The sequence below is a fragment of the Gossypium hirsutum genome, chromosome D02 (genome assembly GCF_007990345.1).
Source record: "Gossypium hirsutum isolate 1008001.06 chromosome D02, Gossypium_hirsutum_v2.1, whole genome shotgun sequence".
Taxonomy (NCBI): domain Eukaryota; kingdom Viridiplantae; phylum Streptophyta; class Magnoliopsida; order Malvales; family Malvaceae; genus Gossypium; species Gossypium hirsutum.
This window is the reverse complement of record NC_053438.1, coordinates 66125722-66197810: the sequence shown is the minus strand read 5'-3', so window position 1 is coordinate 66197810 and position 72089 is coordinate 66125722. Positions and strand designations below refer to the sequence as shown.

General features: G+C 34.4%; 7 protein-coding genes and 1 pseudogene across 8 annotated transcripts; 6 read left to right on the top strand and 2 right to left on the bottom strand.

The window, feature by feature from the left end:
- The first annotated feature begins 21332 nt into the window (after positions 1–21332).
- LOC121214792 (RNA-binding protein 1) lies at positions 21333–22850 on the top strand. Its single transcript, XM_041089025.1, has 3 exons — positions 21333–21548; positions 21627–22030; positions 22134–22850. The coding sequence occupies exons 1-2, from the start codon at positions 21345–21347 to the stop codon at positions 22008–22010; spliced, it is 588 nt and encodes a 195-aa protein (XP_040944959.1). The 5' UTR covers positions 21333–21344; the 3' UTR covers positions 22011–22030; positions 22134–22850.
- A 2020-nt stretch (positions 22851–24870) lies between these two features.
- Positions 24871–26581, top strand: LOC107909249 (uncharacterized). The gene has a single exon (XM_016836715.2). It carries the CDS (start codon positions 25013–25015, stop codon positions 26387–26389), a length of 1377 nt encoding a protein of 458 aa, XP_016692204.1. The 5' UTR covers positions 24871–25012; the 3' UTR covers positions 26390–26581.
- A 534-nt stretch (positions 26582–27115) lies between these two features.
- LOC107909250 (putative pentatricopeptide repeat-containing protein At1g03510) lies at positions 27116–29085 on the bottom strand. The gene has a single exon (XM_016836717.2). It carries the CDS (start codon positions 28826–28828, stop codon positions 27554–27556), a length of 1275 nt encoding a protein of 424 aa, XP_016692206.2. The 5' UTR covers positions 28829–29085; the 3' UTR covers positions 27116–27553.
- A 6229-nt stretch (positions 29086–35314) lies between these two features.
- LOC107909252 (uncharacterized) lies at positions 35315–37082 on the top strand. The gene is made up of 4 exons (XM_016836719.2): positions 35315–35537; positions 35727–35797; positions 36102–36188; positions 36773–37082. The coding sequence occupies exons 1-4, from the start codon at positions 35426–35428 to the stop codon at positions 36797–36799; spliced, it is 297 nt and encodes a 98-aa protein (XP_016692208.2). The 5' UTR covers positions 35315–35425; the 3' UTR covers positions 36800–37082.
- Positions 37083–37217: 135 nt separating this feature from the next.
- Positions 37218–40094, bottom strand: LOC107909251 (uncharacterized protein DDB_G0290685). The gene is made up of 3 exons (XM_016836718.2): positions 39909–40094; positions 39587–39792; positions 37218–38768 (listed from the first exon to the last, which is right to left on the bottom strand). The coding sequence occupies exons 2-3, from the start codon at positions 39788–39790 to the stop codon at positions 37320–37322; spliced, it is 1653 nt and encodes a 550-aa protein (XP_016692207.1). The 5' UTR covers positions 39791–39792; positions 39909–40094; the 3' UTR covers positions 37218–37319.
- Positions 40095–40854: 760 nt separating this feature from the next.
- Positions 40855–41428, top strand: LOC121214791 (protein LTO1 homolog). The gene has a single exon (XM_041089024.1). The coding sequence runs from the start codon at positions 40855–40857 to the stop codon at positions 41266–41268; it is 414 nt and encodes a 137-aa protein (XP_040944958.1). The 3' UTR covers positions 41269–41428.
- Positions 40884–43242, top strand: LOC107909253 (formimidoyltransferase-cyclodeaminase). Of its 2 annotated transcripts, none has more exons than XM_016836721.2 (3): positions 40884–41288; positions 41447–41995; positions 42606–43242. In XM_016836721.2, the coding sequence occupies exons 2-3, from the start codon at positions 41605–41607 to the stop codon at positions 43112–43114; spliced, it is 900 nt and encodes a 299-aa protein (XP_016692210.1). In that variant the 5' UTR covers positions 40884–41288; positions 41447–41604; the 3' UTR covers positions 43115–43242. The 2 variants fall into 2 exon arrangements, with proteins under 2 accessions (XP_016692210.1, XP_016692209.1); XM_016836720.2 differs by having other exon boundaries at positions 41013–41288; positions 41567–41995.
- Positions 43243–56032: 12790 nt separating this feature from the next.
- On the top strand, positions 56033–57936 carry LOC107909254 (glutamate formimidoyltransferase-like; annotated as a pseudogene).
- Positions 57937–72089: the final 14153 nt, after the last annotated feature.

Here is a 72089-nt window from a genome sequence, read left to right as displayed (position 1 = left end):
TGTATCTGGTAATTGCATAATTGAATGTTGTGGAGGTGGTTTACAAATGATTTCATGAATGACGATGTGTATGGGAATGTGTATGTAAAATTGGATATTTGGATGTCCAATTATAGTATGATACATGTTGACGAAAATTTATGACTCGGTTTTATATGTTCAATAAATTTTAAGTCCGGTAACACCTCGTATCCTGTTCCGGCGTTGGATATGGCTAAGGGGTGTTACAAGTGGTGTCAAAAAGTACAGTTTTGGGTTTTGTTTTAATGAACCGAGTCTGTAATAATTAATAAAAATATTTGCAGAGTTATCTTATAAATGAAATTGAACCAATGATAAGTAATTTAGTTGATTTGAGTATTTAATCTAGTCCAAGGATTAAATTATAAATTTAGATTTCTATAAATTTTAATTTGAAAATAGTTAAAGGGACTAAAATTGCTAATAGCCCAAAAGTTTAAAATGGTAACAAAACATGCCAAATATGTGGCTAAAAAATGTGGCTCTTATATTACTATTATTATTTATGACAAATATAAATAAATAAATATATATATATATATATAGTTTAAGAGAAGATTGTCTTCTCCATCCTTCCACGCACGAAAGAAAGAAAATAAATAGAGGAAAAATATTGTTTAGGGTTTTCAAGCTTTTGTCCATAAATTGGTGAGTGCAACTTATTATTTTTCTTATAAATTTTATGTTTTTGAGATTGGGGAATCTTAATTTAGTTAACTTGTGTATTAATTTATAAAATTGTTAAGGTTTTAGAAAGTTATCATTAATAATTTCTCTATGTTTTTTATGTTAAATTGATAGATTTTTAGTGTATACATGAAAAGAGACTAGATTTTGAAGTTAGATGTTATATTTTTTTCACCTGAGAAAATAAAATGGATATCAATTAGAGTTGTTATGAGATTTTATTAGAAATCGACAATAAAGGGTCAAAAATAGAAGGAAATGATGTCAAATTATAAATCAACGTTTAGAATTGAGAGTTATGTTTATTTCGGTTTTAAAAACTAAATTGAATTAAATGTAAAATTTATTTGAAATAATAATTGATTGTGAATTGGGTGAATTATTGATAGTGTTATTTGTTTATGTTAATTCGTAGCTACCGATGATTCGGTTTCCTCGAGAGCGAAGGAAAAAGCTAAAGTCACTGACGAATAGTTCAAAACTTCCTATAAGTATCACCATAACTCAACTTATTATTTATTTTTCCTTTTATTTTTATTTTTAGGTAAGTTGGCAAAATGAATGAAGTTACACGTGAGTGATTGACTAGAAATACGATATTGAGATTGATTATTGTGATAGAGAGCTAAATTGTATAAAATTTGAAATAGTATAATTTAGTGAAGTTGTGCATTTAGCTTGAACATGAGACGAATCATGCCATGTTTTATATGAGATGACATTCAACGATTACATTCAACAGAAGAGTTGTTGTTGAGATCAATAGAATGGAAACTGAACTGAGAATGAAATTAGACTATGGGTTGTTGTAGTAATTGTTGGGCAAAGTTGAAAATAATTAATGTGTTATAGAATCGAGTAAAAAATTTAAAATAAAATTTCTTCGACTATAAGTCGATGAGCACTAGGTGCATTTTCTTTCACAATTACTACTTCGACTGAGTTGATGAGAGCCGGGCGTGAATTATTTACGATGGATGTACCGATATAAAATTACTTCGACTATAGGTTGATGAGCACTGGGTGCATTAACCATCGAATGTACCGACGAGTGCTGGGCACAATTATTGCTTTGAATTAACCGATGAGTGTTAGGCATAATTTGTTTAGTTTGGAACGTATCGATGAGGCACTGGGTGTCGAATTATAGTATTAGTAGGATCCGTAAATTAGTTTGGATCCGAGCCATGTGTTAGCGAACATAAATATTAAACAGGAAGAATGGTTTAATTCAAATTGGTAATGTATTGCAATATGACAAAATGAGACAAAATCGAATAAGGTTGTGTACATCGTTAGTATAAAGTGTTAATAAGTTTGTTAAAATAGATTAGTTAGTTAGAATATTTCATTTGGTTAATTAGGATGCATGTGTATATTAATGTATTGGACAAACTTTGTTATGAAACATACTTGAATTGGTCTAAGGAAGAAACAAATGAACTGAGTCCAATTATTTAAATTTCTAGCAATGTTGAGTAAGTTATAGTAATATCATTTGAAATTAATACTCACCAAATGGTCTTGTGTTCATATGTAGGTTAGGTGTATTTTGAGATCTTTTACTCAGAGTCATCAACATCCAACCGACAAATCCTAGACTCAACAAAGTTTGTATATTTTGTTTTGTTTCAAGTTGACATGTATTTAGCTATAGTTATGTATGTGTGACATAAAGAAATTAACTTTTTGGTTGCTAAAATTATAATATTATTAATCAATTAAATAGTTTTAATCTGATATGTTTAGTTTGCGGTATGTTTCGAAATGTTGAAGTGCTGGGAATTGATTTGGGAGATGATTTGCATATGAATATATTGTGCAATCTATATTTTGTAGGGAGTTTTACGTAAAATAAGCAGAAATACTGCCAATATATTTTTTAAAAATCTATTTTTACCACTACACTACCATTTTAATAAAGTGTGATAGTAAAGTAGGTTGTTTTGGCATTTGAATGTGACATTTTATATTTAGATCCTCTAACTAGGTCGGATATAAGGTGTCACATCTATACTATTTATTAAGTCTCTTACTGTGTTGGTGTCACCCATCAACCGAGTCCCAACTCAATTAGGGAAATACCAAAAAGTCAATTTATATGCTAAGTAAATTATATGATTAAGTGGATATTTTTATCTTTTTATATCTATATTATTTATTAGGATTTTTTTAAGTTGGTGCCACCCATCAATTGAATCCCAACTCAAATAGGGAAATACCAAAAAATTATTTTATATGCTAAGTAAGTTATATGGTTAAGTGTGTAACACCCATAACCCAGTCCGATTGTCGAAACCAAGTTACGAAATATTACAGTCATAATCAGAATAAAACACATTTGATTCACATTGATTATCTCAAATAAACATAGAATACTTCATAAATGCATAATTATCACTCAAATTTAACAAAAAAAATCATTCAAATATTGTCAATTCAATTTATGATTAACAATTACGTCATTTCTGAGATCATAAACGGGCTTATGTAAGCTCCAACACCATCCAGAATTTAACTAGGACTTATTTACAACATTCTCAAAATTTTAGTTCAATTATAAATCAAAACAATTCAAAGCTCTATTTAATCATTATAAGTTAATAGTCAATCATTATTTATAGCTTCTATGCGAAAATAGAATTCAATTGAATCCACAAGACCTTAAAATCAGTTTGGAAATGAACAGGGATTAATCTGAAACAAAATAGAAAAATATGGAAAAAAAACTGAAAACATGGGTCACATGACTGTGTGACCGAGCCGTGTGATAGAGCTCCAACCATGTGGATTAGAGACATGGTCGTGTGGCCAAACCATGTAACTTTCTGTGACCGTGTGGACAACCCTCCACCTAAAAATCAATAAGGCACACGGTTGTGTGACAGCTCGTGTCTCAAGCCGTGTGCAACTAAAATGACTTCCAAAACAAGACAAAACAATTCCCCTTCCTTAAGTGTCAACCCAAACCAATTTCCAACTATTTCCACCTATTCAAAACAAATTCAAACATGTGAAAAACCTACCAAAATCATTCAGCCTAAGTGTCTAACCAAAGTACCCTCATTGGTACCACAATTCAAACATTTAAAATTCAAATCACATACATCATTTTCCAAATCACAAAACATGTATATATCAAACATTTCATAACATTAAACCACAATCAAAACCAATAATAGTCCAGCTACAATCCAAATTTCAAAACACCCAAAATTTAAACCCAAGCCCAAAATACATTACTCTGGCCCAAATATCCCTAGCCCAAAACTGAAACAAACAGAAACCTTAGGGTTTCTGGGTCTTCAGCCGCCGCTTTCCCTCAGCCTCACGCACGCACGTAGCACCACTCACGCGAGCCTCTGTACGCGCGCGCTCGCGCACATCCGTACGTGCCACGTCCCTGACCCTGCACGTCGTACCTGCAAGAGACGAACAAACGAGCAGCAAAGCAGACACCAACAGCACAAAAAGGAGCAGAGAGAAAAAAACAAAAAGGACAGAACGGGGGCGATTTTTTCATTTTCATTTTTATTTTTCATTTTTCTGTAAATAGAGACTATAAAAAAGACCAAGAGCATATTGTAACAGAGGCATTCAGAATACAAAGAAAAAAATATCGAAAGGTGATTTTCTGGGTTTCTTTTTTTTTTCTTTTGCAGATTGCTTCTCGATTCCCATTTCTTTTCTTTTTTTCTTTCTTCGCTTTCACATTGGTTAATATTTTCTGAAGGAAAGAAACAGTAAAAGAAAGGGGAAAACGTACCTGATGACGGATTCCTAACTTATTGGATTTTGATTTCTCGATTGACTTAAATAATCGAATAACCTTCTTAAAACACATGATTTTCTAAAAAAAAAGGGACAAATCTAATTTCGAAGATTGAATTGTTGCACCCTAACTCGCTGAGTGTGGCAATTTATTTTTGCGGGATAAGTGCGTCTTATCATTCAATTTAGTTTATTCAAGTTTTCCCACCAAAGGATCGTATTTTAAAATCTTTTCAAAGTTTCAACATTAAGACATCAAACAATCAATTCGGTACCAATTTTGGGCGTTACGAGGGTGCTAACCCTTCCTCGTACGTAACCGATTCCCGAATCCATTTTCTCAAAATTTTGCAAGCCCAAATCATTTTTTATGGTGAACCGATCACATCGCAATAAAATATCGATGGCGACTCCCATTGCATTTTTAATGTCGATCCCTGTGTTTTTTTAAAAAATTTAAATTTGGTTTCGACAGCTTGGCGACTCCACTGGGGAACATGAGAGTCAAGCCATAAATTTGATTGTTTTTTGTCTTATTGTCGAAAATTGAAAATTGATTTTAAAAAAATTACGATCCTCTCTTTGCATATGTTTGTATGATTATTGTAAATTATGTTTTTATACATTGGCATCATATTGCATAAAGATTGTTTGGTCTTACCCTTTTTAAGTGGGAGTGAGAAACTACTCTTTCGTGAGATTTTCACCTCCGTGCAGGATAGTGAATCACTTTCGGGATACATCCGTACCTATGTCTTCGTGAGATTTTCATCTCCGTACAGCCATAGGGAAATGTATTCCCCTGAACCGAACTTGGTCTATATGAGCCTATAATGGGTGAAGATTGAGGAATCTGCTGGTTCGGGTACGTTGACTCTAGAACCAAACCCCATATAGCTGACTTAGGAGCCCAACCTAGTTAGAATTATTCCAACCTCTAGTGATTACCCGGATAGGTGCTTGATTTTCTTATACTTGCCTTGAATTGTTGTTGTGTTATACTGACTTGTTTTTGTTTTGTTGATATTTTGCATTTCATTGCATATTTCAAGAAGTGTCGATTCAAGTTCAGTTACTAAATTAGAAAATTGTCATGGCAAACGAATTTCTTGATAAAGTGGAAGAAAATGCCATTGTCCGTATATGGTCAGAGAAAGTGCAATTGGAAAAGGGAGACAATCTAGCTAAGGATTATGTGTCAGAGCTATGGGACTACACTCGTATTAGTGTGACGCAAAATAGCCTGCGGGAGGTAAAGGAGATATGGGATCAGTGGAATGATGAGACCAAACAGTTGTTCCACTCTAACTATGGGGACTTGCCGTACTTATTGGACATCAAGGTGGATGAGCAATTGTTCCGGGCCCTTGCTCGATATTGGAATCCTGCATATAGCTGTTTTACTTTTGGGAACGTAGATTTGGTGCCTACAGTGGAGGAGTATACAACTTTACTGCATTGCCCAAGGCTTCAGGTTGATAAAGCGTATTCTAGAGCCCCATATGTCCCAGCATTTTGGAAGAAATTAATGAATATTACGGGAATGAGTGAGCAATGGATCATGGCCAGGATCAAGCAAAAGGGTGAGTGTAAATGTATTCCATGGAAGAATTTGCGAGACTTGATTCTAGCGCATCCAGATGGGAAAAAGAAGGTTGATGTGTTTGCTTTGAGTATCTACGGGTTAGTAATCTTCCCTAGGGCACTAGGGCATATTGATGAGGCGGTTTCAGATCTTTTTGACCAATTGGATAAAGGGGTTACGCCTGTTCCTACGATTTTGGCTGAAACGTTTAGATCTTTGAACGCATGTAGGCGAGCTGGCGAAGGCAGATTTATAGGTTGTGTGCAGTTGTTACTATCTTGGTTTCATAGTCATTTCTGGAAGGTCGATAAGATTTCGTATCGGGTTTTCTCCGAACATTACTCCCCGTTAAAAGAGATGGTGGCTATGCCAAGAAGGGACGACATATCGGAGGAAAATTAGATGGCAATTCTTCAAAATCTTCAAGAGGAAGATGTAGAATGGAGAGCTCCTTGGTTGATTCCTGACAGAATTCTCTAATGTTACGGGAGCTTTGATTGGGTTTCGTTGCTGGGAATTTTGGGAGCTGTGGGGTATGCGCCTTTGCTTGTACTAAGACAATATGGTTCAAGACAGTTTGTGCCGTCAACGCATGGTCTAGCTCAATGTGAGTTCTCATATCGAGGAGATAATTACAAGAAAAAGGTAAAAGAAATTTCTCAAGCTTGGAATCAGGCTCGTAGGATGAAAAGGTTATCTGTTGGCTCAATGACGACTCTTGAGTATGGTGAGTGGCGAAGCAAGAGAGTTAACGATAATGTCTCGGAGTTAAATATAGAAGGTGTTCAACCAATGGAAGAATATTTACTGGTGATCCCATCAGAATTGGAGATTAGAAAACAAGATTTCGAAAGGAATAATTTAGAGCTCGGAAAGAAGATAGAGCAGTTAGAGGAGGAAAAGATGCATTGAAGGTTAGACGTTGACGTTCAAAGGTTAGAGGCTGAAAAGCTAAGGAAAGGCAAGAATAGGGCAGAGGAAAATCTAGATAGCTTAAAGACAGACTACAAAAAGCTACGAGTATCAATGAGAACTGTGAGGTTGGGAAAGACTTCAGAGTAGTGGCGATAGGAAATCCAGGAAGAAAGAAACAAAGCCAATTAGTGGAAAGAAAGGCTCAAGAGACTCAAGTACAGAAAGAGGGTTTAGAACAGCAGATGTTAGAAACTTAGAATCATCAAGCAGAATTGAAAGCTAGAATAATGGAGCTCGAGAGATCACTCATTCGGTATAGAGGCCGTAATTCTGTAATAGAATTAAAAGCAAGCCTGGGCAAGATTGAAGAAATGAAAAAGAGGATAGAGGAACTGGAGAATACATTACAAAGCTGTGGGCAAATGATCGAATTCTTGGAAGGAAATGAAGAGTATTGGAAGGAACAACTTTATCATTCTCAGAATCAAATTCAGAACAGAGATTACATTATGGGCAAGGCCGTGGCTTAGATCCGGGAGGTAGCTGATCATTTACAAGCAATGGCGATTCAGACTGACGTTTTAAGTGTAAAGTACGAGCTGGAATCGGATCGGGGTCAGGAGTTGGCTTCATTGTTGAAAGAAGTTAAAGCTCTGAGCATTAGGGCAAAGCCATATCTATAATTCATTTTATGTAAAGAATTTTGTTTATCAATAAAGTTTTCTAAAAAAGAAATTGGATCAGAATCGAGAGATCACTCATTCGGTATAGAGGCCGTAATTCTGTAATAGAATTAAAAGCAAGCCTGGGCAAGATTGAAGAAATGAAAAAGAGGATAGAGGAACTGGAGAATACATTACAAAGCTGTGGGCAAATGATCGAATTCTTGGAAGGAAATGAAGAGTATTGGAAGGAACAACTTTATCATTCTCAGAATCAAATTCAGAACAGAGATTACATTATGGGCAAGGCCGTGGCTTAGATCCGGGAGGTAGCTGATCATTTACAAGCAATGGCGATTCAGACTGACGTTTTAAGTGTAAAGTACGAGCTGGAATCGGATCGGGGTCAGGAGTTGGCTTCATTGTTGAAAGAAGTTAAAGCTCTGAGCATTAGGGCAAAGCCATATCTATAATTCATTTTATGTAAAGAATTTTGTTTATCAATAAAGTTTTCTAAAAAAGAAATTGGATCAGAATCGACGCTCTTTTTGTATTCATTTCATGCATTTGCATTACATGACATCATATGCATTCAAGATTATTAAAAAGGGTTTTAATTGGTTAAAATTATGCTTCAGTTAATCTGGAAGCTAGCAAAAACTTGTCAACCAAACACTGTTACGGTACCCATGCTAAGTCAAAAATTATGGACCAAAGGTTGGAAAAGCTAGAGCGACTTCAAAAGGAAATGCAAGATCAGTTGCAGATGCAAATGAAAGAACAAATGGAAAAGATTCAGCATGAAATGACACAAAAGATGCAGGAATCTCAAAATGACCTGATGATTAAGTTCACGCAATTATTAACCAATGGAGTAGATAAGAGGAAAGGTCCTATGATTATTAATGAAGAAAAAAATAATGACGAACCACTTTATCCTCCAGGTTTCACGCCTCCGCATGTGCAAGTTCAGACTGAGCTGCATCCGCAGAAACCTTCAATTTCGGTTAAGCCTCAGCAATTTCAAGGTGGTGCCTCAATGCCGATGAACTTGCAAGCCAGATCGGGGTCTAATCCCAGTGATAACCTAAATAATATTGCTATCCCGAATTTTGATGAGATCGCTGAGAAGGTCAAGGCGAAGGAAGAATTTCCAAAACAGCTTGAGGAGAAATGGAAATGGATCAAAGAGAAGTTTAGGGCAATAGAAAGCATTGATAGCTATCATGGAATAGATGCGAAAGATCTGAGTTTACTCTTGGACTTGGTACTTCCTTACAAATTTAAGATGCTAGAATTCGAGAAATATAGTGGGACCAGTTGCCCTGAAGCTCATATTACTATGTTCTGTAGGAGAATGACGGGGTATATTAATAATGATCAATTATTAATACATTGCTTTCAGGATAGTCTTACAGGAGCGGTGTCAAAATGGTACAATCAACGAAGCCGAACCAAAATTGCTACTTGGAGAGATTTGGCGCAGGCTTTCATGAGACAGTACAATCATGTCTCAGAAATGATGCCTGATAGGATAACTTTGCAGAATTTGAAGAAGAAATCAAACGAAAGCTTCAGACAGTATGCGCAGAGATACAGAGAGGTGGCGGTTCAGGTGCAGCCACCGCTTTTGGAAAAAGAGATGAAAACGTTTTTTATTAATACATTGAAAGCCCCGTTCATCACTCACATATTGGGAAGTGCTTCAAAGAATTTCTCAGATATAATCATGAACGGTGAAATGATTGAGCATGCTATTAAAAGCGGAAGAATAGATGGAGGGGAGAATAATAGAAGGGCAGCCGCGAGGAAAAGAGAAAATGAAGTGAATAATGTGAATGCTTACAGTAAGTCAATTACCGTGAATCAACCAAGGAAAGTGGTTGCTAATCAACAAGGATCATCAAGACAAGAGTCAGGAGCTAGGTAAAACACTGAGAAGCCCTAGTTCACGCCAATTCTGATGTCATACAAGGAGCTGTATCGGAATTTATTCAATGCACATGTTGTTTCTCCTTATCACTTAAACCCTCGACAACCCCTGTAACCCAAATGGTATGATGCGAACGCACAATGTGATTATTATGTGGGAATTACAGGGCATTCAATAGAGAATTGCACGGCTTTCAAGAAGGTAGTTGAAAGACTCATCAGCATGGGTGTTGTCAAACTTGACGACTCACCTAATGCAGAAAATCCGTTACCTAATCACGCTGATAAGGGGGTGAATATGGTGAGCGAAAGTATGGGAAAAGAAGTCAAGAATGACATTGCTGAAGTAAAAACTCCGTTGAAATGGGTTTGGAGAGAGATGGTGAAGAGAGGGTTAGTTATTTTAGATTTCGAAGAAAGGTATGAGACCGAAGACTATTGTGAATTCCACCGTGAAGTAGGACATGAGATTCAAGAATGTGAGGGATTTAGGGCTCTAGTTTAAAACATGATAGACAACAAGGAGATGAAGTTTTATGAAGAGGTGGAGGGGAAAAGAAATATATGCACGTCAGAGTCGGCAACGAGGATTCCAAGTGGTGACCCGGTCCTGGTAGGATCCGCGAGTGATGGGTGTCTGGTTTATTTGTCTAATAGGTCCTTGTGCGTTTACTGGGGTGGCGATTTAATTTCTTTAATTGTTCGTAATTTGCATCGCATATTTAACATTATTTTCATTTAAATCCATGGTCAAACGGTGCCGTATCTGTGATTGATTTGGATTATCTCAATGTTTGCGTATAATTGCTGATTTGGTCCTTCATTTTTAAAATAAATTTTTAATTTAATACTAATTTAGTTTACTTTATCAAAATCCAACGTTATTTTTTAATTCTATTTTTTAATATTATAGTATGTAATATTCTTTATAATATTTATTTTGATAGTGTTTAAGTTTACTATTATTATAGTCTAAATTATAGTGAATTATTATTTTAGTTTGCTTTTTTATATTTTCAAAACCATTATATACCAATATTTTGAATCTATTGTATATCATTTAATTTTGTTTTCTTGTTATTATTATTCTATTTTCATTTGAAACTTTGGTTTTAAAATTTATAGATTATTATTTTCAATTTCAAAACGTTTTCTTCATATTTTATTTGGCTTTCAAAGTTTTTTGAATAAATCTGTTATTATATTCATATATTTTTTTGCATTATTTTTACTATCGGCTTAATATTATTTTCAAACCTATTAATAGTATGATTTCTAAGATACGATACACTGTTCTTTTAAAATTATTATAAATATGTTTTAAATTTACAAACTTTTTTTTAAAATTTTTTTATATACTTTTATTTTTTATTTTTTTCAATTTGATACATTATTATTTATTTTTATCAATTGCACACTTAATATATTTTAAGAGTTTTATATGTTACTTCATATTTCTCAATAATGTATTTTAGAATATAGTTCCAAATTTTATTTTCACCATGATATCTCGTGATTATTATATTTATATGTATAATTTATATGGAATTGTTTTGGTGTATATAAATAAATGTAAAGTATAATAGATTTCAACTTATAAAATTTTATACGCTTTTCATATATAAGTATCTTATTTCTTAAAAAAGTTATTTATTTTGCTTGCTTTAGTTTAATTATTTATTATTAAATTATTTCTAAATATCCTTTTTCAAAAATATCTTTATGAGATTGATGATTGATTTATTAGATACTTAATTATTAGTGTTGATGTATTATATGTTTGGTTGCTGCATATTGTAAACTTGGTTTGTTATTCATCATCTGTTTTATATATTGCTATTCAAATTATGTTGTTTGTAAAAATTACATTTCATTAAAGCATGATAATCGTTTTATTTCAAATTCTTAAAAAGGGCTTGGTGTTTATGAGTTCTCGAGAGAATTGTGCCTTAAATTACTAGGCTTCAATTCTTCTCAATGAATTAAAACCATATAATTGTTAAAATAAAGCTCTTAAGATTACAAAATGTTGGATCCTAACTTACTGGATGTGGCATTTTGTTGTCTCAATTTTCAAAAGATAAAGGCAATGTTTGATATTTAGGAATTTCGAGAAATTGAACCCTAACTTATTGGATTTTGATTTCTCGATTGACTTAAATAATCGAATAACCTTCTTAAAACACATGATTTTCTAAAAAAAAAAGGGACAAATCTAATTTCGAAGAGTGAGTTGTTGCACCCTAACTCACTGAGTGTGGCAATTTATTTTTGCGGGATAAGTGCGTCTTATCATTCAATTTAGTTTATTCAAGTTTTCCCACCAAAGGATCGTATTTTAAAATCTTTTCAAAGTTTCAACATTAAGACATCAAACAATCAATTCGGTACCAATTTTGGGCGTTACGAGGGTGCTAACCCTTCCTCGTGCGTAGCCGATTCCCGAATCCATTTTCTCAAAATTTCGCAGACCAAAATCATTTTTGATGGTGAACCGATCACACCACAATAAAATATTGGTGGCGACTCCCATTGCATTTTTAAAGTCGATCCCCGTGTTTTTAAAAAAAATGAAATTTGGTTTCGACACAATTAACTCAAAAACCCAAATTGTCGAATGTTCAGCCATCTCTAAACAGCCCTCTAATTCTGAAATTTCTCAAGAACACACTACCAAAATTTACTTACTTTCAATTTAGTTCTTAAACTTAAAAACTATACAAAATCACTTAACAAAATAGTCCAAACTCATCATCAGGCTTGAAACTAAACCATTAAGAACTAAAAAGATTCAAGAATATCCATTGTAAATTTTCAAAACTTTGACCAAATAAAAAATTAGTCCTTAGGCTAGATAGATGAAGATACAACGATCTTAAAAATATAAAAATTACTAAAAATGGATTGAAGAATTACTCACATGGAAAGCCGATTGAGCTTGAAGAAGAAACGAATATGGCTTCTTAAGTTCTTTGATAATTCGGGTGAAGAAGAAAGAAAAACTAAAATAGGTTATATGGTTGGCTTATTTTAATAATATACATATAGTTTAATTTAACTTATAAAAACATCTTTTCTCTTAAAAGAAAACTTTAACCGACCCATTATAAGGCACTAGGGATTAAATGTCATATAAGATCCTAAACAAAAATTTAATTAATTCATTCATCAACCATCAGTAAATAGAAATTAAGTTTTTCAACTTTCATGATTTAGTCTTTTTTTTTCTTTAATTAACAATTAAATCACTAAAATTTTTAGACAAAAATTTAATATATCAATATTTTAACTCCGTAAATATTTAATTAAAATATTTATAGGCTTGGTTTACAGAAACGAAGTCCCAAAATCTTATTTTCTAAAATCACTTGACTTTAGGGGCAAATCACTTGTACCTAACTATTTGTTCACTTGGCAAAAATAATCAAAACAAAATTCAATATATTGCTATATTTGACTTATAAATATTATTACCCACTTGTCGAATATGTGGCCTCGAAACCATTGTTTCCGACACCACTGAAAAATAAATTGTTACAAAGTGGGTGTTTTTATTTTTATTTTTTATATTTTTATAAACTAATAAAAAATTGTCCATAATGAAATTGGACTAAGGATACCATTCATATAAAAAAAATTTCATTTACTATTTGAACTGAAATAATATATTTTTTTCATATGAAACTTTAATAAGCGTATTTTTTATATACATTTTTATATTTTTTTATATTAATAATATTTTTGATTTAGTGTCACAAATTAATTCAACACCAATTCAGGATTGATGACAAAATAATGATAAACAATTACATTCATTTAGTATTCTTAATAATGTGGTTTTGTGTTTAAGTTTCATTTTACTCATAATTTAATCTAATTTTTTTATTTTAATATCGTACATATTTCACGTGTTATTATTAATTAGTTCTAAACCATACTTTTTATTATTTATTTTATGTTATTTTTAAACACACATTTGTGCTCTAAATATTTAATTTACACACGCATACACATGTGACAAGATTTCTAATATTGTATAAATATTCTTCTGTGTACAATATATATTCTTTGTACAAGATTTCTAGTATTGAATGCAGAAATCAAAATAGCTCTGATATCAAATTGTAAGGAATTAACTCGTATATGTAACGAACAAGTAAATATAATAAAATCGAAAAGATCGAACACACAAATTTTACATGGAAAAACTCATCAAAAGAGGATAAAAAAATCACAGGTAAAAGGAGATTTCACTATAATAAAAGAGAGTACAAAAGACAAATATAATTAAAGGAAAACCCAAACCCCCACAAGAAAAATCCTTCGAAACAAAGAACATAATTCTCTCAATCTAAATATTTCTGTTGTTCTGAAACTTAAAGTAACTAAAGCCTATTTATAGGCTGAAATTCGTAGTATATTTTACTAGAATCACTCTAGGTTAATCAGAGTTTAAGTGGGATACTAAAACAGAGTTTATATGGGAGAAGAAAGCTGAAAAACTTAGGGTGTACGTTGCCACGTCGTGATTTGGCATTGCGTCGTCGGGACGAGAGCTTTCTTCTCGTCATAACCTCAACTGCTTGTTGGGACGAAGAACATTTCCTCGTCGCAACGTTACTCATTGTTTAGTAAAAAATGCGAGGCATAACTCCACAAATACCATTCATATAAAACTTTTTCATTTACCATTTAAACTAAAGCAATATGTTATTTTCATATGAAACTTTTAATATGTAACACCCCTAACCCGTATCTGTCACCGGATTAGGGTTACAAAACATTACCAAACAAACAGATCGTTTAAACATACAGTTCATACATTATCCAACACACATTATAAATCATTCATTCATATACATAATGTCCCTAAATCGAGCCCTCGAGGCCCAAAAATTACCTTAGAAACAATTTGTGACCAATTTGAAATCATTTAGAAAGTTTATGCAAAAGTTAAAAAATTTTGACTACAGAGGTCACACGACCGTGCAGTCAGGACGTGTGGTCAGGCTGTGTGCCTCACACGATTGAAACACACGCACGTGTCTTAGGCTGTGTAACTTTTGAACTAGGGACACACGGTCGTGTTCTAGTTCGTGTCCTCACCTGTGTAACTCATTAAGTAGGGTCACACAGTTGTGTCACACGCCCAAGTGCCAAGTCGTGTGTTAAGCCGTGCAACTACCTGACTTTCATGTAATGAAACCTACAGGGAACACACGGCCGTGTTGCCAGGCCGTGTGTCACATGCCATTGTCTTAGGCCGTGTGGACTCAAAATGAACCTTAAACAACAAGTTTACCATTTCAAACTTACTTGGAATCTAAGTAACTCATTTACCAACCAAAATACCTATTCAAAATGACAATAATCAAGTCAAAAACATGCCAAATCAACATCCTAAGTGCTAAACCAATGTATCCTTATTGGTACCACAAGAATATACAATTGTACATCAAAATGCATCATCAACCACAACTTATCAATTCACAAGATTCTAACACCTAACCAATGTGCCTATCATAAACACCTCAACCACAATATCACATTAATACATACCATACATATTTTGCATTAAAACATTTTACCTCATTTCTCATATATCATGTAAGTTATCAATTTGCACATATTATCATACTTAGCCGTTTACATAATCAAAACATTAGTAATACCATTCAAGCCTATTAGATTCCATATAATATGAAATGAACGTTAAAAAAACTACCGAAATTTATGGATAATGTGACTTGAGTGCCAGTTCGATCGTCCAATTTTTCGAGTATCTACAAAAACAAATAATAACACAAGTAAGCTTAAAGTAGTTTAGTAAGTTCAACGAATTAAAACGATAAATCTTATCGAAGTAAGTACAACAAATCAAATAATAACATTATAACCATGAATGTTCCCTATCATCCACAATCTCAATCGGTAAATCATAAAATTTCAATTCAACATTCAAATATATATAACAAATCCATCAAAACCACTAAACAAGTATCTTACCATGATTTTCAATTTGAGGAATGACTTACGGATAAAAGTACATCGACAATCCAACCAAAACACACCAGATGCTTAGAAAAGCCAATCCATCTGAAACATACCAATGCTAATAAGAGCTAATCCCTTCAAAACACTTTAATGCTCGTAAGAGTTAATCCCTCCGAAACACACCAATGCTCGTAAGAGCTAATCCAACTGAAACACACTAATGCTCATAAGAGCTAATCCAACCGAAACACACCAAAATAGAGAGTATAACATGAGAGTTCGTGACAAATGTTGAACCTCGATCCACTCGGGAAAAAATCTCCACTCCAAACCCCCATAACACACCATATCTCGATTGTACTCTACCCCGCGTTCAATTCGATCCAAACATCAACATTCAGTAACATTTCTCAAATATTCTTTCATCAACTACAATTAAATATATATCTTTTGTACCATATTACATTATTCAACAATTCACATAAATATTAAATTTTAAACTATACGAACTTACCTGGACTGAATTATAGTAGTTGCAGAAGTTCAGGGACTATTCTATAATTTTTCGTTTTCCACGAGTATCTACGAGATCTTGATCTAAAATGTAAAATTTCTCAATTATTAGCTTAAATTTCACATTTGAATCCATTTTACAATTAATAGCCTTTATTTTTTAATTTACATAATTACCCCAAACTTTTATATTTTTTGCAATTTAGTCCCTTAACCCAAAATTCATCAAATTAACTATTTTTATCAACTCAATATTCAATAAAAATATACTAGGCCCTTAAAAAATCCCTAATGAACATTAAATTCACTAAAAACCCTAAAATTTTGACATTTTCATAATTTAATCCTAAAACCAAAATCTAACAAAAATCACATTACAAAATCATCAAACAACACAACTAAAGCTTCAAATACACAATTATCATAAAAATAATTCAAATTTCATCAATGGCAACTTCTAAAATTTTAACCGATTCAAAAACGAAGGTACGAACTAGTTGGACCTAGTTGCAATGATCTCAAAAACATAAAAAATACAACAAATAGATGAGAATTGAACTCACATGCACAAGGATGAAGAAACGATAACTTTAATGTTTCTCCTATGGTGATTTCGACAAAGGTTGAAGAAAAATGAATAGGAAAACTTTAATTTTTCAATTTGTTTGTTTAATTTCAACTAATTTACAATTTTGCCATTAAAATTACATTATTTTATTATTTTCTATTTTTTAACCGTCCAACCAAATTAATTAGGGATAATTTATCACTTAGGTCCTTCCTCATTTAACTTTTAAGCTATTTAATCAACTAAATATAATAATTACTAAGTTTTGCACATTTTACAAATTAATTCTTTTTCTTTAATTAGCTATCTAAACAGTAATATTTCGGAACCAAACTTTAATACGACTCTAATGACTCCATAAATGTTCTAAAAATAAAAATTACGAGTCGACACGACCATAATTTGTGGTCCCGAACCACTGTTCTGTCACCACTGGAAATCGAGTTGTTACATAATATCATACATATTTCATGTGTTACTATTAATTAGATCCAAACCATACTTTTTATTATTTATTGTATGTTATTTTTAAACACACATTTGTTTTCTAAATATGTGATTTACATACGCATACATGTGTGATAAGATTTCTAGTATTGTATAAATATTTTTCTTTGTACAATATATATTCTTGTTGTGTATACTACAAGTATTTAAATTGTTATTTGGGATTGATCCCAAGTTCTCGTACCTACAAAATGATATTTTTACCACTATGTTAGGAGGTTGTTAGAAAAAAAAAGTGTCTTTTTATGAGATATATTTAAAAAGTTATCTAGTGGCCTATTTGGACCATGATTTGGGCCAAAAAAATGGATTTGGGTTTGAACATCCAAATTCTTTGTTTAGATAATAAATAAAAAATTAGATTTGAATTTAGACAAATCCAAGTATAACTTTATAAGAGTTAAAGGTTTGGATTTTAAAATCCATTCTAAAAATTGAAAATTCCAAAATCTAAGATTGATTAGAAGGCATGAAATTTTTTTTGTTTTTACATTACTTTCAAAATCCAATAAATAATTTTACTTATAATAATTTCAAAATCCATTGGTTCTCGATTCAATTGAATAAATTATTAAAAAATATAAAAAATTTGTTCATTCGGTTTGATTGATAGGTTTGACTAGTTCAGTCAATTCAATCGGTTCACAACTCAACTGGTTTGATCCTTTTTTTGAATTGGTACATCGACCAATTTCCAATTTAATCGGTATAACCATGTAGCCCAGTCCAGTTTTGAAAACAATGATAAAGCTTCATGCATTTAACGTAATACAACATAATTATTCAAAATTTTCATTTATACCACAATTCTCTTAATTTTAATTTATAAATCCTGTCTTTTAATTTATACCTACGTAAATTCACTTATTCAATTACAATCCAAATTATTTGATTTTATTTAGGTGAAAATAAAATATAAATGACTTAGTATTAATAATACGTTGAAGTTGAAAGCTTTTAAAAATATTTTAACCAAAAAAATTTATAAAAATATAAATATGAAAAGTTATTTTTTTGTTTGTTCAAGAATAATTCAAAAGAAAAAGTCTTTAAAATAATATATAGAAGCAATAAATTTATCTTAAATTGTTGATAAAAAAGTGGGAAAAAATTTCCATTCAAAAGCAAAATTTTTAGAATAGAATTAGTGATTGAATCGATTTAGCCATCGATTTTTCGGTTCAACCAATTTGATCGGTATGACTGATTTGACCGATTTGTCCTATTCCATTAAATAATTAATTAAAAAATTCATAAAAATAAATAAATTGGTTTAACTGGTTCAACTACATCAACTGATCTTTTTTCAATTCAACTGGTCCATACTGATTCTTGAGCCAATAGGTTGAATGCCTTTCTTCGAACCAATACCGTTGTTGGTTCCCAATTCGATAGGCTGGTCTGGTCCAATTCAAACAACGATGTTCAAAATCTTCCTAAATAATTAAATTTTAGAAAATATTTTTAAGACTTAAAATTAGTTGAAATCCAAATCTAAATTGGAATTATCCAAACAATAAATTTAGATTAATTCAAAATCTTAAATTTTAAATATTTTAATTTCCAAAAAAAAATTGAAAATAATAAATTATCCAAAATTTTCAAAATCTTAAAATTTAAATATTTTAATTTCTAAAAGAAATTTGAAAAAAATAAATTACAAAATTAAAATATAAAATTTGTATGACCAAAATTTGCAGGAGAAGACTTTAATATACACTTTCTGTTGCCTAAAATATTGATGTAGAAACATATTTGATATTGTCATAAACTTTATTAGTAAATTTATAAAATTTTAATTCTAATTTATTTAAAATTAATGTAAAACCCATTAAGTAATATAAATTATTTACCACTACATGTGCCTAATTAACTTGTTCAAAATATTAATAACTTGCTGTTTTGAAATTAATAAATAAATACTTAAAATTTTAAAATTGTTAAATTAGACAGTAAAAAAGAAACAATATATTTATATTTATTTAATGAATGACCATCAGTACAACAAGTAAGCCATGCAAAGGAGGAAGTATAATTCGAGTTTATCTTTATACACACATTTTTTTATCTTATAAGTATTATGTGTAGTTTCCAACTTTTCTAAATTTTTGTGTAATCGTTTGAAATTCTCTGTGTAATCGTTTAAGGAGATGCAGTTTACAAATCCTAAATTGGTTATAAATGGAATGTCTACTGAGATAGATAAAAGGATATTGAAACAACACTTCAGTGCATATGGTGAAGTTAAACATGTTGTTGTCTACTTTAGCAAAGCCATAGCTTTTGTTACTTTTGTTGATCCTTTCAAGGCGCAAATTTCCCTTCAACAACAACAACATATTATTCTTGGTCGAAAAGTTATCTAGTGGCCTCTTTGGACCATTATTTGGGAAAAAAAATGGATTTGGATTTCAACATCCAAATTCTTTATTTAGATAGTAAATAAAAAAATTGGATTTGAATTTAGACAAATCCAATTCTAATTTTATAAGAGTTAAGGTTTGGATTTTAAAATCCATTCTAAAAATTGTAAATTTCAAAATCTAAGATTTATTAGAAGACATGATTTTTTTTGTTCTTTTTGTTTTTACGTTACCTTCAAAACCCAATAAATAAATAATTTTACTTATAATGTTTTCAAAACTGGACCAGTGCGCAAAGTAATTAGACCATTGGTTCTCGGTTCAATTAAATAAATTATCAAAAAATAGAAAAAAATTGGTTCATTCGGTTTAATTGATAGGTTTGACCAGTTCAGTCAGTTCACAAGTCAACTTGTTTGATCCTTTTTTTAAATTGGTACCTTGACCAATTCCCAATTCAACAAGTATAACCGACTAGTCCAATCCAGTTTTGAAAACAGTGACAGAGCTTCATGCATTTAACATGATACAATATAAATATTCAAAAATTTCATTTATACCATAATTCTCTCAATTTTAATTTATAAACTGTCTTTTAATTTATACCAACGATAAATCCACTTATTCAATTATAAACTAAATTATATGATTTTATATAGGTGTAACCAAAGTATAAGTGACTTGTATTAATAATACGTTGAAGTTGAGATTTTTAAAAAAAATATTTTAACCCAAAAAATTTTAAAATATATAAAAATAAAAAATTACTTTTTTTTGGTTCAAGAATAATTCAAAAGAAAGTCTTTAAAATAATATACAAAAGCAATCAATTTATCTTAAATTGTTCATAAAAAAGTGGAGAAAATATTTTTTTCACTCAAAAGAAAGGTTTTTAGAATAGAATTAGTGGTTGAACCGATCTAGCCATCGGTTTTTCGGTCCAACCGATTTGATCAGTGCGATTGGTTTGACCGTTCTGTCCTGTTTATTAAATAATTAATTAAAAATTCATAAAAATAAATAAATTAGTTTAACTGGTTCAACCACCCGATCAACTGATCTTTTTTTCAATTTAACCAGTCCATATTGATCCTCGAGTCAACCAGTTGAATGCCTTTCTTCGGACTAATACCCTAGCTGGTTCCCAACTTGATAGGTTGGTCTAGTCTAATTCAAACAACAATGTTCTAAATCTTCCTAAATAATTAAATTTTAGAAAATATTTTTAAGAATCCAAATCTAAATTGGAATTATCCAAAGAATTTGGATTAATTCAAAATCTTAAGTTTTAAATATTTTAATTTCTAAAAATAATTTAAAAACAATAAATTATCCAAACAATGAATTTCAAAATCTTAAAATTTACATATTTTGATTTCTAAAATTTGTATGACCAAAATTTGCACTACAACACATAATATTTGGGTGTATATCTAATATAATTTATGAAATAAAGAAATCTATTTATATTATCAAGTTAACTAAAAAATATTAATGGTTTAGTTATCTAAAAAAAATTAATTCTAATGTATTTAAAATTAATGTAACATTGCCTAATTAATTTGTTCAAAATATTAATAACTTGTTGTTTTGAAATTAATAAACAAATACTTAAAAATTAAAAAAAAGGTTAAATTAGACAACAAAAAGGAAACAATATATTTAAATTTAATTAATGAATGACCAAGTACAAGTAAACCATGTAAAGAAGGAAGTATAATTCGAGTTGATCACTGTAAACACATTTTTTATCTTATAAGTATTATGTGTAGTTTTCAACTTTCTTAAATTTTTGTGTAATCAGTCTGAAATAATCGTTTAGGGAGATGAAGTTTACGAATCTTAAGCTGGTCATAAATGGAATTTCTACTGAGATGGATGAAAGAATATTGAGACGACATTTCAGTGCGTATGGTGAAGTTAAACATGTTGTTGTCGACGTTAAGAAAGCCATAGCTTTCGTTACTTTTGTTGATCCTTCCAAAGCTCAAATTTCCCTTCAACAACAACATATTATTCTTGGTCGAAAAGTAAGTAACATCTTCTTGTTTCTCTTTTCTACATCTTAATGTTTGATATATGAATTTATTGAATAACTGAAAAATCAGGTGGAGGTGAGACCAGCAAAACCAAAAGTAGAAATAGGGAAGAGGAAGATATTTGTGGGAGGATTGCCTCGATCCATAACAGATGAAGAATTCAAAGGATATTTCGAGAAATTTGGAAGCATAGTTGATGCAGTGGTAATACATGACAAAGAAACTAAGAGAAGCAGGGGGTTTGGGTTTGTGACATATGAAGCAGAGGAGTCGGCCAACCTTGTTTTGCGAACTAATTTCCATCTATTAAACAACAAGAGAGTTGAAGTGAAGAAGGTTACTCCGAGGCAAGAGATGTTGCCAACCGGATTTGGATTTCCTCCTTACTATTACGATCCATATTATCAAACATATTTTTACGTCGTTTGGGTGCCCATTCCTGGATTTTACTGAACCTCACTTTGAAATTTTTGGTATGATTCCTCCATCCACTGCCTTGGGCCCTTAATTTTGTGTGGACTATATCAATCACAGTTTGGGCTCTTATTTTATGTTTTCATTCTTGTTTTTTTGAAGGCCTGCAATTCAAATTGTTACAGCGGAGATAGTTTACAAACCGGAGCTGCAGAGGAAGGCAGACATGAAGAGATTTGTGAACCTTTTGTCATAAGTGTTGCACACATGTGTTTGTTGTTTTTTTTTTCTGTTTAAATTTAAACAGGGGAGGGACCTGAATCCTGATTACCAGGAACATTGTTGTTTTTAATCTTTTTAATTATGTTTTACTGTTTTAATGTTTTATGGTGGTTTTAAATTTATCTGCATTCTCCAATAATGATCCTCCTCTCAGTTGTATCATAGACATGGTTGTCTTCTAGGTTTTGGATTAAAATCATAGAAAATTTCAAGGTGATTAAACCAAATAGTGGAGTTAAATCAGTGGGATAATTGTCGTTTTCAATTCATTCTAATGTTCCAAGTCAATGAGTCACATATTCCCCTTATGCTTTATTGTAAGGACAAAGCAAAAATGGGAATAATACTACAAAATAATCCATATTTCCAAGAGACACCATGGCATCGTAGGCAAAGTTGGGTTAGGAGAGTTATAGATGGGGTGATTGAAAGCAACCCACCAACCAGGCTTACTAGACATTTGTGCATCTCTTCTCTACAACAACTCTCTGTTTGCACTCTCTTTCAGACATATAGGGGGTCCTAGGAATGTGGGTATTTTGGTGATGGGTGCTTTACCAAAAGTCTTTTTAACAACACAATAGTTGCTTTGCTTTCTTTGTATATATGCACAGGGTTTTCCCTATTCATGATACCAATATCTTGTAGGGAAAACAACCATATGTGTAGATAATCCCAAATTACTATCAATCCAAAAGAAAAAGATGCTACTACTGAACAAAGTAGGTGTAGAAAAAGAATCATATGTGTGAACATGACAACACCAGTTTGCCTCTCACCATTACATCTCAAACAATCTAATGGAGTAAGTCAGTTTTGAAGTTATACATATTATAATAACCTCAGAGTTGTATTCGAAAAATAATTTTAAAAATGAATTAAGTCAAAAATTGTTTGCAGTTCATGGAAGAGCCTTTTAAAACTATAATCATGGTAGATATTAAACACATGCATGACAGTGTTCCACAAAATACAGAGATGTGGTCACACTCATTTTAGTTGCTATCCATTTACATGCTTTATCCTGTAAATCCCATCTGGACTTTGTTTTGATTCAGTTCCCACGTGAATTACCAAATTAGTTTCTTTCCCTTCATTAATTCCATTGCTTGTTTCATTCATGGTTATAATTGCTTTCCTTCTCTTTCTCCAGCCATGAAAACGACTATGTTTTCCTGGGAAAGAAACCATCTCCAAGACAAAAAAAAAAAAAAACTCACAAAATTAATTACTTCTATTACCAAAATAGAAGATTAGGTAACAGTTAAAGATTTATAACTTTTGTTAGTTACATGTAAAAGAATCTATCATTAATGAATGATTAGGTAAAAAAAACTTACAATTTAAATAATCAATTATTCGAAATTTCATTATTTAAGTCATCTATTCATTAACTTGTTAACGGATATTAACATGAATTGTTAAACCGTTACTTTTCAAAGACATCGTTAATCACTCATTGTTACTAAGTTTTTATTTTGGTTATTTAACTATGAAAAGTTACAGAGTGATTACTAACATTATCCATTTATAATGTTATGGTCAGTATTTTGTTAGATTAATAGCTAAGAATATTAATTATTTGAATTAACTAATGTCATTATAAAGATAAAGAATCAAATTATGTCAAATTAAAATATAAAATTGAGCATAGTAAATGAATCAAAACTATATTTTTTAATTATTTTATAATGAAAAAGTAGAGATAGAATAGGATACCTATCATTGGAGGAAAGCCCTCAAACTCCTTTTATACATAGATTTGTATTTGGTAAATTGATAGTGTATCTTTTATTTTAATTCCTCAAACGGACTTAGAAAATTATCAATATATTTTTAACAGAAATATTGATTGCGGCATTAAATTTTTAAATGTGACAACCCCGGTGGTAATTAGAGGTGATCATAGGCCGGGCCGGGCCTAGATAAAATTTTAGGCCTGTTTTCTAGGCTTGGGCTCGGCCCGAAATATGTGCCTAAAAATTTGTCCAAACTCGGCCTGAGAGAAAATTACTAAGCCTGAGCCCGGCCCGACCCATTTTAAATATATATTTAATATATATATATAAAATATATATTAGATTAAAAATAAAAAATATATATTTAATATATAATTCGGGTCAGGCCGGGCCGAGCCAAAAAAGTTTTACCCGAGGCCCGGCCCTTTTTTTAAACGGGCCTCATTTTTTGCCCAAACCCATATTTCGGGCCTATATTCTTACCTGAACCTCCTATTTTTCGGGCGGGCCATCGGGCCGGGCCAAGTAGTCCAACTCATGATCACCTCTTGTGGTAATCTTGAGTACTATTTTTTTTCTTGAATTTTTATAAAATTTTTATAATTTTTAAATTATGTATAGTGTTATATTAAATATTATTAAAAAAATTTAAATAAATTAATGTGACTAATTTTAAAGAAAACAGTAAATGCACATAAAGATGTAAAAAAAGAGAAATTGATTACGGTTATACAGTGAAATCTTAAATTCTTAATTATTTTTTAACCTTCAAATCAAATGGGAGCGTCTATGGGAGCGTATATGATCTAACGGCTTAGATTTAACCAACACACTCTCTAACGTCTACTTTTGTCCAACGGTCATATATCTTCCAAGAAAATAAATTCCCTTCCATTGCTTTTTAGATTTCATTCCCTTTTACCAATATCCTTCAAAGACATTCAATTCTGCGTATTCATTTAAAAGCTCAAATTTGGTTGTTGATTTTTTTTTTCTTCTCTCGATTTAAAGTGTACAGAAATGAGTATCCTTCAATACCCAGATTCGTTTAATGTGCCAGAGCTTCAGGTTTGGAACAATGCGGCGTTTGACAATGGAGAATCTGAAGATACAAACGCCATCAAGGATTCTTGGTGTAATTTCAATTCAGGATCGGTAAATCAGTCACTGGAATCTGATGGAAGTAAAGAAAATCAGAGCCCCCTTTGGATAAAATCCCCAATTTCCTTCAAATCTACTGCGTCTGTTGTTAAGCCTCTTAGTTCCAAGAATGTTACTGGTAACACCAGAGAGCCAATTCCAGCGAAAATGAAGAGTGGGGTTTGCAAGGAAGAAGAGAAAAAGCGTGATGAGAAAAAGATTGATATGGAGATTGAAGAGATAGAGAAGGAGGTCGGTCGTTTGTCAGCGAAACTCGAGTCTCTTCGACTGGAAAAAGCTGAATATAATGCCAGAAGCATTTCGATGAAAGGAAGAATAGTGCCTGCGAAATTCATGGAGCAAAAACAGAGCATCAAGAATTTGGAGACGACGAAAAAGATGGAAGACCCTCTGTTTTCAAGTGTTAAAGCAAAAATGAATCGAAGGGGGGTTAGTTTAGGTCCAACGGAGATATTTTCTGCAACGAAATCAAGGCAATTCTTGAAACAGGAAACCACAACTCCCATACAATCAATACAGAGTCGCCGCAAGTCCTGTTTCTTTAAGCTTCAAGATATTGATGAAGGCAAGTGCACAAGAGATAGAGGTAAGAGCTTGAGTCTTAGCCCCAAGTCACGTAAAACTGTTTCCAAGGTTCTTGCTCCTAAGGCGGCAGCGACAACGGTAGGATCTAAAAGGTCTGTGAAGAAAGACGAGGGGGTTCTTTCTACAATTCAGCCAAAAAGGCTGTTCAAAGATGGAGAAAAACCGTTGACAGCAAAGAAGCCATTGAAACCTGGGAGAGTTGTGAGCAGCCGGTACAATCAGATTGGCAATCAAAGCAATGGGAATTTCACGGTGAAGGATGCTCGAAAGCGATCTTTAACACAAAACGATAAGCAGGAGAGCAACAGGCACGATAAGAAGCGTGTTTCGAATGAACGGGTAGTGGAATCCTGCAAGAATCAAAAGAGTGAGAACAGAGTGAAAAAGAAGTGGGAAATTCCTAGTGAAGTGATCATTCTAAAGGGTGCAACACAGGATGAATCTCCGCAGTCAATTGATAAGATCAACGATGTGCTACCAAAGATTAGAACTGTCAGGGTTTGGGCTGAAAGTCCTCGGGATTCAGGTCCAGCCAAAAGAGTTGCCGAATTGACGGGACGGAAATCATACTTTTCTATGGAGGAAGAAGCAGAGGAGGACTCTGTTTGTCAAGCTCTGAGTTTTGCAGAAGAGGATGGTGAGGAACAGTGATTCACTTTTTCTTTTTCTTTTTATTTTTTGGTAAGCTGTAGAGTTTGGGGTTTCAGGATGTATACCATAACTATTGTTATGGGCTAAGAATGGTTATATTGGCTTTTAATCCATACATGTTGCTGATTAAGCTTCTTGTTTCTCTACAAATGCAATAATAAGATAAGCTTTTCTCTTGCTTTTTGGGTGAAACATTCTTTTTGACTTTCCTCTATAGATAGTTAGAAACATTCATTTTGAAAATTGATTATAGTTCCTGAAAGTTTCTGATCTTAATCAATCAATTAGCTACATAAAATCACAATCAGTTTCCCACAATTAATCTATAGTTTCAATAGAAACACTGTTCATATATTTGTGAAGGTCCAATGTTTGAAAAGGGTCCGGAAAGCTGCTGCAAAGAACATATGATGGAGAGACCGAAATAAAAAGGATGCAATTTGCTGCTATGCTCCAGTCTGAAAATATTACAAGAATCTTTGATATGAAATTAAGGAACATGATGTTGGGGCGCATTTCCAACATGAAATGACCTTTACTCTGTCGAGCCACTCATCATGTGCTAGAACATGGATGCTTCAGAGATTTACTGCACGCCATGAGATATGAACCTCCAAAGAAATTTTGTTAATGCGAGGCTGTGCAAGTGATGGCTTCTAATATTCTCTCTGTTTCATTCAGTCTAGAAAAAAGAAGAGATATCGTATACTGCTACTATTTAAACGATTCAGAAATAGTAGAGTTTGTATATATATATATCCCTTTTTGTACATTGGATAATCGAGGGAGGGTAGGTAACTTGATACCGAAACCATAATATTAAAGGTTTATTGGAACAATAACAAAGTAAAAGCGTGCACATTGGTCATTTAGAAACAGCCAAACGTTTATCTGCCTTCATATTATCATCCATATCAAATGCCAGTAACCGGTCAGCTTAGCAGCAATATGGATTCCAACGTCCAAAATTGCACCTAATATGGCATTGGGAGCCAACTCCGGCTAGCTATGCCTTCCATTGTTCGTTCACCTCAAAAAAGCTTCTTTGAATGGTGAATTAACATAGGTAGAGCTAAACACGAAGTCATCACCAAGATCCTAACAAGGCAATGATAATCTTTAAAGCTGCAACAGAAAAATCCACCAAAGTTCCTAGGTCTTGATTCAAATCCAACTGCTACCAGGAGCTGCCTTCACTCCCCTTTCCTTCATTTCCATTCTCATTCTCTCAGCTTCCTCATATCTTCCTACACTAGCATAAATCTTAGCCAACAGCACATAATTGGCTGCATTAGATGGCTCTATCTCAAACAAAGCTCTCCCAGCAATCTCAGCCAACTCTACTTCTCCATAAGTTCTACAAGCACCAAGTAATGCTCCCCAAGTCTTCGCAGTTGGCTTCATAGTCATTTCTTTTATAACTTTATAAGCCTCGTACAACCTGCCTGCTCTGCTCAATGCATCAACTAAACATGAATAATGGTCAGCACTTGCTTCAACTTTGTAATCTATTCTCATTCTATCAAAATAACCCAATGCTTCATCAGCTAATCCAGCATGGCTACACGCTTTTAATACTCCGAGAAAAGTAATGTCATCAGGCCGCACTTTCGCCAACTCCATCTGTTTAAAAACTTCCAGTGCAGCCCTTGCCTCACCATGTAAAGCGTAAGCTGATATTAAACTACTCCAAGCAACTACATCTCTTTCTTTCATATATCGGAATACATTTCGAGCGTTAACAAGACTTGCACATCGCCCGTAAGCTTCCACTAAACCACTTCTCAACTGCGGGTGAGGTTCTATGTTGCTTCGAAAAGCGTAGCCATGAATTTCTTTAATCGAACTCAATGCAGCTAAGACGACGCAAGCGGGTAATAAAGCAAGAAGAGTAATCAAATTCGGCCTCAAACCCAGTTCCTGCATTCTTCTATAAAATCCAATAGCCTTAGAAGGGCCATCTCCCACTTCAGTCAAACCTGCTATGATGGCATTAAACGTGGACTCGTTTGGCTCAACATCCATAGATTGGAACAGCCCCAACGCCGCATCCATACGGCCGTAGCGCGTGTAGAGAGAAATCATGGAACTCCAAGAAACGGCGTTTCGTTGAGGGATTTCGTCGAACAACTTGCGGGCCAAAGAGATGGAGAAGCATTTGCCATACATGTCAATGAGAGCGCAAGCGACAAATTGGTTGGAGAGGAGAGATGACTTGGTGGCGTGAGCGTGAATGGAGGAGGCCAGTCGGCGGCGGTGGATGGCAGCGCAGGATTTGAGAACGAGAGGGAAGACGAAAGGGTCGAGAGTGAGAGATGGAGAGGTTTGCATGGTGTGGAAGAGAGAGAGGGCGTCCAAGTGACGACCTTGGTTGACGTAAGAGGTTAACTGTTTCGTTAAAGACAGTAGTCGCATGTAGTTTGTAGAGTTGGAACTCATATTTCAATACTTCAATGTTTAGAATGTCTGAGATTGATTCGTTTTTCTTTTTATAAAACTCAAAAGGAAAATCAACTGATGCAAATTAACCATTCAAATGGGAAGGACTTTACAGCCCCAAATGGATTGTATTCGAGAAAAAGGGAAGCGGGGAGATGACCCAGAGTCGAATTTGTCAACAATACAAATGGCAAATATTTAACAGCAATACATAGAAGAGGTTGTTTACTGAAAATGCTGTTGGGAAAATATGTGTGGAAGTTGATAAGGATGATTAACCTATTCCAATATACAAATCAATTTTATTCAAAACTCAACTCCCTCATTTTAACTCAAATTAAAACATCAACCATAATCTTTGTCAAATTAAACCTTCAACCTAAAAACTCATAGATATATACACGTGAAACATAACAAAACAAAATAAAACACCTCTTTATACTTTGAACAACCATAGAATTCTTTCCCTTTGCTCCAAGTGGTATTTAAATTACAAGTCGATGCTCTTAATCCGCAGTAACAATGAACAACCTGTTGAAAAGACAAATTAAAAGGGGTGTTGAAAAGTCAAAAAAATGGGAGGTGCAAGTGGCACCGAAAGAAAAAATGGTAGGCAAGTTGTTTAAAGTTGAATGGGATAATTGCAATTTTGGTCCCTAATTTTTAGGCCATTTGCAAGTTAGTCCCTAAACCTCAACTATAAATAGGCCTAACCATTTCTCATTTACACCATCCCAACCAATCTTTCTCTCTTAGTTTTCTCTCTTATCCCATTTGAGAATTCTTAAGGAATTCTATTTGTTTGTAATACTTTGGAGATAGTAAAGTTATCATCTGGTGTTAGTGCCCGAGGACGTAGGTATAATTTACCGAACCTCGTTAAATCTCTTGTGTTCTTTCTTGTCCTATTTTTCTTTCAATATTTGAGGGTATAATATTAATATTTAATTGTGCTATTAAATTACTATAGAAGGGATATTCTGTCTAAGGAAAGACTTGGTATTTAAGAGATCCATGTGATCCACCTCTCTTCCCTGGGAATTGAACTTTGTGTGATTTTTTAGTACAATAATTTACACGCTTCCGACCCTATTGGAACAACAAGTGGTATCAGAGCCAAAGGTTAATCGTAGTATGCTCTGTGGTTGCAGTTTAAACTGATCTTCCACATCAGAAAAGATTTCCTTAGGTATATTGAAAGATTATGGAGAAAACGGTCAGTGTAGGAGCTTCAACATCGTCCATGTGGACAAGACCGACAATTGCAAATGCAAGATTGGCCGTGGAGATCTTTGATGGCACGGGCCATTTTGGTATGTGGCAAAGTGAGGTTCTAGATGCCCTTTTTCAGCAGGGTCTAGACATTGCCATTGATGAAGAGAAACTAGATGATGTACAAGAGAAAGATTGGAAGGCGATCAATCGGTTGGCATGTGGCACAATTCGATCATGCCTTTCTCGAGAGCAGAGGTATGCTTTTTCAAATGAGACTTCTGCAAATAAGTTGTGGGTGGCACTTGAAGAAATTTTTTGAAGAAAAACAGTCAAAATAAGCTCCACTTGAAGAAAAGACTGTTTCGCTTCACATATGTCCCAAGTACCACAATGAATGATCACATCACCAAATTTAATCAGTTAGTCACTGATTTGCTGAATATGGATGAGACATTCAAAGATGAAGATTTGGCTTTGATGCTGTTGGGGTCACTTCCTGAGGAGTTTGAGTTCCTAGAAACTACTCTACTTCATGGCAGGAGTGATATATCTCTGAGCGAAGTCTGTGCGGCCTTATACAGTTATGAACAGAGAAAGAAGGACAAACAGAAAAACTCAATCAGAGATACAGAAGCTTTAGTAGTCCGAGGTCGTTCATACACTCGGAAGAAAACTCAAAAGGGGAGATCAAAGTCAAAGTCCAGACTCGGGAAAGATGAATGTGCTTTTTGTCATGAGAAAGGCCACTGGAAGAAAAATTGTCCAAAGCTGAAGAATAAGAGAAAAGCTGCTGTAGATGCTTGTGTTGCTAAGCATGATACTAGTGACTCTGAACTATCACTGGTTGCATCATCATCGTCGTTCCATTCAGATGAGTGGATATTGGATTCGGGTTGTACCTATCATATGTCCCCTAACCGGGAGTGGTTCTCTGATTTAGTAGAACTAAATGGAGGAGTTGTTTATATGGGCAATGACAATGCCTGTAAAACTGTTGGGATAGGTTCAATCCAATTAAAGAATCAAGATGGATCAACCAGAGTTCTGACTGATGTTCGGTACGTGCCCAGTTTGAAGAAAAACCTCATCTCATTGGGAGTCTTGGAATCCAATGGTTCAGTTGTTACTATGAGAGATGGGATTTTGAAAGTGACATCTGGCGCACTTGTGATATTGAAGGGCATCAGGAAAAATAACTTGTATTACTACCAAGGTAGTACAGTTATTGGAGCAGTCGCTGCAGCTTCCGGCAACAAAGAATTGGACTCAATACAGTTGTGGCATATGAAGTTGGGACATGCCAGCGAAAAATCCTTGCAAATTCTGGCAAAGCAAGGATTGTTGAAAGGTGCAAAGGCTTGCAAATTAAAATTTTGAGAGCATTGTGTTCTGGGAAAGCAAAAGAGAGTGAAATTCGGTACTGCTATCCATAATACAAAAGGCATTTTGGAATATGTTCACTCAGATGTGTGGGGGCCTTCCAAGACACCTTCATTGGGAGGAAAACACTACTTTGTTACTTTTGTTGATGACTTTTCCAAAAGAGTTTGGGTGTATACCATGAGAACTAAGGATGAAGTGCTTACAGTTTTTCTTAAATGGAAAACTATGATCGAAAACCAGACTGGCAAGAAAATCAAGCGGCTTAGGACGGACAATGGAGGGGAATATAAAAGTGATCCGTTCTTCGATGTGTGCCAAGAGTATGGTATTGTTCGACACTTCACAGTTAGGGATACATCACAGCAGAATGGATTGGCAGAGCGTATGAATCGAACATTGCTGGAGAAAATTTGATGTATGTTGTCCAATGCTGGGTTGGGCAAGCAATTTTGGGCTGAGGCTGTGACATACGCTGGCCATCTTGTTAATCGTTTGCCATCATCTGCATTAGAAAGAAAAACTCCTATGGAGGTATGGTCTGGAAAACCGGCTACAGATTATGATTCCTTACATGTGTTTGGATCTACTGCATATTACCATGTGAAGGAGTCAAAGTTAGATCCGAGGGCAAAGAAAGCTCTCTTTATGGGAATCACTTCTGGAGTGAAGGGATTTCGTCTTTGGTGCTTAAGCACAAAGAAAATGATCTGTAGCAGAGATGTTACCTTTGATGAATCTGCCACATTGAAAAAGGTAACAGATAAAGATATTCAGACGAGCAATACTCCACAACAGGTGGAGTGTACTCCAAAACAGGTGGAGTTTGAGCAGATGGGGATTTGCCCAGTTAATAAGTCTAATTCTCCAACCACAATGGAGGAATTAGAGGTTGAAGAGGTTCTGACCCAAGAACCACTAAGTACACCAGAACCAGTTGTAGTTGCAAGGCCACGGAGAGAAATTCGTAAACCTGCTCGATTTACTGATATGGTGGCCTACGCCCTTCCCGTTGTTGATGATATTCCTATCACTTATCAAGAAGCAATGCAAAGCTTAGAAAGTGATAAATGGAAAAGCGCCATGGATGAAGAAATGCAGTCTCTCTTGAAGAACAATACTTGGGAATTGGCGCAATTACCGAAAGGTAAAAGGGCAATCGGATGCAAGTGGGTATTCGCAAAGAAAGATGGATCTCCTAGCAAGAAGGATATTCGCTACAAGGCAAGATTGGTAGCTAAAGGCTACGCTCAGAAGGAGGGAATTGACTACAATGATGTATTTTCCCCTGTTGTGAAGCATTCCTCCATTAGAATTTTGTTGGCCTTGGTAGCACAGTTGAATTTGGAGCTAGCTCAACTTGATGTTAAGACGGCTTTCTTGCATGGTGAGTTAGAAGAGGAGATTTATATGACTCAGCCCGAAGGATACACAGATGCTGGTGGTAGAAATTGGGTTTGTAAGCTGAACAAATCGCTATATGGATTGAAGCAATCCCCGAGGCAGTGGTACAAGCGATTTGATAGCTTTATGAGAAGGCAGAAGTACACAAGAAGCAAATATGACAATTGTGTATATTTGCAGAAGCTGCATGACGGATCTTTCATTTATCTACTCTTGTATGTTGATGATATGTTAATCGCTTCGAAGAGCCAAAATGAGATAGATAAGCTGAAGGCTCAGTTGAATCAAGAGTTCGAGATGAAAGATCTAGGTGAGGCCAAGAAGATTCTCGGCATGGAGATAAGTAGAGATAGACCGAGAGGCAAGCTCTGTTTAAATCAGAAGCAATATCTGAAAAAGGTATTACAATGTTTTGGTGTAAATGAAAACACAAAACATGTAAGTACCCCACTTGCTTCTCATTTGAAACTTAGTGCTCAATTATCTCCGAAGACTGAAGATGAAAGAGAATATATGGCGAAAGTCCCATATGCTAATGCAGTTGGGAGTTTGATGTATGCGATGGTATGTACGAGGCCTGACATTTCACAAGCTGTTGGAGTTATGAGCAGGTATATGCATGATCCTGGAAAAGGACATTGGCAAGCTGTGAAATGGATTCTACGGTATCTTCGAAAAACCGTAGATGTTGGTTTAATTTTTGAACAGGATGAAGCACTTGGTCAGTTTGTAGTTGGATATGTTGATTTCGACTTTGCTGGTGATTTAGATAAACGTCGTTCAACTACGGGGTATCTGTTTACTCTTGCGAAAGCCCCAGTGAGTTAGAAGTCTACCTTACAGTCTACAGTAGCTGTGTCTACTTCAGAGGCAGAATATATGGCAGTTACAGAAGCTGTTAAGGAGGCTATTTGGCTTAATGGATTGTTGAAAGACTTAGGAGTTGTTCAAAGTCACATAAGTTTATATTGTGACAGTCAGAGCGCTATTCATTTAGCGAAAAATCAAGTCTATCATTCAAGAACCAAGCATATCGACGTAAGATATCACTTTGTGCGGGAAGTCTTTGAAAAATGAAAAATTCTACTTCAGAAGATTCCGACAGCAGATAATCCCGCAGATATGATGACCAAGGTGGTAACAACAATCAAGTTTAATCATTGTTTGAACTTGATTAACATCCTGAGAATTTGAGCACCTTTAGGTGTATGGCGCTCGAGAGCGCATTTGGAGGCACTACAAAAGATAGCTTTATCGAATTTGGGGAGTTGAAGGAAGTATGTGAAGATGTGATTATCCTAATCAAATCTTCAATGTGGAGATTGTTGAAAAGACAAATTAAAAGGGGTGTTGAAAAGTCAAAAAAATGGGAGGTGCAAGTGGCACCGAAAGAAAAAAAATGGTAGGCAAGTTGTTTAAAGTTGAATGGGATAATTGCAATTTTGGTCCCTAATTTTTAGGCCATTTGCAAGTTAGTCCCTGAACCTCAACTATAAATAGGCCTAACCATTTCTCATTTACACCATCCCAACCAATCTTTCTCTCTTAGTTTTCTCTCTTCTCCCATTTGAGAATTCTTAAGGAATTCTATTTGTTTGTAATACTTTGGAGATAGTAAAGTTATCATCTGGTGTTAGTGCCCGAGGACGTAGGTATAATTTACCGACCTCGTTAAATCTCTTGTGTTATTTCTTGTCCTATTTTTCTTTCAATATTTGAGGGTATAATAGTAGTATTTAATTGTGCTATTAAATTACTATAGAAGGGATATTCTGTCTAAGGAAAGACTTGGTATTTAAGAGATCCATGTGATCCACCTCTCTTCCCTGGGAATTGAACTTTGTGTGATTTTTTAGTACAATAATTTACACGCTTCCGACCCTATTGGAACAACACAACCCTCAACTTACCATGAGTTTTTGAGCTTGTAGTCAACATCTACTACATCCAACAAAGTAAAAAAGAAAGAACCTTAAGTTTTTGCTTTACACCAAAAAAAAAATCTTCAATTAAACAAAGATTTCAGTAAAAAAATTGGTTCTTTAAACTTACCCTCCTATCCATTTTATAAGGGATCGTTCTAAGAAGATTCAAAGGGTTAGTGAAATTTTTTGATAAAAGGGTTCTTGAATTTTTTTTTTGAATAAAATAGGGATTATTAGTAAAATATGATTAGGGATATTTTCAAGGAGTAAAAGGTTGTTACTTATTTAAGATGTTTTAATTTTTTAACTATTTTTAATTATATTTATGAATTTTAATAATATTTTAAAAAAATAAATAGACGTCTACATGATGGCAGATGTGATTAATTAATTTTTTTTCAGTTGTAAAATAGATAACAGTTCAATAGTTTAAGTACAAATTCTGATAAAAAAAAGTTTAGCAATTTAGAAAAATAAGTATAATTTAGGAACCATTTTACTGTTTTAAACATAAAAAAATAAATTTAATTTAATTTTTACATATTTTCCTAAATACTAAATTAAGTGACACCAGATAAATATTTATAGCAGACGCAGTATAGGTTACACGGTAAACATCCCCGATTCTCTTGTGATTAGCTCCTGCACACAGAAAAAAAAAAGAACCACCTTGATGGCTACTTTGGCGGCGGTTGCAGCTCGTAGAATAGCGACTGTAGCTCGAACACCAGCCCCCTGTAAAGCCGCTTCTCTCATTCCTCGCCGGGGTCTCGCCGGCGCTGCAGGTATTCTTTGTATACCCATATTTATTTATTTTTACGCTTTAAATTTACATTGTATTCAATATGTAAAATTTGTCTCCCGATTAACCTCAATTTAATTTCATTTGACTTTGATCATAGTTGGAGGTAGGGGATCTTAGAAGTTAAAGAACATGTTTTTACGGTATATTTCTTGAACTTTTTTTTTTGCAGATCACCATGGGCACCCAAAAGTTAATTGTTGGCAAGAACCAATGAACCCAGCTAATTGGAAGGAAGAGCATGTCAGTTTGTTTCTTTTCATGTTTTATATTTCAAATTTCCCCTAATTTCTTTAACTATGTCCAGTTTGTAGATTTTCAGATTAGGAAATTGCGATTTTTTTTTCATTTAATATTTCTAATCTACGCCCTCTCCACTTTTAATGCTGTCTTTCAGTTATTTGAAGTTAAAATCTTGTTGAGTTTTGGCTGCTGTTAGATTTTATAGCATACAGTCTAACGATTTTTATATCCTATTTTATTATGTATTAAGTTCGTAGACTTTGTTTCTCCATCAGTGTATTAACCTATTTGAATGATTGCACAGTTTGTTATCGTCTCTTTAACTGGTTGGGGTCTGGTTTTCTATGGCGGATACAAGTTCTTAACTAAAGGCAAAGGCAAGAAAGAAGAGGTACTTTTATATTTGGACTTTGCTTGTCATTAGAATGCAGTCTGTTTTGATAGGAATGACAGTCTAGAACTATCTTACCTGGACTCGAGGCTGTACGAGTCCAAGATGCGTATACTCAATTTTTCTAAGCTTGTTCATTAGAGAATCATACTTCCAAACTCATACCTGAGTATATGTATAATTGGGCAGTTTTATTGTGGCTTTTCTGTTGAGTTAGGCATATATCCCATTTTGCTGGAGATTTTTCTGTTGGTCAGTGCTAAATTTTATCACCATAAAGCATTTAAGGTCGTTCAATCACCCTAATTCTTAGTTCACTCAATCACCATGGTATGAATATTATTTACCTGCTATAAAAGCCAGATTATGGTTGGAAAGCATTAGCAGTTTTTATACCGTACGAGCTCATGTTTACATTTCCGCCGACCAACTTGCTGGTGGGCTCTACTTGGTGATCTTATTTCATTGAGCATCTAACCATTAATTGATAATAGGGGTGCCTAACAATTCCTCAGATCTCACATTATTATAGTATACCTATTATGGCATCTCCCCTCATTAAATATATTTTCTTTTTGTTGCAGAACACAGTGGAAACGGCAAAGAAATGAGGTTGGAGCTTTTAATTTTTACAATATTCCCAGTAATAATTTGTGGCTGGAACTTCTATGCCCTTAGGATATTGTTTTTTTCTTTTATTGGCGAGGAAATCTGTTTTCCTGTTCATCATTTCTTTTTTACTAAGAGAATGGTGAATGAGCAAAATTGGAGGTTAGTTTCAGTGAACACACTGCCTGATTTGTTGGTTAGTCCTGTTGATAATGGGAAGTAACAGTTTTGAAGACTCAAAATCTGTTGATGAATTTGAAAAGAAATGAACAATGCTTTTTTGCATGTTGTCCTGATTTAATGAGATTTGAATTAAGTTCCTTAAATCCTCTAGTGTTACTGTCTGCTAAGTTTTAACTTCTATATTCTTTGCACTGTCGATAACAACTTTCTCCAGGTCACTCGAGGAAATCACAGGCATTAACTCTGTAGTGATATTTCCATTAATTCTAAACATATTTGTACTGTTTAAGAGTTATGACAATTACATCTTTAACAAAACACTCCAAAAGCATACGAAAATTAAAAATTGGGATCGCTTGTGTCATCCTTATTCCCTTCTTTACCATCAGATTCAGACATAAAGTTGCTGGAAAGGTCACCCTTTTCTGCTTCTGTTTTTGGCTCTTGTTCATAGGCAACCTCTGTATCTTCTTCCGTTTCATGTCCTTCAATCTGTTTGATCTTGGCAGCTTCTTCAACTTTGACATGGTTGGTGCCTTGTGTATAATTGCTGGCTTCTCCAATCACACCTGTGTCTTGCATTGCCATTGCCAAAGAGTCGTTTTGGTTTCTTTGCATTGCATTTTCTCCCTCCACTTGATGGCTTGTCTTGGAACTTACTTTTCTGTCGTTCATATCTTCAGTATCTTCAGAGTTGCGATGCTCGAACAAATTATTTCTAGCACCCATTTCCTTCCTCAGGCCAGTTTTTTCTGTTTTGTCTCTTTCATCTTTTTGTGGCTCCTCAGAACCTGCTCCATCTTCCTTGCTTCTTACAAGGGCTTTGTTTTCTTTGGACAACCTTCTACCTGTCATGTTTTCCAGTGCATCAATTCCGGAATTTACATTCCTCTTTAGGAGCCTATTCCTAGCAAGACTTCTCCATCTTTTCCCTTTTGATCTGCTTAAGTGGCCGACCCTTCCTGGTAAACTTGAAATCCTAGAATTCTCATCTATGTCCAGCTTCTTGCCACCTTCACGAATTCGTTCACTTTCCAGGTGAGGATCTCTACGTTTTCCAAGCTGCCCACCGAAGCTACTTCTCTTCTCTTGTTCATTATCCACATCATTAATCGTATCAATGGCATTCGCATGATTCTTCTTCCCATCTACTCCATAATTGCCTGTATCATCAGCATCCCCAATTTTCATTTCTCTTATGGCTCCCTGATTGTTGGCATTTTCTCCCGTACTTTCAAGTTTCTGCTGCTGTCCACCTCTTTTCTCATTTCCATCTTCAAACCCTTCTCCTTTGTCTTCCTCTTGCGAAAAACTGAATTTAGTCTCAGTTCCATCCTGACCTTTCGATGAACCGTGCCCGCCCTTGTATGAAGATTCATGTACTCGACTACTCTCCTGACGGCTGAACTCTGTCTTCCCCTTTGTCATATTTACTTTAGGATTCGATGGGTCATCAGTACTTACTGACCAAACCCTTACTTGACCTGTAAGACGGTGCTTCAATTCCTCAATTTCAGCTTCCTTTTGCTTCAAAGTTGCTGTTAGAGCTATGATCTGAGGGTTCTCATTTCCTGTATTCAAGTCTTTATCGCGTAGCAGTTTGATTTCTATCTTTTTCTCTTCCAGAGCAGACTCCATGGCCTTCTGCTCATCTTTAAGGGAATCAAGTGTAGATAGCATGTCCAACAGCCTACGATCAAGCTCCATTTTTTGGTTTCTAAGGTAGTATATCTTTGCTTTTGTCTCTTCAGCTTTCCTTCTCATGTCTTTGGTGTATTCTCTTTCCTTCTGTGATTGAAATTAAAGAAAACAACGATGTCAACGTTTGAACCTTTGCAATGTTTAAGTCCTATGTAACCCAGATTTGGAAGCGGATACATGAAGGTGAACATAATTTTATATAGCACCTCTAAGTTTTACATTTGTCAACCAAATGAAGGTGAGAAAATTATACATGAAAGTAAGATCTATGATCTTTTCACTCCGAAAGATTACATGATCTGCATTTGTTCTCTTTCCTAGACTCCAGACTGTAGCACTGTAGCAAACTTTGCTGTAAGTTTGTTTCTTCGATTAGAAACACTAAATTAAGAGATGACACCAAAACAACGCAAGCTGAGCAAAAATGTCACTAATGGTGATCACATGGCTAGACTTGCATCTGACTGAAATGTGAGAAAAATGTCAAACCATCATCTAGAAAGAGGAGTTTTGCTCTACAAACACGCAACATCGGCCATGCGATTCCTCATTCCCTGTCTCAAGCGCCTCAACTCCCAAGAATTATAATTATTGAAATTCAGCAAGGCATGTACCTACTCATTTTCCACAACTTGGCCTTATGATTTCACAATGCACAAGATATTGTGTTTGATCACTAAAGCATTGTAAATCAAGAGATTTCCTCCATGAACTACCCAGAGTATACCATTTTTTTCCGCTTGGATCGTCAAAATAATTATAAACAAAAAAGTTAAAAAAAGTAAACAAAAAGAACGGAAAACAGGATGGAATGGAATGCATGGTGTTTATGATTTGTCAGTGAGAGAGAGTGACACGTAAAAAGCAACAGCGCATGCATGAAGGAGAGAGAAAAGAGAAGGAACCTGCAACAGTAGCTGAAGGGAAAGGAGCTGACGGTTCTTATCTTCGATAAGAAGGTTGAAGATGCGTCTCTCCCTGAACTTGTGCAGCACCATAACACCAAGCAGTGCAGCCCCAAATGCCAAAAGTAACATCAACACATAGGGTCTTCCCTTGTGCCCACTCCCACTGCCATTTCCTTTGTGAGATAGTAGTCCACCTCCCATTGCTATTCGGCCAAGGAAAAAGAAACAGTAAATGAAAGAATGGATCTCTCTTTGTGAAACAAGAGCTGATGGGTTGAGTAAAAGAAGAAAAAAGAAAAAGAAATGCAAGTAGGAGTACTAGTGTATTCACTGGAGCGGTGGTGGGTGTAGAAGAAAGAGACCCGTTTCAAGGCGCTGATTCTGGAGAGGAAAGCATTCTTTTCAAGTTTCAATGTGCCACTATACTTATATATTTCTATTTTACCAATTGCTGTTGAAACTTGAAACTGCTACCAATTTGCCAGGTTTTGGCTAGGGTATGGGTCACTCTCTTACCACATCATGCCACATAATGTAGTTTTAAACAAATCGCAAAAATAGTAGAAACTTGTGCATTGCCAATATACCCCTTCTCTAATGGAATTATTTATCAATATATTATTTTGTAATTAAAATATTCACTGATTTAAGTTGTGTTTTGACACTTTAAAATCTAAAATTTGAGTCTTAATGTTAATATGTCTAAACTTTGATTGTACTAAAAACAATTCAAGTGAAAATTTAAATGCCAAAACTCTAGGCAAGCACTTTGTCTAGATCATATTTTTTAGTATAAGCAATTATATTATAACCATCAAAACTAAATGTGAAAGAAAGATAAGTTAACCCTAAATTTAATGTAAATTAACTTAAATCCACACAAATTTGTTTTTTTCCCCATTAGACTATGGTTTAATCAGCACCAACATTTCATTTTGATTGATAAAATCAATCTTCAAAAAATTTTAAAAAATACTATAGATCTTAGCTACAAATGTTATTACAGCAGGGAGTTTAATCATGTTTTAAGCTTGTTTTTCCTTTAATTTAAAAATTAAGAAATTATGGATAAAAATAGAACTCAAATTTGTTAATACACCTCAACGGCTCAGTCCAAATAAGTATTTGCCGCCCGTTGGGCTAAAGCAACCGCTTCCAGCCCTTTGTACTTCCTTTGAACCACCCCCTTGTGAATAAGCAAAACTAAACTAAAATAAAAGCCCTAAAGGGAAGGTTACAAAGAACAAATTTTCGATTCTTCTTCAATGGACTCTGCTGAAGATATTTTCAATTCATCGCTAAATCTAGAAGAAACCCATTACCAAGAAGGTTACAAAGAAGGCTACAACCACGGCGTAACGACCGGCAAGGAAGAGGGAAAGGAAGTGGGTCTTAAAACTGGCTTCGAAACAGGAGAAGAGCTCGGTTTCTACAAGGGCTGTGTCGATGTGTGGAACTCTGCCATTCAAATCGATCCAACCCGGTTCTCCACTCGGGTTCAAAAGGGGATTAAGCAAATGCAGGAACTAATCCAGAAGTACCCTGTTATGGATCCCGAAGACGAAAGCGTCCAAGAAATTATGGAAGCTTTGAGGCTTAAGTTTACGGTTATCCGTGCAGCTTTGGGTGTTAAATTGGAATATCTTGGATACCCAAAACCTAAAGACATCGAATTTTGATTTCAGCTACTTTATTTTAGGTATTTTTACTGCTTACGCTGGGTATCAGATGCGATGCTCTTTGTATTTTTTTAAAAATCTGGTAGTGTTATATTTTGGTGTAGTATTAAAGTTTCAAGCTTGATCTGTTTCCCAATTGAGTTTGCATTTTTTTTTTGAATTTGTTTGTAAATTTTAGGCAATTTTATAGTAGTTGATTGCTCGACGGCTGGTCCCCACTCCTCACTTAAACCGTGGCTGAACAATTGCCTTTTATCTCATTTCATTATCTCTATCTACTCCCTTAATTTTTGGGCAGATCTTAAGCAAGTAGAAAGAGGAGGAGGAGAAGAAAAGATGTTGAGCAAGATGCTGGCTTGTGGCAAGGTGTACATTTCTGAAAGCCGAAATAGAGCAGCTTTGGAATCGATAGAAAGAGCTGCCAAGCTATTCCCTGAGGCTGCTATTGTGAATAAGTTTATAGATGATACTTACAATAGAGTTGGATATACAGTTGTCTCCAGATTGACTCCAAAACCATCTCAAGATTCATGTTCTTTGAAAGATGCAGTCTTTGCCATTGTTAAGGTTGCTTTGGAGACCATAGACTTTGAGTTGCATTCTGGAACTCATCCTCGACTTGGAGTTGTCGATCATATATGTTTTCACCCCTTGGCACATGCTTCCTTGGACCAAACAGCTGTGGTTGCAAAGTCTTTGGCAGCAGATATAGGCTCCAAACTTAAAGGTCTCTTCCTCTTGAACCAAATGTTATGTAGATATTGCCAGTTTTAGTTAGATTAGTGAGTGCAACTCTGGAAGTTCAACCAAAACTAGTTGGTCAGCTATGTTTATCGAATAGTGAATTCTTTTAATACCCTGTAGCCTGGAAGATTTTGCTTCTTTTTTTTTTCTTAATCAACTAATCTGTTATAGTCAGGCACTATAGACATATAAAGTTGGTATTTTCGTGCTCTTTCATTGTAGTTATTTGGGTTTTCTAAGTGGCTGCAATGAACACTTACTCATAATCTCCTCTCTGGAATATGCCAGAAGCTTGGGGCTATAAATATGCTATATGACTCATTTGTATAAAATTGTTCTAGACTTTGTTCACTGATTAGTATCAATGTAGCATCTTTGTCACCCATCTTGATTGGTAGTTGAAAGGTTGTATGTAAGAATCAAAGTTGTGTTTAAGAAGAATTTCATTTTACCGAGACTTCCTATGTGTGCATTATATTTTCAAATTACATGGGTTTTTTTGGCACTTGTTTTTGTCTGTGAGTATTAGTCACTTTTTTGCTCCTAAAAGAGTTACCTTTTCTATTGCTGATGACCTTGAATGGTAACTGCAGTACCTACGTTTCTATATGGGGCTGCTGAAGAGAGGGGAAGGTTGCTTGATTCTGTCAGAAGAGAACTTGGTTATTTCAAGCCTAATTCAGGCAGTATTCTATGGTCCGGAGGGTCTAAATCAGAGTCCTTACCCCTGAAGCCTGATGCAGGTCCAACTCAAGTGTCTCCAACAAAAGGTGTTATTTTAATTGGAACCACCCATTGGGTTGTTAACTACAATGTCCCTGTATTCTCGACTGATATTGCGGCTGTTCGTAGGATTGCAAAACATGTAAGTGAGAGAGGAGGTGGACTTCCTTCAGTGCAAGCGATGGGGCTTGCACATGGTGATGGCATCACTGAGGTGGCTTGTAATTTGTTGAAACCAAATGAAGTGGGAGGAGACAGAATTCAGGTTGAAGTTGAGAGGCTTGCAAAGGAAGAGGGTTTGCGTGTTGGGAAGGGATATTTCACCGATCTTATACCGGACGAGATTATTGAAAGATACATGAAGTTGAGTTCTCATTAAATGATGGATGAAATGTGGTCTTGGATGTATTTTTGTTCTATTCATGTATCTCAGTTTTTACTGCAAACCTATTGCCTCACAAATACATTTCGAGCTTATGAAGAATAACATTCATCATTGATATCGGACGACTGCTTCTTGTTTGAACTTGTTTCAGCATAAATCTTGGTTTGACAGTCTGTTTTTCTTGACCTGAATGAAATTGCTATCTATTAAAAGAGAAAACAGTAGAATGCTAAAGCTATTTTAGATGAGTAGTGACCGACATTCTAAGTTAATTGAAAATCTGTGTAAAAATTTGATAGTGCTATAAAATGTTAAAGATATGCTGAGGAGAGGAACTTCAATTGTTCCCATGTGAAGTGAGGATTGTTGGATTTTGCAATATGGAATGGAAATGCTTGTAGGATAGTAGAAGAGGTGCCTCGGTGATTTAATTGGTTCAAATGATAATCGAAGAAATTAGATGAAGATCAAAACTGGTTAAATAATTATTTGAAATATTTAATATTGTTATAATTATAAAATGAATGATTTATATGAAAATATTAACCCTCAATTTTGTTTAACTGAAAACAATTTGCAGAAGAAGTCTTTTTTTCTTTTTTTGGTATTTGGATTATTCTTAAAATCAGTTTTTAAAAGTTGTTCTTAGTGAAACATACACAATATATATTTATTTTAAAATATTATATTAATATTTTATTTTATAATATGTTAATATTTTATAGTGATAAATATATAAACTTAATAATAGAAATTATCTAATTAAAATTTAATTTAAATTACATATATGAGTGATAGTGACATATTAATGTTTGAAGAGATAAATACTTATATTGAAATAATTAAAATAATCATATTTTATATTATTAAATATTTAGAAATTGGAATATATATTTAGTTTAAAAATATTAATATTATTATTGTCAAAATTTATGGTTAAATTTTTTTAATATTACATAATTTATTTAAAATAGTTATATTAAAATTTTATTATGTTATTAAATATAAATAATTAAATATGTATGTCTAATAATATTGAACGTTATGATATTTGATATAAATATTTTAATATTTTTAAAAGTTAAAATAAAAACTATTATTAATAAAATAATATTAGGTTTGATTCAGATTAATTTTTATATAAAAATAAAATGATGGAGCTCTCTTTTATGGAAAATGATTTACGTTTTTTAAAAAGGTAAGTTAATTTACAAAAAAAAATTTATTTTCAATTGACTTGTAAAAAGATTTCAGCTAAACTGTTATTTATGAAACAAAAAAAATATAAAAAATATTTTCCGTAAGTCTTTTTTTTTTTTGTAAAGAAGGCACCATGGGGCAAGTAGGGGCTTTGGCCCCCCAAAAATTGGAAAATTATAATTCTAGCCCTTTATGAATGATCAAATCATAAATTAATATGATGAGAAATTATATTGTCCTTTGAAATGAAAGATATTTTATTTGGTCTCTTCAAAAATGACGAAATCATAATTTTTTACATACTTGAGGCGGGGTAAATAAATAGTAAAATAACTCTTTAGCCACTTGAAAAAAAAAGAAAAGAAACGCCTCACCCTATTCTACCTTCATTGTTTAACCAAACAAATTTCCCCACTTAAAACAAATAGATTCAAAATGGATAAAATTTTGCCACATCTACATGAATGCTTATTAAATATATTTGGTTGGTTGACAAGGAGACGTTAGAAAATAAGAATTAAACCACAAGCTAAGCCCTCTAATGACTATCATGACCTAGAATATCGATAAACCAATAGGGATTTTTTACCCTAATAATACAAAATCTTAAATTAATAATTGAAATAGTATCCCAATCAAATTAATTATCAAAATGGTGTGTTTTAAATAGTAACCATGGGTGGTGTCTTATAACAGAGTGGCACCACCAATTTTTTCCCACCATCATCAGGCCATCATTAAGCCATAATGGGGTTTAAATTTTTTTTGTGGTGTCACCCTATACGGTGGCATCGATATTAACCCTCATACTTGCTCACATAGGGGTATGAATCAGGTTGGAGGGGGATGGAAGAGATTTGTCAGGCGGCACCCAGGTGGAGGGACATTGTCAAGCGACACCATTTGGAGGAATGTTGTCAGGCGGCATCAGACCCCTATTTAAACGTCGAAATCTTATGTTTTCTTGAACGGTTTAGCAGTTAATTGATAAGAAGAAAAGAAAAAAATTTTGTTTTGTAGAAGTGGAGAAAACAAATAAGAATTCGTAAGGTTAGTACAAATTAATTTTATTTTATTATATTTTTACATTTTCAAATATTTATTGAGAAATTTAATTATTTTTACAAATTTAGTATTGAAGATGGATCATCAATTCTTTGTATGTGTTTATTTCGATGGAGTAATTTAAAGAACAACAGTTGGTTGTATTTTTTAATCTCACCAACAAATAGCAATGAGATTTAATAGAAATGTGTTTGTTGATAATATGAAAAAAAGGATTAGTGCAAAAATTGTTAGACGTTGTGGGAGGGGGATGTTGAAACTATTCTACAAATTCCTAGTTTCGTCAATTCCTATCAAATTTATCGAGACGAAACTTGTAGACGATGAAGACGTGGAGATAATAGTCACACTTTATTGTTGAATTGGGAGTGTCAGCAATGGATCGATTCAGTTGTTTACTGAGTTAGCCGATGTGGAGCTAATTGAATATTTCACTTCATTAAGTGAACAATATGAAGTTCAAGGTCCGTGTACAGAGGTTCTAAGAGTGTCTGCCGATAGGTGATCGTCTGTACGTGGGTTTGACATCGATCTTAATACTTCACCTGTGTCTAAAAACCTTAACTCGGGTCCCCGTTTACAAATACATTCGATGTTGATTAAAAGTGATGCGAATGGTGAAGATAGGTATACTAATGGTTGTTCTGATCATGAGGTTGAAGATTATAGTGATCCCAATCACGATGAAGGCACGAATGGTGATGGAAATGTTTACGCGTCTTCAGTCGGGAACCCGAGTTGAGGTATTATCATACGCAATTATCTGGGGGCCCACATGTCAAACGTAGATCCTAATGTGGCGCATGCATCTGAGTTCCATGAATACCCCGATATACTATATGCTCATCAATTGGACGCAGATCCCGAACAAGAGGAGTTGTTTGTGGGCTAAAAATTTGGGACCAATAAAGACTGTGTATTTGCCATTAAGCGGTATATCATGAATGTGTCAGTTGACTGCAAAGTCGCTGTGTCTAAACTGAAATTATATATTAGGGAGTGTTTGAGGTCGACAAAAAGGTGGAATTGGTGGGTATGAGTTGCATTTATACAAAGGTTGCAAATGTAGGATTGTAACAGCCCGTTTTCAGTGATGTCAGAAACAATAGTTTCGGTACCACAATTCTGATGAGTAGATTATTATTTTAATATTTATTTAATGTTTATGGGATTACATTAAGGTCGTATTAAAATTTTGTTAAGAAATTTTTATGTTTAAATGGTTAATTAGGTGAAAAGGATTAAATCATAAAAAGTGTAAAAGTTGAATTCTATTAGTTAAAGGGGTCCAATGGCTATGAAATTTTAAACTAAAGGACTTGAATGGTAAATAGACCATTTAATGAGTTAGTGGATGTGCATGTACAAGGTATTAATGAATTTTTTTATTATTAGTAAGAGTAAAATGACATTTTAGTAAATAAACCTAAACTAAACTAAGTAAAAGTTATCATCTTCTTCCATTTTCACTTGCTATTGTTGAAAATCACCATTTTTAGGTTGAGACCATTCGACCAAGCTTTCTTTGATGCATGGTTTGTGTTTTTCAACCAGTTTTTAATGATTTTTATATTTTTATGGTTGTTTTAGCTTAATCTAGCTAGCTCGAGGGATAATTTACAAAATTTTTAAAGGTTGAAGGACTTACCATGAACGTTTTTGAATGAGTTTTTATGTTAGATGATAGATTATGAATCCTTATTGTAAAATAAACATGTTTTGTTAAATGATTTTTGGTGAAATTACATTTAGGGGTTAAATTGTTAAAAGTATAAATTCATGGGTTTTATGGTGAAATTTTGGTAATAATGGGTTGTTTCAAGGTCCCTTGTAACTTTGGTTAAGTTGGATTTAGGTTAAAATGGTTAGATTTTAAGTTGAGCTTAAGGACTAAATTGTGAAAAGTCAAAGTATTAGGGGCAATTTTATAATTTTTCATAAATAGGAAATTTGGATTAAATTGAATTCTAGAAGTACTTAATTGAATGGAATTATTTATTTAGATCAAGATAAACCACCATCGGACTTAAATCGAGGAGAAGCTAAAGCTTCGGATTAACTCGACTTTACTACCACAACTTGAGTATTGAGGTAAGTTCGTATGGACTACGATCGTTTTAATGCTAGCTAAATTAAATATTTACTATGTTGTTTTAATATAATTGAATTTGAATATAAATGCATCATTGCTATGATGAATTGATAGATATCGAGTCCCGGTTGAACCTTAAGAATTCTTAGGATACAAATTACATGTCATTAGGGATTTCATGTTTCGGATGCTGGTCTTGAATGTCTTATCGATGGCTGAGGTCCTACATTTGTTGTGGGTTCTCCACAACTCGTGTGAGCAGTATCGTGTAGCTTACAATCTGACCCGCAGCTCGTGTGAGCATTGATGTAAAAGAAATGTTACGGTTATATGTAAAGGCACACTATGTGTGAGCTTTCTCAAGTATTCGACGTAATTCTAGATGGTTCAATGGGTAAAAAAAGGAAATGAAATGGTAAGTATGCAAATAGAATGAATCATGATCTTATGGCAACATTAATGATGTGTTTTTATATGGTATACTACTTATCTTATAGTAGAATTCAATTGTATCATGAATAAGTGTGCTAAGCTTATGGTATTGGTAATGATTTATGCCTAATCTATGAAATGTATAAATGAAATGGTAAATTAAGTTTAAGTTTATACGAGCTTACTTAGCACTCGTTGCTTATGTAGTTTCGTTCCTCTGTTTTATAGATTATCGAAAGCTCGATCAGTTGGAAGCTCATGGGAGAACTATCACATTATCCATCAACTATTTCGATAGATTTTGTGTATTTTGGCCAAGGTTAATAATAACATGTATAGGATCTTTGTAATGTATGTTTTGGTATGTTTAAACTTTTGAAGTTGTGTTGGTTTGGTGCACTTGATGCCTTACCAAATTATGTCATTTTGCTCATTTTCAAGTGCTTGCATTTAAAGTCCTTGTTGGTGTGTTTGTAGTGTTATGTAAATAGTTAAATGTGATGTTATGTGGTAGCTAAGGAATTAAACTTTTATACTTGCAATATGGCAATATTGGCATGTTTAGGTAATTGATATTTTGATACAATTGTGGTGTCTTTGAATGGCATATTTGTTAGGTGATTTAGGATGTTTGAAATGGTACATTTATGTGTGTTTGGATGGTGTTGGAACCCCTTGAATGTGTGCCCAAATGGTTTGAATGTTTAGATATAAATTGGACTTCAAATGGCTTGATTTTTAGGTAAAATTTGGGTTCACATGGTTTGGCGACACGGCCGTGTGTCATTTGATAGTTTCTTAGCTAATCAAGTCAGTGAGTTACACGGCCTAGCACACAGGCATGTGTGGCAACTCAGAGAGTTACACGGCTTAGCACACGGCCTGGAACACAAGCGTGTGGGGCAACTCAGTGAGTTACACGGGTGAGGACACTAGCTAAGACATGACCGTGTGTCCCTTGTTCGAATGTTACACGGCTTGGGGTGATGTCACATGGTTAATTGACCCATGTTTTACAAATTTTGCAACTTTTTCTTAAAACTTCTGTTTTGTTTCAAATTAGTCCTGGATAGTTTCAAAGCTATTTCTAGGGCCTCGAGGGCTCGATTTAGGGACCAAATGCATATATTTGATATGTTTTGAGTGTGATTAATTTATTTGATGTTATTTTGATAAATATTTTTTGATTGTATGGTAATGCTCCGTAACCCTAATACGGCGACGAAGACAGGTTAGGGGTGTTACAAGGATATTCAAAAATTTGTTAGGCCTGATAGATGCACTTTTGCACGTATGATGCAAGATCATCGCAAACTTGATGCGAAAACTATCTGCAACTGCATTATGCTAATGGTGAAGGACATGCCGACCATTCTTGTATTGGTACTGATTATCGAAATGTAAAAACGATTCCAGTACCGAGTGTCATATCAGAAAGCATGGATAGTGTAACACCCTTAACCCATATCCGTCGCTAAAACAGGGTTACAGAGCATTACTGGAGTTTATAGATCAAATAAAGTTAATTCATATAATTTACAAGTCATATCAAAAGTCAATAATAATATCCATTATATGGGCCCTCGAGGCCTAAAATATGCATTAGAAACAAGTCGGGACTAATCCAGGAACTCAGAGATTTTTTCGTAAAATTTCAAAATTTTTCTTAGGTGCAGAGGACACACGCTCATATGGCCAGGCCGTGTGGCTCACATGGCCAAGAGACACGCCCGTGTCTACGGCCGTCTGGCTCACATGGCCAAGAGACACGCCCGTGTCTACGGCCGTGTCCAATTTAGGGTGGTTTCTGATTTGGGTCACATGGCCAAGCCACACGCCCGTGTGCTAGGCCATGTGAACAATTTATTTTGCATTAATTAGGTGTAGGGGTCACACGGCCAAGCCACACACCCGTGTGGTAGGCCGTGTGAAAATATCTGGGCATTTTGTTTCTCAATTTTAAGGATGCAGGGGACACACGGCCAGATCACATGCCCATGTGCTAGGTCGTGTGTCGAGACACACGCCCGTGTCTCTACCCGTGTGGACGAAAATAGGCCATTTCCAAGGCCACATTTCTCACCCAATTTGTCTTCCACCTACATCAACACTTTAATACATTCACCAACCAATTCAATACATTAAAACCGAGCCAAGACTAAGTCTTATGCATGACATATTATCACATATGTTAAAGTGTTCAAACTTACCAAATACACATATGTGCATATAGGCATATTTTACCACTTATACTATCTCAAACCAATCATCAATAGGCCTATATACTTTCCACCATTTAACCATTTCAAACACACAAATCAAACATGTTTAGGCCATATATTTACATATCAAAATGTACCAAACACAAGCTATACCAATGGCTAGTTTCAACCAAATATTTATATGCCAACATTTGGCCAATTTAACCTATACATGCCATTATACCCAAAAGAAATTTTGCTATTTATACCAAAACGAGCTGAAGGATAGTGTGATGTTGTTTCGACCCGTTTCTAACCTTTACGAGCTTTCGAATACTATAAAATAGAGGAAATAAAATAAGGTAAGAATTTAATGCTTAGTAAGTTCGTATAACGAGAAATTAACTTACCATTCATTTTCATTAAAATAAACATATAAAATGCAACCAAGCAATTTGGCTAATAGCCTAAAACACACAACTTCATCAAACATGTTAGTCATTTACTTCACATAAATTTCAAGAATCGTGTATAAGCTCATCAATGCCAAATTTCCATGTATTTCATGTATATACAAGTAACAATTCACTTCGAATTCATTTATTTTCTTGTATAAGGGTTTTACCCGTTGAATCATTTAAAATATTGATGGATACCCAGGTAGTACAATAAAGTGTACAAATCTATACTTCGTCAATTCATATTCAGGAATGCTCATACGAGCACATAAACAGGATGCTCTCTCTCGAGCCATCTCTCGAGCCATATAACAGGAAGCTCATGTGAGCCATATAACAGGAAGCTTATCTGGGCTGTATAACGGGAAGCTCATAAGAGCCATAATCAGGAAGCTCATACGAGCTAATAACGGGTAGCTCCAAAGAGCCATTAACAGGTGGCTTCATATAGCCATCTATCGGGAAGTTTAAGCGAGTCATATCGGGAAGTTCTGGAGAGCCATTAATCAAGAAGATCATGAAAGAGCCTTTAATCGAGAAGCTCACGAAGAGCCATATATCGGGACGCTCATAAGAGCTATGGTGTGTCCACAACACATGCAGGATCACAACCGATCGGGATGCTCCGAAGAGCTATTAATGGGAAGCTCACAAGAAGCATATAAAGGGAAGCTCGAGAGGGTCAAATATCGAGATGCTCATGAGAGCTAATAACGAGACGCTATTTTGAGTTGTGATGTGTCCACAACATATGTAAGACCACAACTGATTCAGGAACCCTATATCCATCGAATTTCATTTATTAAAATGGTGCTTAATACTTGTCGGGCATTATCAGGTATGTGATTAATTTCATATATATGGAATTTATATAATTCACATATACAAGATTCAATTTAAACATATAAATATACACAATTTAGTTACACGAACTTACCTCGACACTTGCTCGTATACAAAAAATCTACTAATCCGACACTTTTTCTTTTCCTCAATCTAAGTCCTTATTTGATCTTTTAGGATCTATATAAATGAATTTAACATCAATTTAATACATTTCGTATTCAATTCAATCCAATTCACATCTTAGGCGAAAGTACCATTTTGCCTCTATACTTTTAATTAATTCTGATTTCGTCTCTAGGCTCGAAAAATGAAATTCATGAAATTTAATCTTCATTCCAAGCCTAGTAAGTTTCATACATAATAATAGCAACCCATTAATTCCATAAAATTCATAATTTTCCATGAATTCAACATCTTTTCAGTTTAATCCCTAAACCATGATTTCATCAAAATTCTTTAATAGAACACTTTTAAATACCCATCAACACCTCAAATTCATCATCTAATAACTAAAATCATATGAACTCATCAATGGTAACTTCTAAGATTTTCAATAAAATAAAAAACCAAGGTAAACGTTAATTGGACCTAATTGTAACAATTACAAAAAACATAAAAATTTCAAGAAATGGGTATGGATTTGACTTACATGAAGAAAAAATTGAAAAACCAGCTTAAACCCTCTTCAATGTCTATTTTTAGAACTGAAAATGATGATAAAATGTCTAGAATTCTGTAATTTTTCATTTGTTTCATTAAATTTGACAAAATTTCCAATTTTTCCCTTAGTTCACGCCATTTTATCATCTTTTTAATGCTTATGCCGCGTCAGCCATTTGTTTTTGGCATATTTATGCCTTAAGTCACTCCTTAGTTATTGTTTAAGCTATTTAATCACTTAACCACTATTATTAGCAAGTTTTGCACCTTTTTCAATCTAGTCCTTTTTAACAAATTAGACGTGTAATCGGTAAAATTTGTTAACGAAATTTTCATACGACATTCCTATCATACCATAGACTATAAAATAATATTAAAATAAATTTTCTTTCAACATAGGATTTGTGGTCCTGAAACCACTGTACCGATTTCATTGAAAACGGGTTGTTACAACTCTCCCCCTTAAAGAATTTTCGTCCTTGAAAATCTTACCAGTAAAGAGGTTTGAATATTGTTTACTCATTGTTTCCTTCGGTTCCTAGGTAGCCTCTTCTACTCCATGTCGTTGCCGAATAACTTTTACTAAAGCTTCATTTTTATTTCTTAATTATTTCGTCTCACGTGCTAAAATTTTGATTGGTTCTTCTTTATTGGTCATGTCATGCTAATATCAACCTCTGTCGAGGAGATAACATGTGAAGGATCTGGACCGATACCATCGCAACATAGATACGTGGAAAATATTATGAATTCTGTCAAGCTCTGATGGTAATACTAATGCTAATCGATACGCAACAGGTCCTATTCTCTTAGTAATTTTATATGGACCGATAAATCGTGCACTCAGTTTTCCTTTACGGCCAAACTAAAGAATTTTTTTCCAAGGCGATACTTTCAAGAATACTTTGTCACCAGCTTGGAATTCTATCTCTTTTCGTTTAAGATCTGCATAAGATTTTTTATGATCAGAGGCTGCTTTCAAGCTATCCTGAATCGCTTTCACCTTTTTTTCAGTCTCACGGATTAAATCAACTCCATATATCTTTTTATCACTAAGTTCAGTCCAATACAACGGAGTTCTACATTTGCAACCATATAGAGCCTCATATGGTGCCATTTCAATACTTAACTGATAGCTATTATTACATGCGAATTCAACTAAAGGTAGATATTTTTCCCAATTGCCTTCGAATTCCAAAACACAACACCGAAGCATATCTTCTAGAATCTGTATCACACATTCGGATTGTCCATTAGTCTGAGGATGAAATGCGGTACTAAAATGTAACTGTGTACCCATAGCTTCTTGCAACTTGTTCTAAAATCGAGATGTGAACCATGGATCTCTGTCGGAAATAATAGAGACTGGCACTCCATGTAGCCTGACAATCTCAGAAACACATAATTCAACCAATCTGTCCAGGGAGAAATCCATATGTACTGGAATAAAGTGTGCAGACTTCATCAAACGGTCGACGATCACCCAAATGACATATTTCTTTTTCAGAGATAAATGGTAAACCTGACACAAAGTCCATGGTAATTCTTTCCCATTTTCATTTCGGTATCATCACTGGCTGTAATAACCCTGAAGGTACCTGGTGTTCAGCTTTAACTTGCTGACATACTAAACATCTAGATACAAATTCAGAAATATTGCATTTCATTCCCAACCACCAGTGTATCTTTTTCAAATCATTGTACATTTTATTACTCCCCGGATGAACAGACATAGTACCATTATGAGTTTCGTGCAAAATCTTCTGTACAAGCTCCGAATTCTTCGATACACATATTCTGCCTTTGAACAACAAACAATCATCAGGTCCAATTTGAAATTCTGAATCAAAAATCATTTCACACTTTACCCGTTTAGCTTGCATCTCATTATCATCTTTCTGAGCCTCGCAGATCTAAAGCGGAAAAGTCAGTTTGAATTTTAACTCAGCTAGGATTGAGCCATCATCAGACAAAGACAATCGGGTATTCATTGCTCGCAAAGCAAACAGAGACTTTCTACTTAGAGCATCTGCAACTACATTGGCTTTTTTCGGATGATAATCAATAACCAAATCATAATTTTTCAACAATTCAAGCCACCTGCGTTGCCTCAGATTCAAATCCTTTTGCGACATCAGTTTCAAATCCTTTTATGATCGATATTGGACCTAATTGTAACAATAACAAAAAAACATAAAAATTTCAAGAAATAGGAAAAGATTTGACTTACATGAAGCAAAAATTAAAAAACCAGCTTAAACCCTCTTCAATTTCTATTTTTAGAACTAAAAATGATGATGAAATGTCTAGAATTCTTTAATTTTTCATTTGTTTCATTAAATTGGCAAAATTTTCAATTTTACCCTTAGTTCACACCATTTTATCATCTTCTTAATGCTTATGCCGCCTCAGCTATTTTCTTTTGACATATTTATGCCTTAAGTCCCTCCTTATTTATTAGTTAAGCTGTTTAATCACTTAACCACTATTATTAGCAAGTTTTACACCTCTTTCAATCTAGTCCTTTTTAACAAATTAGACGTGTAATCGGTAAAATTTCGTAACAAAATTTTCGTACAACATTCCTATCATACCATAGACTATAAAATAATATTAAAATAAATTTTCTTTTGACCTAAGATTTGTGGTCCCGAAACTACTGTTCTGATTTCACTAAAAACGGGCTGTTACAATAGCTAAACAGATAGTTATGGAGTAGTTGTACGGAGATTGGAATATGTCGTACAATGAAATCCAGGGATGGATAGCCTCTATGCGGGAGTACGTGCCAAGAACTGTCGTTGAGTCGTAGACATGACCTTATTACAGCTCGGACGACCAACTACAACCGAGAAGAAAATTTTCTACCGGATGTTCTAGACATTCGATCCATGAATGCGGCCTTTCTCTACTGCAAGTCGCTTGTGCAGGTTGATGACACCTGGTTATATGGAAAATATACACAGATCCTCCTTATTGCGGTTGCACAAGATGGGAACTGAAACTTACTACCGATAGCGTTTGCCATTGTGGAGTTGAAGAACATGGAATTGTGGAAATTCTTCCTAACGAACTTGCGGACGTATGTTGTCAAAGAAAACAATATTTGCATAATATCCGATAGATCAAAAATGTCGCGATTAGGCGTTCCAGTGTTTCATAGAGATCCATTTATTGTATCTGCCACATCGCCGCTATATCCATTTACTAAATTCGATTCTACTTCATATCGATGTGGCCGTATAAGGTGGCACCACCAATAAAAAATATCTTCTTTTGAAATCCTATTATGGCCTAATAATGGTCTGATGATGGTGGGAAAAAATTGGTGGTGCTGCTGCCTTGTCAGGCACCATCCATAGTTACTATTCAAAACATACCATTTTGGTAATTAATTTGATTGGAATACCATTCTAGTTATGAATTTAATTTTTTTTGTATGATTGGAGTAAAAAAGCCAATTAGCATCTCTTTAAATTTTAATTTTTTAATGTCTGTAATAAAATAATTCTAACTGTTCTTGTCCTCTTGCTATTCCTGTTTGATAATAATCCATTTTGGTTGAAAAATCAATGGGTTGTGTTTATTTAAAACAAATGTTAGAATTTAGATCATTTTATTAAAATGTTGTTAATTAATTAGTTGCGTTGTCCCGTAGCCACAGTACTGATTTCTTATCCATTTAATATTAATTTTCTCGAGTATGGTGGAAATAATAATAAAAAATGTAATGAAATTTTTTTAAAAAAAGGACAAATATGGTTGGAATATTTTATTTTTAGGTGGGAGAATAGGGCTACCAATAATATGAACAACTTGAACACGTGCCTACTCTCAGTTCTTTCTTTCTTTGGTTCATAATTATAATTAAAATGTCTATACCACCTAACTCAAATAATCAGATTACCTTCCAAGAAAACGCGTAATATTTTTTCGTATTCAACTCACAAGATCAATACGCAAAATATCTTCGATTTGTGAGGTGGAATTTGCAATGCTAGTACACTAATTGGCGAGTCACGTGGGTTTACTTTAAAAGCTCACCTAATTCTATCCACATCTTTGTGAATCTGTGAGCGTTTCTTTTTTTCTCTGGGAAGGGCCTAAAAGGATGGGGCGCCGATTCTTTTCAGTAACCACGAACATTTCTGGTTTGAGGTTTGTTTCCCAACACCAGAGACGGCAAAAAGTATCTCTATCCACCATGTGTAGGACATGATTCCAGGCTAAACTGGTCTTGTCCTTCTAAGGTTGAGGATATGGTGATGGACTTGCGGGGCCCTTTCCTTTAAATGTCCAAACGCTAACTCATAAACATCGGTGTCGCAGTTGTTTTTACATGTCCATTATGAAGCATATGGGGGATTTGCTGTCTCCTAGGGCCTCAACTTTCGTAACATAAAAAGGCTATAGAAGAGGCTTGCCCCCAGCAGTCAGTATTGGGGAACTTTCAGGTTGAAGTCAGAAAGAAGATGAGAAATCATGAGAAGAAGGAAGCAACTGAAATTAGCTCAAGTAGCAAGGTAAGGCCATGTTGTTTTTAACCACGCATCAGTACTAAATAACCTCTTTAAGACCAACAAAGTTACTCCTTTTTTCCTTCTTTCTTTGAGGAATTCTGGGGTAGTTTAATTAGAAGCCATGTATTTTTTGTTGTTTATTAAAGAACAGGGTGATTTACAAATATGGTTGTGTATCGGTGTTAAATTTGCTTGCTACTTAAAACAATTTCCCAAGGCTGCATTTCTTTTCCTAAAACAGACCAAAACTATACTTCCATGACCATGAGTCTTATCATTTATAAACATATACACTGCTTTTTTTCACAATCTTAAGGTTTAACTTTACCCTTTTACAACATACACAATCTCTCAAATTTTCATCTTGTTTTTTAACCAGAAGAAAAAGGCTGCAAATCAGTCGGTGCTGCTATGCTGCAAGATATTTTTCTCGTTGCAACAAACTGTCCTAGCCATGGTCGAGGCTGCTTATGGGACCATAAACCTGGAGCAGCATTCTGGTACACACCTTCGGCTCGGTGTGGTTGATGACATTATTTTGCATCCCTTGGCTCGGGTATCCTTGGATGAAGCAGCTTGGCTTGCCAAGGCTGTCGCAACAGACATTGGCAGCCTATTCCAAGGTGGGTCTAATTAGTATTCTATAATTATTTAGAACGCTGTTTATAAATGTATTTCTGCACATTGTGGGTTCTTTTGGTTACCTTTTCTCTATTGTTGCAGTGCCAGTGTTTTTGTACGGTGCAGCACACCCAACAGGCAAGGCCTTGGACAGCATCAGGTGGGAGCTTGGCTATTACAGGCCCAATTTCATGGGCAATCAATTGGCGGGCTGGACAATGCCTGAAATCCTCTCTATAAAGCCCGACGAAGGGCCAACCCGTGTATCTCGAGCTAGAGGGATCACCATGATTGGGGCACGCCCATGGGTTGGACTATAGAATGTACCCATCATGTCAACAGACGTCTCCGTAGCTTATCGAATCGCGAGGATGGTGAACGCTAGAGGTGGTGGTCTCCCGACGGTCCAATCACTAGGTCTGGTCCATGGTGAAAACTCAATTGAGATAGCTTGCATGCTTCTGGAACCAAACCGGGTTGGAGGAGACAGGGTGCAGTCCCGGGTTGAGATGTTTGCTGCCCAAGAAGGGTTAGATGTGGAGACAGGCTATTTCACTGATTCTTCACTTGAAATGATACTTGATAAATATCTAAACTTAATTTCTGCTAACAGAGCTGAATGATAAAATATTGATGGTGCAGTATTTATATGTGACCCTTCCAATAAATCTTGTGAGGATGTACGTGACTTTGATTATTAGTTGCACAACTCTTTAACCTACTGCACTTTTTATTCAACTCTACTTTCACCTGAGTTCTCATCACACTACTCTTTTTACACAAATAGATTAGGCCCAGGGCAGCCTACAGATTCTCCATTTTGTTATTTCCAACAAGAAAAGCAAGTTTTTATTTAGTTTTCATTATAATAGGCAAGAGTCCACCCCACATAATGCCTATACTACAAAAATAATTAAATACCCCCTACTTGAATAAATAATAGCTTTCAAATTTATGATAATTCAATAATTGCTTACCAATAACTCAATTGTTTCATTAACCAAAGGATGTATCCAAAACCATAGTTATCATCAATGATTTATTATTGATGTTTAAATTGGAGCCATGTCCTTTGGCAACCCATTATCTATATTTCATTCATTCAACAAATTGTTACCTAGAACTAAAAATTATGAATGTAAACTGATATACCCTATCGAGAGAGGTTGTTGGAGGAAAATAAAATTAGTTAAGATGTTATTGAGTTATTGAATAACGAAAGTGAATTTGAGAAATTGAACTTTCTGTTTCGAAATACTCTCTTGCTTATATTAATATAAACTAATAAAGAAATGAATTATTCTGAATGGTTTTCATTTTATATTATATTTGGCTGATATTATTAAAGCTTGATAACATCAACCAAAATTAATCTCAAGATAACACAATTGACATAAATACATTATGACCTTTAATAATAATAACCATCCTGTATACAACTTGAAAGATTGGATCAAGCAAATCTCAAACATTTTGACCAAAATAAAAACGACCTACAAGTTGGTTGATCAAAATGAAATTGTAAACTTGACATGGCATGCACAATTAACTGTTATTAGAGATTTAACGCTTAGGTGACTAAAATGAAAGAGCCCTAAAAAGTTAGGTGACCAACTAGGTAGTTTATCCTAATATTAAAACAAAATAAAGAGTTGATTTTTTTTCTTTGAAGTCCACAAATATCCATAATAAATATAAAAATGATTAGATAAAATAACATAACATTGATAGAAATAATGAGCTAGAAACTTCGTTCTTTATTTCAGCAAAGCAATGCTTTATATAGGCAATTATATAAACAGAAAAACTAAATAAAAGGGACGTGATTAACACCACTAAAAACAACTTCCTAGTTTATTGACAATTTAAACCACTACCTAAAGACTAGGAAAATCATAACTGAAAAAATAATAAGTAAATTTTAACAGCCACGTGATTAAATAAAATATCTAACACCCCCCTTAAACTGAAAACACTAATTTTAGTTTAATCAAACTATGTTCTCCAAAGTGCAAACGCCAAGGGCACTTCTAAGCTTTGTGAATGCAGCAACTTTGATGGACTTGGTGAAGATATCAGCAACTTGATCTTCACTCTTGCAGTAAATGACATCAATAACTTCTTCCTTTGTGAGATCTCTTAAGAAGTGAAACTTGACATCAATGTGTTTACTCCCATGTAAAACAGGATTTTTTGAGAGCTTAATAGCTAAGTGGTTGTCACAATAGAGAGGAGTGGGACATGTTTGTGGAGAATGAAGCTCACCAAGAATGTTTCTCAACCAAATTGCTTGGCAAGCACAAGAGGTTGCTGCTACAAACTCAGCTTCTGTAGTTGAGAGAGTGACAAGCTGCTGCTTTTTGGATGACCACAAAACAGCTCCAGAACCAATAAGAACACAAAACCAATTGTATTTTTCCTATCATCTGGATCACTTGCAAAATCGCTGTCTGAAAAACCAACCAAATTTGTTTGCTCTCCTTGCTTGTAAAGAATGCCAAAATCAATGCTGCCTTGCAAGTATCTGAGAATTCTTTTGGCAGCCAACAAATGCACTTCTTTCGGTTGCTCCATGTATCTACTTATAAGGCTGATGACGTATATAATATCTGGCATAGTGGCTGTTAGGTACATCAAGCTCCCTACAATTTGTTTGTAATAAGTGCTATCAATCTTCTTTCCTCCCGGATCTTTCTCGAGTTTCATTCCCACCTCTGAAGGAGTGTTGAAAGCGTTGCAATTCTTGATCCCAAATCTGTCTAAAATCTCTTGGGCATATTTCTTTTGAGAAAGAAAAGTCCCTACAGCACTTGTTTAACTTCTATGCCCAAAAAATAATACATTAAACCAAGATCAGACATGTTAAATTCCTTCATCATGGACTCCTTAAATTTAAGAAGCAACCCTTCATGATTTCTAGTAAAGATTAAATCATCGACATACAGACATACAATGATAATCTTTCTACCTTCAGCTTTTACATAAAGAGTATGCTCATGGGGACATTTCTTAAAACTAGCCTTTCTGAAATAAGCATCTATACGACTGTACCAAGCTCTTGGTGCTTGTTTCAGCCGGTATAAAGCCTTTTTCAATTTGTACACTTGATTTTCACATCCATGTTTCACATAGCCGAGTGGTTGATCGATGAATACCTGTTCTTTCAAATCTTCATGCAAGAAGGCTGATTTTACATCCATCTAAAAAATTGGCCAAGAACTTTGTGTCACTAAAGCCACCACTAATCTGACTGTATCAAGTCTGACTACTGGAGCAAAGATTTCTTTGTAGTCCGCTCCATACTTTTGCTTGTATCCTTTAGCCACTAAGCGTGCCTTATATTTGTCAATTTCTCTATTTTCTTTCAATTTTGTCTTGTAGATTCATTTGACCCTAATTGTCTGTTGACCACTTGGTAAGTCTACCAGCTCCCAAGTATTGTTGTGTTCAATGGTAACGATTTCATCATCCATAGCTTTCCGCCACTTTGACTCCTTCACAGTTTCTTGGAATGAGATGGGATCACAATCTGAAAACAAGGCAAAGTGAGTTAAAGGATCTTCAGATTGATTAATCCCTGTTACTTCATAGTCATCCATCCATGTTGGTCTCATTTTGCTTCGCTGAGATAGACGTTCACCAACCAATTGCTGATCTGAATTTTCATCAACAATTTGTTGATTTGAACGCATAACTTGTGGGCTATTTTGGTAGCTTTCAATAGTAACTTCAAGTTGGGAATCATCCTCCTTGTCAAAGTCTATAAAGATTGTTTCAACCGAATTCTCTCCCCATGGCCAGAATTTCTCTTCATCGAACACCACGTCACGGCTAATAATAACTTTCTTTGTGTTAGGATTATAAAGCTTGTAGGCCTTCGATTGTTCACTAACACCAAGAAAGACACATGTTTCAGCTTTGTCTTTTAGCTTTATTTTTTCTGATCTGAAATGTGAGCATAACAGATGCAACCAAAATTTCTTAAATGATCAACATTTGGTTGATGTCTGCTCCAAGCCTCCTCTAGTGTTATGTTTTAAACAACAAATGTTGGACTTCTATTCAAAACATGAATGCTCTATTGTACTGCTTCAGGCCAGAACTCCTTTGGAATATTGCTCATTCATAAAATACTTCGCACCGTATTCAAAATGGTACGATTTTTCCTTTTGCTTACACCATTTTGCTGAGAAGAGTAGGCTACCGTGAGTTCTTTTTGATCCCTTAAAGTTCACAAAAATCTATAAATTCTCGTGAATTGTACTCGCCTCCACGGTCGCTATGAAGAATTTTTATCGAGCTTTGAGCATAATTTTCAACAAGGGCCTTGAAATTTTTGAAGGCTACAAAAGCTTCTGATTTTTCTTGCAAGAAGTAAACCAATGTTTTCTAACTAAAATCATCAATAAATGTTATAAAATAACGTTTACCTCCATTGGATTTCGGATTGATGGAACCACATAGATCGGAATGGACTAACTCCAATCGTCGTTTGCCTTTTCAAGATTTTCCTGTGGGAAAGCTATCATGTGCTTGTTTTCCAACAATATAATCTTCACAAATCTCAGCTAGAGGATCAAATTTGAGAAGACCATCCACCATATTCTTTTGTTGCAAAGTTTTTAGCCCTCCTAAATTCAGATGTCCATACCAGTAATGCCACAACCAAGCTGGATTAGTCAATTTTGCAGTAAAACAACAACGACTAACCTTTTGGAGATACAAGGGAAACATTCTATTATTTTTCATATTGACTCTAGCAATCAAGCCCAATTTGTCGTCTTGAATTTTGCATTCTCAATTTTTAATGGGAACTTCATAACCCTTCTCTTGCAATTGGCCAATGCTCAGCAAATTGGTTCTTAAATCTGGAACAAACAGGACATCGTAAATTGTTTAAGTAGAATTCCCTTTAGCTTGAATAACGACATACCCCTTTCCTATAACTGAGACCTTAGAGCAATAACCAAATTTCACCGTATCACGATAGGATTCATCAAGAGTGGAGAAGGCTGACTTGTCTCCGCTCATATGATTGCTGTAACTAGTGTCTAAATACCACAAATCTTTGTTGGTTTTTTCTTTCTCATGACAAACCATTAACAAATATATCTCCTCCTCCTTTTCAAATGTTTCTACAAAATTAGACTTTTCTTCACGCATTTTATTTAAATTCGTGTAACATTCAGAACGGTAATGCCCATACCTGTGACATCAAAAACATTCCACATTTGCCTTGTCTCTGTCTACTGACTTTGGTTTTCTATCATTTGACCGATAACCTCGATTATTTATCCTCGGGTTTCCATCATCGAATTTTTATTGAAATTTTTACCCTTCCACTTGCCTTTGTCAACTCGAACTTTTTGCGTGTTGGAAGTTGCTTTTAAAGCCTGCTCCTCGTTGTCTTGCTGTATCAATTTTTGCTCATGAACCACCAAAGAATTCTGTAACTCATCAATGGAGAGAGTATCAAGATCCTTCGATTCTTCAATGGAGAAAATAATAAAATTGAATTTCGGTAACATGGATCGAAGAATCTTCTCGACAATTGCAACGTCCTCAAGCTTATCCCCATGAATCCGCATCTTGTTTGTGATCACCATCGTTCTTGAGAAGTAATCTAAAAATGTCTCACCAGACTTCATGCGTAAAGTCTCGAATTCACCACGGAAAGCTTGAAGTTGTGCTCACTTCGCCTTCGTATTTCCTTGATACTTCTTCATAGAGTCCCAAATTTTCTTTAAGGTGTCCTTTTGAAGGATTGTTTCCAAGATTGAGCGATCAATAGCTTGGAACAAATATTTTTTTTTCCTTCAAATCGCTCAACTTTAATGCATTCAGCTCCATTCTTTCTGCATCTGTTAAAGAAGTTCTCGTTGCAGGTTCGATAATTCCGCTATCAATAACCTGCCAATACTCTTTCGATCTTAGAAAATTTTCCATCAGCATACTCCAATGATCATAGTGACCATCGAACCGTGGAATTGCCGGCTGCACAAGTTATCTGTAGCCATGTGTTGGCTTCTATTGTTGCTACAAACTCTTACTCTCCCTCACGTGTTTCACTCAAAAATAACCTGGCTCTTATACCACTGATAGAATTAACGAGCTGGAAACTTCGTTCTTTATTGCAGCAAAGCAATGCCTTATATAGGCAATTACAAAATCATAAAAACTAAATAAAAGGGACGTGATTAACACCACTAAAAACAACGTCCTAGTTTATTGACAACTTAAACCACTACCTAAAGACTAGGAAAAATCATAACTAAAAAAACAATAAGTAAATTTTAACAGCCACGTTATTAAATAAAATATCTAACAAACACATCCTTAAAGACATAGGAAGGAAATGTCTATATTGATTGTTTGTTGATATAGAGTCATTAAGTCTCACTTTCAGTTAATGTAAATTAATAATCTATGTTGAATGAACTTGAATGTAGAATCAATTATACGGATGAGTCTCTAAATTTAAGTCAAGTGCTTAAAAAGCATAATTGTCTCTGGCACTCTTTCAACAACACCTCATAGTGGTATACTATAGCTTACTTAACCTCATATGAAGTGCAATGTAGTACTCAATTGATCGTTTTCCCTAGAACCAATCTCGAAAGATATGATTATAAGCACAAGTGTCACAACTGCACTTTCCTCAATGCCTCCAAGTTAAAACTACAGTAACTAGATTTGCCCTTGGCTATTGAGGTCTTCAACTAGAGGTTTTTACATAGAATCAATCTTAGGTAACCTCTCCATTAGATCGTTAGTGTAAAATGGATAGCTGGATCTCAACTCACTTTCCCTTAGAAATTTTGTCACTTAGAATTAAAGATATGAGTACAAATCAAGAAAATTAAATTGCCAACATTTTTTCTAAATTGGTGCTTAATCCATTTTTTGGTGAAAAGTGCTTAATCCAATTTTGATCAATAAGTCATTAACTTACCAATATTCCAACCACGTAAACAATTTAGCACATTGTAGATTTGCGAGTAACGTAAAAGATATGAAAATAATGCATAATGAAACAGAAATAAATAAAAATAAGTTAACTTCATATTAAATAAATCTCAATCGAGTTACTAAAATCCATAAGTGAATCTAAAGTTGAATAATCCTTCCTAAGAACTATGAAAATGAACTAAAAAAATTATTCTTATCGAAGATGATCTACTTTCTTCTAAATATTAAAAAAAACTTTATATAAAGTTTTTAAGGCAACATCATGAGCCAATGTGAAAAGACCACATTGCTACATTTAAATAAGATAAGAAAATACAATGCAAAAAGACCACATTGGCCTTCCTAGTGACTGCCCTCTCTTAGCGCCCTTATGAACTGCGGGAGGAAATCAACACTGGGAACTAAAATAAATATCGTGGCTTGCTCCAAGTGTGATAGGTCAGTTGTAATATTTGTAGTGCTACAATGGAACACTGGAGCATTCCAAGGATCAAACCCAAATGAGTCAACGATTTAGCAATTTCTATAAAAAATGCATGTAAGAAAGGAGTCTATCTAGCAACTCACTAATTCTTATAGTACGGAAAATCATAATTTGGATTTAATTAAACTAATTAACTATCTAACACTAAGGAGGACTAAATTGTAAAATAGATAAAATTAAGCTAAAGTAACAAATTAAAAACGAACATCAATTGGTTGATTTCTATGTTGCTCATTAATTTTTGGATTAGGGATCTAAATCACTTACACTCTTAATTTGGCTCCATTTTACCTCTCGGTCTCATGACGAATTAGTCCGATTTCTCTCTTGACCTCACCCGACTAACCTAGGACTAACGAATTGATGTCCAATAAGATCTCCTCTTGGTCTCACTTATCTTGATTTTCCCTTAGGGGCATTAATCCTAAGTTTTAAAGTTTATTCGATTTAGTCTAAATTTTGTGATTTAATCCCTATACCAAAGATTAACTAGACAACATTTTCATCAACCAAACACTTTAAATCTAATTACCCATATTCCTACTTAAGCAAACAAGCAACAAGTAATCAAGCAAAATAAACATCAATGGTAAACACAATGAAAAATAAGAAAAGCTCCAAGCTTTACAGGAAAAGCTTGAAGAAAAAAAATGGCAACAATGGAGATGTAAAAGAACACTAAAGAACGAATTCTTATCTAAGAGGTTGAAAGTAAAACTAAACTATATTAAAAGCTTGCAATGAGAGATGAAAATACAATGTGAAGTTTGAGTATTTAAATGTAAACAACATTTAGCTACAGTAGAAACTAAATTAACTAACTACATTGTATGAAGAAAACTACCCTAAACCTAAACTAAAAAAAATGAAAGAAACCCTAAAACTAAGGAGCTTTCTAACCTAAACTACAACCTCTCATTCTTTAGCAAACTTTTTGGCTCTTTAAGAAACTATTTTGACCGTCTTTTTGTTGCCCAACATACCTTTAAACGGGTCTTCTTTGATTGGTGATTCGGGTGGACAAAGTCTACCCCTAATGTTATTTTTCCCCATATGACAAGGGTATCGTAATATCCAAGATAGGATATTGTGATACCCAACCTTGGGTATCCCGATACCATTATTGATGGCTCGTTTTCTTCTTTATTTCGAGTTTGGTTGAGGTGTTACAATACCCAAGCTCCGATGTCACAATACTTCTTCTTGTGGCATGGTTTCCACTTAATTTTGGGCCACCAACATGCTCCTACAACACTCAATCACTCATTCAGTTCCAAATGGCACCCTTGGCCAATTTGGGTCTCAAAATAGCACAAAATAAGCATAAAATCCAGAGACCCCTGTTTGCAAAATTTTCTTTCTTTTTGAAAAATTCCAATTTGATTCTTATTTGTTCTCGGATCGACTTAAGAGCTTTCGTAAACTCGTTTGAGACTCAGTTTAGTTTGTAAATCATATTTTGCATGGTCTATGAAATATTTTATTGCTTAATTAGATTTTTGAGCCTAAATTGAATGTGATCCATTTTGGTGATTATATAATATTCTGTAGCTCGAGTTCGGCGACCAGACTAGGTAAGGGGTGTTACATCATTCTTCATTGTTTCAAACACTCACTTGTTCCCCTGCAAGGCCGAGTTTTCACCAGTCACAGTTTGTACCAGAGTGCCATATCATACGAAAACATATTATCTCGTGTCTTCTTTACATCATCATACGTAACATCACTTAGTTACCTCATTACACCAATCTAGATACAGAGCTTGTGCACCAAGGAAGGAGTATTTATATCATGTCTATATTAAATTTCTGAATTTGTTTAACCGTTTATACCCTTGCATGCACTGACTCCTTAAACACATTTCCTTAGATACGAACATCAGAACCAAAGGAAAAAGCCACATACCTGGTTGTACAGTGACAAAGGTTAAGCAAAATAGCGTAAATATTAGACTCAAATTACGAAGAAACTTACTAAAATTTTTTGCTCAGAGCTCTATCTACTCTATGGGTTCCTTCCCTTTGGCACTGGGACCTTCTCCTGTTTCTTTGGCTAAAACAATAAAACTACTTCTTTAAACATCCAAAACAACCAAAACTTTATAAAACATGAAACTGTAGACATGCAAATAATTTCTAGATAGAAGTTTTCTTCCTATCCGGTATCCAAATAAAAATTTTATTGAACCTTCTTACAATAGCTTCTTTCTATTTGGTAAAGCTTAAAGAAAGGTTTAAGAGTTTACCAATAGAAGCCTTAAAACAGAATCTCTTTTAAGCTTAACAGACAACACCTTTGTTAACGATGAAAAGCTCTTCTAGTTTTCTTCAATTATAACAAATACTAATAGAGAAGATGAAATAAAAGTCTTCTCTCCACTACCAAGCTTTCCTATTTATAAATAACACACATCTAAATCCCACTCAGGATTAAATCAAAGTAGAAATTATATTCACACCCTTCCAGTAATTTATCACATCCTACGAGGCTCTCTAAGTGTCCTATTTACTGATACGTTACCTCACTAGGATGTTAGATGACTAAAACATGTCCCACTAAACTACTATACTTACATCAGTAGAGACAAAAAAACATAGGTGACAGATTTATTAGAAGGAAAGTCTATCTAATAAGGTTCTATCCACAACAAAAAAAACTCACTACTCCACGTAGTGGAACTCCGCAGTATCAATGAAGTTCAACGAAGTATTTCGCCATAAAATTACCAACCCTAACCTGTCTATATCTCGCGACTTAGGCAGTATTTGCTAGCATAGTCTCCTAAACACAATCAGCTCACCAAATGAGGGTGTGACAATGATTTAGTGCCTTGTTGATATAAATATGCATTGGCTATGTTGAAATGCTTGGATGAATGAGTTACTATGTTTAAAATAAAAGAATCGAATGGTTGTATATATGTGAATGGTTAGAGAATTTTTACCAGTTAAAAATGGAGTGATTAGGTGTTTATTTGATGAATAAATGTTTTGGTTGATTAAGAAATAGTTGGACTGATTGTGAGATACATTTTGAATTGGGTTGTGCAGGTTTTAAGTGTGCATTTAGGTACCAATTTGCATAGGTTTTGGTTTGAATAGGAAATGGGTACCAAAATGAAAGATTTTTACAATTTTGGCACTGAGGTACCAAAATGAAAGATTTTCGATGGTAGTTGCTCGGACAATGAATGACACTTTGTTACTCAAACCTGACGACCGGATTAGGTACCGAGATGTTACAATATATTTTTCTTCTTTTTGGTCTACCTTGAGGTCATATGATAATCAAATATACCAATTATTTGAATATTCAAATTGACCAAATTAATAGATTAGTGAACTAAAAGATACGCAAAATTTTGCGTTTTGGACTATTAAGCCTTTTTGTCTGAGTTGAATTATTTGAGGGCATTTTATTGTATACTTGTTGTTGGGGATCGACCCGATTAAGCAACAAGTAAAAAAATAGCGGAATAAATTGAGAAATTGAATACAAAAATTTAACGTGGAAAAACCCCTCCAAAGAGGATAAAAAATCACGGGCAAAGATAATTTTACTATAATGGCAAAAGAACGAATAGTACAAAAGATGGAGATAAAACTAAACCTCGAAAACCCGAAAACAAAGAACTCTCAAAACGTAAACACAAAATTCTCTAAATGTGTTATGAGTTCTAATCTCTAATGGGTGTATTTTCTAATATTGTAAAAGAGTCTATTTATAGGCTAAATTCATAGGTCAAATAATAAAATAATCTAGACTAATCAGAGTTTGATTGAAACAAATAAAAAAAGTTTAATTGAAAGATTATTTCTCAAATTTGACTGAATAGGAGTCATACTCAACAAATCTCCACATTGACTCATATTTTTACAATGCCATCTTTGCCAAAGCTCGCCACGGGCCTATCTTGAACTATGCAGGAAATTAATTGAGTCGAATATGTGCTAAAAAACTGGAAGACTTCTAGCCTTCGACTTGTACACTGCCAAATTAAAACTAACTTGAGTTTGATTTTCACGAACACAGTGCCCTAACCTTTCAAAACCTGCATCCAAAAAAGAATCTCTCTTCAACGAAATGGTCATACCTTTTTCCCTCCTATGACCAAGTTGTCTCCGCTCCAAACGAGTTGACTTCGACTCCGTAACGGACGAGGGACGTTCAATTTCACCGGTCACTATAGAACCTTCCAAAATATAAAGACTGTCGGTTCTTTTACCTTTTAACAAAACGAGAGCTCTACGAGATACTTTAATATCGCTCGACTCGATGTTGATTCTGCATCCTTTCAAATCTAAAACACTCAAGGAGATAAGATTCTTTCATAAATCAGGTACAAATCTGACATCTGAGAGTGTCCTAATCGTCCCATCGTGTATCTTAATTTTAACAGTACCAATACCAATTACCTTACTAGATGAATCGTTTCCCATGCACACAACTCCACCTCCAACCGAACTATATATGGAGAACTATTCTCTATCGAGACACATGTGGAAAGAACATCCCGAATCTAGGATCTACTCGGACGTGAGCTTGGAGTTATCGCTCGTTGACACTAACAAGAAATCATTACCGCTTTCATCAACCAAATTAGCACCAGCTACATCTTCCTCGCTACTCTCAGCAGCTCTTTTATTTCGCAGTTTATAACAATCTGCTTTGACGTGACCTAACTTTTTACAATAGCGACACATTTTGTCTCGTTTCTTTGATGCTACCAAAACGGAAGCTTGCCTATCTGCCTTGTTATCCAAACCAAACTCATTTTCGAGTTTGTCTCTACTCAACAAATGACCCTTCACATCTTCGAACGAGAGTTTGTCTCTGCCATAAATTAGGGTCTCCCTAAAAGACTTGTATGAAGAGGGTAAAGAGCACAATAATAGCATAGTCTGATCGTCATCGTCAATAAGAACCTCAACGTTCTTTAAATCATTTAAAAGAGTAATGAATTGATTGATGTGATCTTTAAGAAGCTCACCTTCGTTCATGTGAAACGTAAATAGACGTTGTTTCAACACTAAACGGTTAGCCAAAAACTTAGTCGCACAAAGAGTTTCTAACCTTTTCCACATTACGGATGAGGTCTTCTCCATCAATACTTTCTACAATATCGTATTTGCGAGGCACAACTGGATTGCAGACAAGGCATTTTCATCAAGCTCTTCCCATTCTGTTTTATTTAGATTCTCAGGCTTTTTCCCGGTAACAACCTTTTTCAAGCCAATTTGAACTAGAATTGTCATCATCTGAACTTGCCACAGATTGAAATTTTTCTCACCATCGAACTTCTCAATTTCAAACCTTGTTGCTACCATCTTTGAATGGGCTGATCTATGAAAATTGAACTAGCTCTGATATCACTTGTAGGGGATCGACCCGATTAAGCAGCAAGTAAAAAAAATAGCGGAATAAATTGAGAAATTGAATACACAAATTTAACGTGGAAAAACACCCCAAAGAGGATAAAAAAACCATAGGCAAAGATAATTTTACTATAATGGCAAAAGAACGAAGAGTACAAAAGATGGAGATAAAACTAAACCCCCGAAAACAAAGAACTCTCAAAACGTAAACACAAAATTCTCTAAATGTGTTATGAGTTCTAATCTCTAATGAGTGTATAACGTAAACACAAAATTCTCTAAATGTATTATGAGTTCTAATCTCTAATAGGTGCATTTTCTAAGGTTGTAAAATAGTCTATTTATAGGCTAAATTCATAGGTCAAATAATAATAAAATAGTTTAGAGTTTAGACTAATCAGAGTTTGATTGAAACAAATAAACATAGTTTAATTGAAAGATTATTTCTAAAATTTGACTGAAACAGGAGTCATACTCAACACTTGTGGTTGCGATACAGCTTGAGGGTCTTTACTCTTTAGCAACTGGTCAACATAGGCATAGATCATTGGAAGCCTAGTGATGTGGGCAGAGTTGCTTTCAAGTGCCTTCAATTGTTCAATATTCAAGCTTCCTATTGGATTACGTGAAAAAGGATAGCTCAATGAAAAATGAAGTGTACGTTGGTTGCCACTAACCTTTTTAAATTGTATATTTTTATGATAGTAAAAATGTAATTTCACCATTTTAATAGTCTATATCTTTATATTTTTAAAGAATTAAATTAATTTTTTATCATTTTTGGATGGGCAAAATGTAATTTTACCATTATTGATTTAAAATTTTATAAATTATAAAAGAGTGTAAATAAAAAAAAATTCATTTTAGAACAACCTAGACCCTGCCAATCCTTGCCTCTGCCAATGGTTGGTGGCCACTAATCATTCGCCAAAGTACCAAAGAAACGTCAAAGAATATGGCATTAAACTAGAAAGCTAGAGTAGTGTGGATATTTCAAAATGGTAGGCCACCTATCAAAGATAAAAATTGAAGTGGTCCTTCACAGTCAGTCGTCAAACTCAAATTCAAAGCCAAAGCTAGCTCAGCTCCTTAAAACCTCTCCAAGCAATTCCTGTATATAGTTGGGTCGACCACCCGGCACCCACGGCATCTGTCCATGTGCCAAAAGTCTTTCACTAATTTTACTAAAGCTTTCATCTTTTCTTTTTTTTCCTTTTTCCATTGGCGCCGATTTCGTAAGGCTTGATTGTCCTAAAGTGGGAAAAAAGGTAGCAATCATTGCAATCAAGGACATGATATATATTGAATATGAAAAAGTGATATGAACCTAATTTAAATGCTTCATATGCGTTACCTTAGACACATCGATAATTGTATGTTACACTTCTTCAATATAATAATTGGTTGACTGAAATTTTATTTTTGTTAGATACCACTTTTTATAGTTATAGAATTGGCAAGTGGTTTATTGCGAGCCGCATGCTATATAGAAGGGGAGACAATTTAGTCATGCCTCATACTTTCCTTTGAGAATGTGATGGCATGTCAATCTTATCAGGGGCACTGCATTGTGCACAGTTGGTTGGTTCAATGGACGCAGACCATTTGAAGCTTAATCCATTATTTTGTGTTGAGTTATTTGTAATTAACCCCAAGTTTTTTTTTTTTGTCATGAAATGAAGTCCTAGAATAAAGACAGGAAGTTAGTATGATATAGAATATCTGCCCCAGCAGTGGCACAAGATATGTGGAGATTTCAAATGCCGTGAATTAAGCATTGGAGGACAATAACTTCTACCAACACAAAATCTTATTGGATTTCAATGCAGAAAATATGGAATCCAAGTCAGTACTAAAGCTGAAGCAAATCCAGACACTAAAGTGGGATTTTTCCTGGTTTTTAACTGAATCAATCCAAGGCATATTTTGAAAGGTATTAATGGACAAAGGGGAGCTACACCAGAATTTAAGGTGATAGCGAACAAACAGTTGAAGAAAAACAAAAGCAGATATAATCCCACCGCTGCTTTTTATAGCTCCTTCAGC

What these genes read in the sequence shown, in the direction of transcription:
- LOC121214792 (XM_041089025.1), top strand. Translation starts at nt 21,345, where the DNA reads ATGAAGTTTACGAATCTTAAGCTGGTCATAAATGGAATTTCTACTGAG. An exon ending in ATATTATTCTTGGTCGAAAA is followed by an intron (nt 21,549 to 21,626) that starts GTAAGTAACATC and finishes CTGAAAAATCAG; the next exon opens with GTGGAGGTGAGACCAGCAAA.
- LOC107909249 (XM_016836715.2), top strand. Translation starts at nt 25,013, where the DNA reads ATGAGTATCCTTCAATACCCAGATTCGTTTAATGTGCCAGAGCTTCAG.
- LOC107909250 (XM_016836717.2), bottom strand. Translation starts at nt 28,828, where the DNA reads ATGAGTTCCAACTCTACAAACTACATGCGACTACTGTCTTTAACGAAA.
- LOC107909252 (XM_016836719.2), top strand. Translation starts at nt 35,426, where the DNA reads ATGGCTACTTTGGCGGCGGTTGCAGCTCGTAGAATAGCGACTGTAGCT. An exon ending in GGGTCTCGCCGGCGCTGCAG is followed by an intron (nt 35,538 to 35,726) that starts GTATTCTTTGTA and finishes TTTTTTTTGCAG; the next exon opens with ATCACCATGGGCACCCAAAA. An exon ending in GCAAAGGCAAGAAAGAAGAG is followed by an intron (nt 36,189 to 36,772) that starts GTACTTTTATAT and finishes TTTTTGTTGCAG; the next exon opens with AACACAGTGGAAACGGCAAA.
- LOC107909251 (XM_016836718.2), bottom strand. Translation starts at nt 39,790, where the DNA reads ATGGGAGGTGGACTACTATCTCACAAAGGAAATGGCAGTGGGAGTGGG. An exon ending in CCCTTCAGCTACTGTTGCAG is followed by an intron (nt 38,769 to 39,586) that starts GTTCCTTCTCTT and finishes TTTCAATCACAG; the next exon opens with AAGGAAAGAGAATACACCAA.
- LOC121214791 (XM_041089024.1), top strand. Translation starts at nt 40,855, where the DNA reads ATGGACTCTGCTGAAGATATTTTCAATTCATCGCTAAATCTAGAAGAA.
- LOC107909253 (XM_016836721.2), top strand. Translation starts at nt 41,605, where the DNA reads ATGTTGAGCAAGATGCTGGCTTGTGGCAAGGTGTACATTTCTGAAAGC. An exon ending in TATAGGCTCCAAACTTAAAG is followed by an intron (nt 41,996 to 42,605) that starts GTCTCTTCCTCT and finishes TGGTAACTGCAG; the next exon opens with TACCTACGTTTCTATATGGG.